A 72,089-nucleotide genomic window follows, 5' to 3' on the forward strand; every position below is an offset into this window, starting at 1 on the left:
TGCCTTTGACAGGTAAAGAAATTTTTTAACACTTGTTTTCTATATTTTTACATAAATATTTTATTTTTAAATGCTCTATGCATACATGTACATGCATGTATGTGTGACATTGTTTTGGTATGGATCTTTGTTAAATGAAGAATTATAATTAGTTTAAAATTATCATCCATTTGTTACATCCACATTTTTGTTTGATAAACAATAAATCATATCAGGCTCAATTCAAGTGATAATCACATGATTATCATATGTGGCACATTACGCAGTGTAGTTCATCACTTGGTGATGAGTTTAATCATATATGCACATGGTTTTATTATTTATTTATTTGTGAAAAAAAAAGGGAAATGAAGTTGAATGATAAATTCGACCCATTTGATAACTACAATGTAAATAAGAATGTATAAACTTTATCTAATTACATAATTACATCAAAATTTAATAGTTGTATGACTTGTATTGGAAATAAATGCTTCGTGTAATGATTAAATGATTTCTCCATTTCTGTACATGGCCCATCCTCCCAAGTCAGGGTTTTGAGTCCACCCTCGCTCCCTCAAACCCCTGACATCACTCATTCATAATTAGCGGGTACTTAAATTTAACCCGGATCCAAAATCGAATCAAATCACTCTCAATAGAAACTCTCCGATATAACTTACAAAGTGGCTACACGAAACGTCATTTTTTTTTCAGTAAAGACTCTAAACAGAATCTACAGTTATCATTTTTGCTCATATTGCATCATTTGTGACATCATACAACTTTCAGTTGCTATATGAGATTGTCCATTACCTCGTATTATTGTTTACCTTGTCACAGACATTTTATTTTAAATCGATTTTCATTGGTGCTTCTCGCCCGGAGAAGCAACCAATCGGAATTGTCTGGACGATACCCGCTAAATATGAATGAGTGATTTCAGAGGTTTGAGGGATCGAGGGTGGACTCAAAACCCTGACTTGGGAGGATGTACATGGCCAAGGATTATAAAAAATCAAGCACTTTTGTTGATGTTGTGTATCTAGTTTAGAATTCAAGCCCCTATACACTACCAGGAATTTACAGATTTTATGTACTTTTAATGCCGATATAAAATCAGTACTTTTCTTTCGAATAACATTTCAGTAAGGAATTTCTTTCGGTCATTTCAGTACTTGCCAGTCAACTTTCAGTACTGTAACTTTCAGCCAATTTTCAGTACTGAAAATTTTCTTAGTACTGTAAATTTCAGTCATTATTCAATACTGTGGTTTTCTGTCGTTCCTTAGTACTTTTTCATTTCAAAGGAAACTATATTTACTGATTTTTTTTTCACCTCCCATGAGTATGCTTTCATTGAATATGTGTATTGTTGTCTCCTTCTTTTAAAGTTTTTTGTCCTACACCAATTTACAATTTTATGCGGCCCAAACATCGTTTGAAGATTCGGTTTGGAGATATTTTGTTCTGTTTCCTTCCATTGTTATATTGATTTTACATGTACTTTCTGGTTAAATGCATTTTAAATTGTGTAAGTTGTACGAGTTTTCATTTGTTCGAATATGAACACATCATAATGAAATTTGGTACATGTACATATAAAATTACAAGCAGAATGTGTTATGCAACAATTCTTGATTGTTTTCTGTAATCACTTTTTATTCGGTACAGGAATGACAATGAACGACCTTTTTATTTCGAAAAAGCATCAGTTTTTAACATATAAATATGAACAATCAATATCATGTTTAATCGTTTATTTACTATATATTAAACATCAACAACTTACAATACATTTAGTTTTTTTCCCCTATAATATATAAAAGAAGGGAAATATTATAAATTAATACAGGAAGTATATTCAGATACACCAGTAATAGCTGAAAAGACTATAAAGACTGTAAAGCATGGAAATATAAACAGCTGTGCCCTGAACACGTAACAATCGTCCCCATATGGGAGTAAACTGAAAATCTGTCAGAACTCGTAGCAAAAAAATGTGTTCTACTGAGCGCAGCTTGATACAACAACAGAGGTCGAACCCTGAAAATTGGGCCAAGTATTAACACACCATTCAAGCTAGATACAGTTCTGAATTTTGATTGCGATTCAATATTTGATACAGGAAACTAATTTGACCAGAATCACAGTGGCAACCTTATTCGTCAATAAGCACAACCCCAATTCAATCCTAGCCTTCCTTTTGTGGTATGACACCTTGTGGTACAATTTCAAAGAGGTTCATTCATTTTTACTCAAGTTTTTGTCCAAAAATCATGAAAATGCTCGTTTCTGGTACATTTTCTTAAACAGTTCAAGGCACACTCCCAACATCAATCCCAGACTTCCTTAAAGGTATGTCAACTTGTAGTATACTTTCATAAACATATGCAATCATACTCAAGTTATTGTCCGGACATGAAGCTATAGCTTTGGTAGTTATACAACTGTTGTAATGTTAAAATTCAGTCTGATTAAAATACACAATCTGACATGTGCCAATTCAAGGGTAGCGTAATTATAAATTTTTACTCTGGATAAATTTTCTATGAATTTTAAATTTCATTTGTTTTTACCTTCTTTTGTTTAATTTATATTATTTACATATTATTGTTTATATTGTGTGATATTTTTATGTATGTAAAGCGCTTAGAATAATTGTACTATCATATAATGCGCTATACAAATATTGTAAAATAATTAAAATAAATTTAATTTTAATTAGATCGGTTAAAATTGAATTATATCATATTGTGCCTGAATGTGTCTAAAAAATTTAAAAAAAAACCCAGTTTTTGTTTTTATCTGGTCTACAGCACTAATTGAAAACTATATCATATAGGTAGTTAAAAAGTTAAGAGTGAACAATTTAGTTTACAACAATTTTATTGGCTAACTTTACAAAAGGGCACAAGTTTTATCAACTTATGAAGTCTTCTGCCAACAATAATATACAATACATAAATTAGAACATTGAGGGCATGCATTAAATCATTATGAATATTTAAAAAAAAGACAATTTTGAATTATATTTTACAAGACAATGAAGAAAAAAGAAAAGAAAAACAACAGTACAATGAAAAAAAACAAAACACAAAAGTTTCAGAAATATATGTACAAAACTGAAGAGAAACATAAAGTGGACTGATGGGTGCGCTTTTCTTGTGCGACACTGATTTTACCTCCATAATAATAGGTCAGAAATCTTTTTGATCTTTTAATATATATATATGAAGACACTATCAGAAATAAGTTAATTTTCTTCGCACGTTGCACCAGTACTGTCATTGGTAAGCAGTGAAACATCCATTCTTAAAGGAATTATTAATAAGCGTAAACTCTCGAATAGTATAAATTAAATACGGTTTTCTGTATATTTTTTTTATCCGACAAAAAGGTAGACACTTTCAATGGGAGCATCACAACTACACGCAGGATCAGCTACAATATGGACTCTGTGTAAATCGTAGTTAAGGAAAGACGCAGAACATCGTAGCTGTGTCAAACAAATATTTAATTTACGAGGGCCGTAATTAAAATATTGTGATCTGTAGATTGTCAATCAGAAATCTTAGAGCTTCCTCTGATGTTGGTGATGCGTTCAATTAGATTTTTGCATGTCGTTCTTTTGTGAAATAGAAATGTACCCATTGACAATATCTATTCAAGTATTTAAATCATTAGTTATCATGTGATTTATCTATTCGTTAATGAGATCAGATTTAAATTATTTTCTGATATTCGGTATCAAACATAAAAACCCATTTTCGACTTACTCATTAACAGAATTGGAACTAAAGCCCTTTTGACACTATCAAAGTTTTCCTTCGAAAACTTGGTCAAAGATTTTCTTTGTAAAAATCATATTTTGACGCTAGAATTCTAACAAATAGGCTTCTGGAACAGGGTTATAATGCTACAAGATTGAAGTTATCACTACAGAAGTTTTATGGTCGTCATCATGAATTCGTGGATCGTTATGGTGTATCTATCTGCACCATGAAAACTGATTTATTCAACGTGTCACAGTTTTCCTTTCCTCGTTTGTCTACCCCGGAGGACAGCAGAGGACGCTTACCCTACCGGTGCACCTGGTCCATGCTCTGAGTTTTTAGTGGAATCCGAGTTGCTCATTTGCTTTTGTTACTTTGTATGTATGATTTGAGTTACTTCATGTTCTTAGTTGTGTATGTCTGTTTTCAATGTCTGGTCTTTGACCTTGGATTACATTCTTTTGATTACCGCTATAACCTTGGACACTACTAAAGTTTTTGATGGATATCAGTCAAAGAAGATGTGGGAATGAGTGTTCACAAACACAAAAAATGTTCCATTCTCAAAGGAATACTATATTGCTACTTCACTTTGCCTTTTGTTTTTAAACATTTTGAAAAGGAGAGGAGAAATTTTGTTAGACTATTTTATCTTTGTCACTATACTCTTTTACTTTGCTATCGCAGATTGACTCTCTGTTCTGACCTTTATCTTAGTATCATATCCGCTCTCATTTCATTAGTAAAAAAAATTCTTTCTTTCTTTCCTTTATTTGAATTTATTACCATATTCCTTTTACTGCTATATTACCAGGTGTATTTGTATTGTAAATACAAACTTGCATCATTGCAAAGGTCAACCCATATCGGTCAATTCCCATGAAAGTCCATTAGAGTTTCAAGAAAAATAGAATGAAATATTATTCCATCCATTTTTATCAAAGCTCGATCAAAGTTTTCTTTTTTGTGTGGACAATATCAAAACAGCTTCAAAAACTTTGACCAAGAAAACTATGATAGTGTCAACACGGCTAACTCATCCATCGGGTTCTTAGTTAAAATAAGCGTGGAATGCATACGCCATTATTCCCTCTTTTGGTGAAGTAAAGATTATTGTCAATAGTGAGCAGTAGGAGTAGTGGATTGTTTTAAAATAAAACTGAATTGTAAGCTTCAGACTGTTACTGTAGGGTCATTAAACAAACTGATAAGCATTTGTCCTATGGAGTATATATATACAAAATGACTGTGACCACATACGTCAAGTATTATCATGATTATGCACTGCATGACATTAATTAGTCTTGGAGCATGGTTATGATATATAAAAATATATTCGTATTATGATATTTCCCCGGGACAATTTCACCAAACGATAAAAAAAAACTATATAAAAAAAACAACAAAATACAGATTTTCGAAAGCACGAAAATTGAAAATGTTACTTTAGATAACTATATTACATACCTGCACTTGAATTACTCGAACCAATTTGTTTACAACCTACATCATAAAGATCTCCTTGAGACGCAACTACTCTACTCGAAGAACATGTTTTACCACGGTAATCGGTTTTCTCCAAGTGAAACTAGAAGCCTAATATCGGAAAAAATAATTTGTCAGCCTACCGGCCACTTGTTTCGGCTCGCATAAGTCAAGAACATTGGGCTAAAGATACTCTCATTTTTACAGGGAACACAAGAAATTGTGGGCTTCGTATCAAATGCAATTGAAATATTGCGGATAATTTTGTTGGGTGTCTTCACCGGAATTGGTCAAATTTACATTATACGGTGTACTTCCGCTATATAATGGGCATAGATGAAAAACTGAGACGTTATGAAAAAATTGATTTTTTGGGCGAAGGCCAGGTAAAGAAACGTTAAGTGATAACATTACAGTAATTAAAGATTATTTCCAGTATTTTTTCATGTGATTTTTGATAAATACTAATGACACTTTTGAATATGAACTAAAAATTCATTGATATAACCGCATATTTGCCTAATTGGAAATGCTGAAAAATGCACTTTGTTTGTTTTGATTTCAGTTTGCCACAGTGTACAAAGCAAAAGATTTGGAAACTGGAAATATCGTTGCTGTAAAGAAGGTAAAAAATAAAATTAATGTAGTACTTTCAGTATTTTATTTTTTATGGGTACATGTAACTCTCGATTTGAGGGTAGTCGGTCGAAATCTCAATTCATTGATCCCCAACTCAAAAACATAAGTTCATACTTGCAATTTGTTTTGGAGTGCTTGGTCCAATCATATCTCTGTCTGACTATCATATGTTTCACTGTGATGTCATGTTATCTAGGTTGGAGTAATTAAATTACATGCAGGAATTTCGGGCCAGGAAACCCCTTTCCACTATCTTGCAGGAATGTATCCACTCATAGTTTATCAGATCCTTAATATAGTTAAACCATTTTACCTATTTTGGACTTTACTACAATTGAACTCCCTTCACAAATATATAAACAATACTTAAGCTAGGCTAGAATATAACGAGAATGAATATGGTAATTATGTCAAAGAGACAACAATCCCACTGGGATGAAAATTGCTTACCGTCCTCTTTATTTTAATGCATTTCATGGTGTTGTTATACTTATTACTGTATACACGTGCATGTACATGTTCTTTAGGAGGTCATAAGAAATAGTTTCCAAAATTTATACAATTATATTAAACTGCAATATGCAGTAAGTCAAATAATATCTAATTATCTCACAGTACCCAATACAATTAACATTTATATGTGCATGCTCATCACAGGGACTTCACTTAAAGTGTTTGATACAAATGTAAAGAAAAAGAACAATATCATGACATATTTTAATATTCACTTCATACAAAGATGTGATTTCTATTGGAGTGTCAGTGTGTGTTATTGAACAAATACAAATACAAATATTTTATTGGCTCAAACTCAGATATAAGAAATGGTTAAGGCCCATTATATGCAAAGATATATATATGACATTATCAATATACATATGTAATGTTGAGACTATAACAATAATTTGGCAATTACACTGAAATATGAAATGATTATGATAAAGTTTTCCTTAGATCAATGCATTTAGATATGAAGGAGGAAGACATTTTAAGAACAGGAAGAGAGTTGCTATTTAAAATTAGGTTTACTTTTATGGTTACATCTTTATTATTAAAATTTTTATACTAGTTGCAAATTTTATTTTGAAAAATATTTCTTTGTGTATTATATGCACTACAACTAAAAAAAAGTGTATTTCATCTTCAATGTTTCACTATTACAAACTGGTCATAATCTATTAATTCTAGGAATGTTCAAATGTCTTCGTTTTTCATTATTGAACAGAAAATATATCACCCTAGACTGTATTTACCTTGTGTGCTTTTCTGGAACACTCTCAGCCTCTACTCTAGGCACTATGACCATCTTATCTACAATTCCACTGAAAAGGCTGAATGATTCTTAATTTCATTATGCCATTGGGCACCTCTTGCTTTGTTCCTATATGGTTTCTCTGGATCTTCAAGTGAGCTTTGCTTTCAGTTTAAAAGTTATTTGAAAAAATGTGCAAATACTTTTTTTCTTTTCTTTTTATTAGATTAAAGTTGGTACCAGAGAAGAGGCTGCTGATGGTATAAATAGAACAGCACTGAGAGAAATAAAACTACTGCAAGAACTAAAACATCAGCATATTATTGGGGTTAGCATTTAAATTTGTGTCATGATAAAAGGTTTTACATCTGATATGGCTAAGCCGCTTGAATAGCTCTGAAAATCTGTAATTTTCAGTAACCAAACCCAGCCCTACATTCCTTTTATGATGACCCTACATTTATATGATCTCCATAATATTTTTGTTTATTTAATACCAAAAAAGCATTCTTTTATTTGCACTAATGAGAACAAAACTTTTCAAAATAAATTATTTCATTTACTTTTACTTAAACCTTAGTTTTCAAAGATGAATTAATAGAGTCATGAATTTGTTAAGCATAAAACCTTTATTTTATGGCAGGTTCTTTTGAAATTTGTGTTAAAATACTTTTTGTAATCAGGTACCATCATTATGAATTTAAAAAAGTGTGAATTATTTTGCATGTCCGTTTTTAGGTAAAATTAGTGGTAGTTACTGAGTGAAAAGTATTCTATATGAAATAACAATTCTATATCAATGTTTTACTTTATTTTAGCTATAATACATGATAAGACGTGTTAGCATAGATTTAATGCTTATTCCAACTCAACTTGCATAGCATTTACAGATGTTAAACAATAACTGATCGTTTAATTTCTTGCTTAGAATTAGACAAGGGAATTTTTTGCAACCTTCACTTATGAATTGCATATCACCCATGAATTTCACTCTAGAAAATTCTCTTTTCAATCTGTAATGTGGAATGAAAAAAGTATCTTTTTCTGTAGAAAATTATCGACTCATTTTTGAACTTTACTTTCAGTTAGAAGATGTATTTGGACACAGATCTAATGTCAGCCTGGTGTTTGATTTTATGGATACAGATTTAGAGGTACATATAATATGGCATTAATATTTTATCTTCAGGAACTCCTTATCTTTGTAAGTGTCACAATGTGATGTATTCAGTTTTTCAGTATAGTATAGAAAGTTAAAACTGCATTAGCTGTCATTTTTGTAAATTTTTGTTTCTGTTGAAATATACCTTAACTTTGAATTATTTCTACTAAATTGTACTTTTCCTGTATAACTTCATTCGATATCCACAAATAAAATGCATTAAATAATCAAATAGTTGTCTACATATTTATTGTCTTGCAAGACAAAAAATCGACCTAGATAAAATCGTATGCATGTGACTTCATGTGACCTTATCTGCACATGTGCTGTAAGGGTCTTAGATAACAAATCTGATTGCAAAGCGAAATTGGTTATTCAACTATAAGGAAGACCAACAGGCTCAAGCTGAAAAGGAAAAAGTACGAATATAACGCAAGGATCCTTTTGAAATTTACGTATTGTGATATAATGTGGCTCAAATATGGTCATTATTTATTTGAAAACTAATCAAGAAGTAGATGAAATGAAATGAAAACAAGACACATGCTTACCTCTGTATCCCTTATTGTTATATTTTTTACAAAGGTTAAAGTATTTTTGACCCAGGTGAATGGCCTGTTGGCAATCTTCAGAAGTAATGGCGAAAAATAATAAGATCAGAGCTATCGATCTTCTCTGATTAAAAAAACATTGTTTTCACAATATTCTGTAGGTATTATCAACATTTATTGCTTCAACTGCACTACTACAAACTTATTTCATTGAATCAGCAAAATTCAGTAGAATCAAAACTGAACAAATTTGGCAGCTAATGCAGCTTTAATTGATTACTAATACCTTTCATCATTTATCATTGAATAATTTCCATGTCCCTGCCTTTAGGTTTTAACATAGTCATATGCACATAGACATGTGTGGCTGATCATTTTTCCTTACAAAATTTACCATAACTTTTCATTGGAAGGATTTTAAATTTTGGCTACAGCTTTAGCTTGGTGTAAGCTTCTTGGGATTGATTCTGCATCAACTTCCTGTTTGCCATAATGATTTTATTGCACTCTAAGGAGGTAGACCTAGGGTAAGGGACACAACTCTTAAAAATCATTGGAACATTTGTATTCAGCATTTTACATCAATGTCATGTAAGCATCAAAGTAACTTAGATTGATATCATTCTGTATCAAATGAAAGCTTGATAGGCTTTGATGAAATTGAATATGATACAAACATATCACTGACTTCATGAGTTAGGTCCCTTACCCTAGGCCTACCTCCTTAAGAAGTTTCTATTCATCTGAAAAATAATTACTGGTAGCAACTCTTCATGTGGAAAGTTTGAAATTTAGTAAGCAGCTTTGGCTTAATTAGCTATTTAGCATGTAAGTTTAATTTCACTCTGTTTGTTGTAATACTTCTGTTGCCTTTTTAGAGTTTATTAATTTTTTATTGCACAAACTAAAAGGCTTGGTAGCCATTTATAGGAATGAGTTGAATTTTAATAAATAATTCATTGAAAAGCTATCAACATTGGTTTGAAAGTTTGTAATATCTGTAAGAAATTTCAGCACAGCACCACATACACTTACTGTTTAATGTTCCTTTAAGTTTTTTGAATCACTTGAACACATTTCTCCTAGTTTTGAATTTTTTTTCAGATTATTTTCTGTAGTTAGAACATTTTGTGTGTGCATTATTTCTCTGTAGTTCTCTATCTTCCTGTCATTATAACCAATGATTTTAATTTTTTTTGTTTGGTATTAAAGTAGTTGAGGATTGAAAAAAAAACAACAGTACATTTAAAAAAAAGACCAGTTTTCTGTTTCAATATGGGTACATAAAGGATTTGACAAATTCATTCACTAATTACATGTTTATGAACTCTTGAGTGTCAGTTACTTATTTCATTATTTTATATTTCAGTTGTTTTTTGCATTTTTTTTTCAGATAATAATTAAAGACAATACTATAGTACTGACTCCAGGACACATTAAATCTTATGTGCTACAGACTCTGAAAGGATTGGAATATCTCCATCATCATTGGATACTACACAGGGTCTTTATAAAGATTTATTCATCTTGCCAATATAAATAATTTTACATTTAACAATGAAATAATACTGAATTTCTTTAAAATACAATTATTTTCTTAGGGTGCTAAATTTTGTGTGTTTTTATGGTTTGTCTAAAAAAACCCTGAAGTATAAATTCTGCAAAATATTTACCCTGGCTTAAGGAGGTAGACTTAGTATAAGGGACAAAACTCTTACAAATTGGAAAATTTGTATTCACCAGTTTATATCAGTCTCATGTAAACATCAAAGTAACTTGGACAGATTTCATTCTGTTTCAAAGGAAAGCTTTAAAGGCTTTGGTGAAATTGAATATGATAGAAACATATCACTGATTTCATGAGTTATTTCCCTTACCCTATGTCTACCTCTTTAAAAAAATAGTGTACCACTTACCAAACAAGAAAAAATAGTAATGCATTTTTGCTTTAAAATCACCAAAAATGGTTCAACAACAAATGACAACCTGGTTGCTAGCCTCATTGGGGAAAGTTAGAAAAGTAATCATTTTTATTTGAAACTTAAATTATTTTCACTTCGATAAGGAATTAAATGGTTTGAAATTAGTACTTAAAAGTATCCAAGTACTAACCACAGCTTCAATCAGACAAATATTTGAATTTGAAATATACTGCTGTCCATTGCTCTGGTCAGACAGTAAACCAGTCTGTCTGGTTGGGGAGTTACTCCCCTTTGCTCAAATAAAAAAAAACAAAGTTGAAGTCAAAATATGAAAATGGTTTATTGTTTAGTCAATACTCTATGTGTGTTTATTACTGTGTATTAATATATATTGTTCCAGGATTTGAAGCCTAACAATTTACTGATCAATGACCAAGGGATATTGAAGTTGGGAGATTTTGGTCTTGCCAAATTCTTTGGTTCTCCATCTAGGGTATACACAAACCAAGTTGTAACAAGGTAAATTTATTTGTTATATGGTGTATAATCATAAAGTTACCATATTTAAAAGTAATTAATTTGTCAAAACACTCTCATCATAGAATGTATGATGTATCTGCGATAGGATGAAAGACTATAATCAATCAATCAAGTCATATTAAGTTCGGCTTCTTCATGTTTTAATTAAATTTTTATTCCTATTAAAAAAAAAACAATGATTAAAAGGTACAGGAAGGTTGAAAGAAATGGTTTTTTTTACATGTGAAATAAATCTTTTCACTTTCCTAACACTTGTGATCATATCTTGCATGGATTTTCAACAGGTTTATTCCAAATATCTTAATTTGCCTAAATCATCTGTTGTGTCAAGCAACACAATAGCACACAAATGGAATGACATAGTCTGAGGGTAAGAACAAAGATTTTCACATGTGCATTAAAATTTCGTACACCTTGAAGATTCAGTATCACTTATCTATATATCAGTAATAAAAATTCAAATTAATATTTTTTTTTATATTGTTTTGTACGCATTTAGATGGTACAGATGTCCAGAGTTGTTATTTGGAGCGAGACAGTATGGTACTGGTGTAGATATGTGGGCTGTTGGTTGTATATTAGCTGAACTTTTACTAAGAGTAAGTCGTACTTCTGTTAAGTTAGAAACCAGTGTGATGTCTTAAGTAGTAATCTTTGTAAGAATCATGCAAGTTCTGTTATATGTGCTACACCTAAAAAAAGGCTACACATTTTTTTATTTTTGTTATTTAGTTGTTTTGTGGATCTATCTGCTGAAATTTATTTTCATTCATCCTAATCTGTCTGCTCTTAGGAGATAATCCACATTGAAAGTCAAATAATTTCTATTGTATATTAGTGTTGTTTACAGAGTTATGTTCCTTAATTTTGAATTCTACAGTACACCCTATATAATTTTTGTCTCCTAAGAGCACAAGTTATATGGAATATGGAGGGCCACATGTTGTAGACTTTCCGACAATGAATTACATATTGCATGCTTCTTAGCTGGAGTACTACTTAATTATTGCAAAAATTCCCATTGACTTGAATTTCAATAATTAAAACTTACATGGTAAAGTTATTACTAATTTTGATTAAGGTTTTATGCTGGTGCATTTATTGTGTTTCACCATATCTGTTTTTTTTCCTTTGGAATTTTTATAATGAGTTTTATTTTCCCTCCAAAATCGCAAAAATTAAAATCACATTTTTAACTACAATGACAAAAATTGCAAAAACTAAAATTGCATTATGAACTAAAAGACAAAATCACAAAAATTAATGCACACAATAATTCTAAAATTTGCAGTATCTCAGGAAGGTTTCTTATGTAAATTTGACTGAAATCTTACTCAATGTTCTTGTGATAGTATCCGAGGTAATACAATGATCTGTGCAATAACTCATGCTACTCTTTAAAGAAAACACTGTTGCATTATTTTAAAAAATTGCCCTCCCAATATTAAAAGAAATGCAGACATACCCAACCAAAATAATTGCTGGTATTACTTGGTCATACGTGTATCTTATTTGGAATGTTTTTGATGTTTGTTTCAATTTAAGAAATTTGAAGAAACAGTGTTTCAAAAAAATGAAAGATTTGTGTGTTATAGTATCTCATTACTAGAAATTGACACAGAGAATAATTCTGCTTTTGAAATTCCCGCCAGATTTTTTTGGGGACTTTTTTAAGAGCCGGACAGTATGAAAATCTACTCATTAGCTTTATTTGGCCATGATTATATTTCATATGAAAATCAAGAACCATAAAGTTTAACACTTCAAACCAGACCTCTTCAGGCAGAAATCTTTGATTGGTTTTACAGATCAAAAAGCAAGACAAATAACCTTAGAAGGAGTCCAATTACTTGTTTAATCTTGGTTTTTTTTTCTATAAGAGGTTTGACTTTATTAACTATAAAAGAAATGAATTCCATAATATTATTGCAGTTTTTGAATCATTGTTTGTTTGTTGTTTGGTTGTAGGTACCCTTTCTTCCAGGTGATTCAGATTTGGACCAGCTGAGTAGAATATTTCAGATGTTAGGAACACCCACTGAGGAAACATGGGCTGTGAGTTTTTGTGGAAAATTAAAGATAAATTCTTTACATGTAAACAATACCATGTACAATAGTGATGTTAAGAGATTTTCATGCAACTGGCATCTTTTTTAATAATGAAGGTACTTTTTGCAAAGGATTGTTCACACAGTTTTTTTCCCCAGGAATTTGGTTCAGAGGACGAATTAAACCACAAGTTCCTCATTGTTTGCTTATGTATTCAGGAATCATTGATTTTAGAGGGATCATAAGTTATTTTTGAGGGGATCCAGTGGTGCCATTAAACTATAATTACAATTCTAAAGCAATAATTATGTAATGAGGCTTTTCATTGGCTCAAATCAAGTGTAAAAATTCTCAATATACCTGTCAAAGGCTTTTCATTGGCTCAAATCAACTGTAAAATTCTCAGTATACCTGTCAAAGGCTTTTCATTGGCTCAAATCAAGTGTAAAATTCTCAATATATCTGCCAAAGCTGATTCACAAATTATGTGCTTATGGATATTACTCTCAAGATAATATGCATAACAATTAGAATGGCTGACCTGCTAATTGACAAATGATATTATGATGATTTTGAAGAGTATTTATCATTATTAAATGAATTTTTACTACCTAATTCCCTTATTTTAATTTCATTAGAACCAAGATGACAAAACTCTAAGGTAAATTCCAAATTTCGAAATCTTTGAACCAAGTACAATATTTTTTTTGTGGCAATATGGGTCAATGAGGAATATAATTCAGTAAATAAAAGATAAGAGTTTACGCTTCACACCTCATTTAGAATAATTTCATAAGAGTAGAGAAAACTGTTATATATTTGAAGCTTTGCAGACATCTATCTGTAGTTTAACTGTCACAAATATCTGTTTACCTGGCTCCGTTACATGTCGCAAAGATAACTTAAAATTCATTTGAGAATAACTTAATTTGATTTTGTTGATTTATTTTGAGCAAAGTTATTCTGTATAACCTGTATCACAGTGTTATAATTGTAATCTATTGGTCCACTCCTCCCAATTATAAAAAAGGAACAGGTTTTGAATATAAATCAATTCTTATAATTTGACTTTTTAATACAAAACAGTATATTTCGTCTTTTTTTTTATTTATTTCAAATTGTAAATTGAAATGTATTTATTATGGAATGATAGTCTCTTGTGCATGAGAGTGAGAGTGAGTAAGCAAAATAAGTGTAGTCTTTCAAATTAATATAATATAGTGAAGAATATATACATGTTTACAAAACCCCATTGCACTCTTTTCGGGTAGTGATGTAGGGGGATGTTGTAAAACCCTGACTATATTCAAAAAGACATTGAAAAATAAAAATAAGGTATCATTCAGCAAGATGTCAAGATAATTTAGCATGATATTTTGATTTATTCGGTTGACTTAATAAGATAATTATCCTGCCAACTAGTCATTTTAGCCAACACAAAGTCGACTTAACAAGAAAGTTATTACAATAATTTAAATAATAAGTTAATATAATATAATATTTGCTGTGAATTTGTATTTTAGTCTGTTTTTTACGTTTTATTTAAAATTTATTTCCCATATTTTGCTGGTGACCTTGTATATTTGTTACGCTGACATTGTAGACAGGATGTAAACGACTTCTGTATGCTGTTGACTTTGTTTTGTCTGTATGTGATGTTTTTGATTGATTTGTGTCCAAATTAACCGTTTATCGATGACTATACATGTATTCGATAGTTATATTGATGATGTGAGTATGTAACAGAAAATGTATATGTTTTTAAAAAAAAAAACAAAAAAAAAATTCTTATAATTTGATTCCATTAGAAATTTAATTATAAAGAAATGTTTCTAATATTTGAATAGGTTCTATGAAATAACCTAGTTAGGACCAATGTCACTTTTTACACTTTTTATAAACTACTCTGAGTTTAATAAGTGTAAACTGCAATTAACTAATTATTTCATATAAACTGTTCAAAAATTAGAAACATTTCTATAATAACTATAAATTATTGAGGAAATCTATATAATAATAGTATAATCTATAGCCAAAATATAATTACTCATTTGGAGAACTCATTCAATCGTATTAATTAGTAATTCACTCTATTCAGTTAATTATTCTATAATTATAGAAATTATAATTTTATTGACTACAGCCATCTATTATATTTTTCCAGAATATGAAAGATCTTCCTGACTATGTGAAGTTCAAATCATTCCCAGGATATGATCTCAAAGATGTATTTATAGCAGCTTCAGATGACTTGTTAAAGGTGATGAAGAAACTTCTTGCCATGGACCCTCTACTGAGATGTTCAGCAACTGATGTATGAAAAGTCTTTCCTTTTGTTTATGGTTCTCATTAATAGCACCCCACATTACCCAATGAGTGCTCCTATGTCAGATTTTTTCCAGCTATTTAGCTGAATGCTGCTATTTGAAATCCAGATTTCATTGTAACCATTGTTTTTACTGTATGTTTACTACCGGGTTTGCCAGTTTCTGCTTTGTTTGTTTGTAAAATCATCCCTGCTATATATGATTTTCACTGAGTCTACCAACCACCTTTTATTTTTTTGTGAACACAAAATTTCAAGATCTAAATACCTGTAAAGTGCTTAAGTTCAGTTTTGTACATTAAATAATTATCATTTGAAGATGTGTATATTGATTTTTTTATAAAATTTTTGAAAATATTTTAATTTCTTCTTGCAAAACGAAAATCAAATTTTGTAAGTGTCAAATTCACAAAATTATACATAGTGTTTAACCGCAAAGATGTTTACTGTATTAAAAAAGATGTGAATAATAAACTTAGGTTCTATTATAGGTAAATGACCTTTTGTAAACACTTCATTTAAGGTACATTTAGAACCTTTTCTAACTTAAGTCTGTTTTCTAGGTACAGTAATATGCTTTTTCTGTTTTTGTGTTAAAAATACAAATAATTTTTTTTCTCAATTTTAAAGTAAACTTATTAGTGTTTTTTTTAACAATGTTTAAAAGCGCATTCAGTTATTGTATTTTTTTTTACTATCTTAGGCATTGAAAATGGACTACTTTAGTAACAAGCCAGCACCTACTCCTGGTCATTTATTACCCAGGGCTGGACAAATCCCAGAAACTAAACCAAACTTGAAAAGAAAGTTCCAAGGGCAGGATTCAGGAGGTTTGTTATTAGAAAAAATTGACTGTCAAAAGAGGGTTCACTATGCCAACAAAGATTGATTGATTGATTGTTGGGGTTTAACGTTTAAAACAAACAGTTTATGATTGTGATATGTAATCGAGAGTACACACACCTATTAACCTTTGGAACAGTTCATGTGAGAGATTCTCCCCACTGATACTGTCTCCATACCTATTAACCTTTGGAGCAGTTCATGTGGGAGATTCTCCCCCATTGACACTGTCTCCATACCTATTAACCTTTGGAACAGTTCATGTGAGAGATTCTCCCCAACTGATATGGTTTCATGTAGGATATTTTTATGTAAGAGCAAATTTATCATATAAAAAAAATCATTTTGTATTTTTTCACCAAAAATACAGTCATTTTAACCAAAAACCTCCCACAAATCGTACATTTTTTATGTTGGAGATTCTTAATTTCTATACAATCACAAACAAAATTTCAGTTATAAAATGGTATCACCCTGTTATTGTTATCATTGTCATCATCGTTGGTTCTGTTGGCATCCGTTAATTTAAGTTTATTAACACATTGTTCTTGGGGACATGTTGGGGGGTCCTATAGTTTTTGGAGGTTTTTGCCCCACACCTTTTGGCAATAAGGGGCTAAAAGGGAGAAAATATGTGTTATCATTAGAACTGAAAGAAAAAGTTTATTGTTGATCTGATTTTTATGATTCAGATGTCAATCTGTTCCTTTTGAAATTTTGTTTTGAAATTTTTTACAGGTTTGCTTATCTTTAACTGGGGTAAAAAATTGGGCCATACCCAAAAAAGCAACTTTTTAACTTTTGGACTAATCTTGAAATTGCTTTTTATTGAAATCCTTATGAAAATCCCTACCAGGAGTTTTCATTCAGATTTCAGATATCTCTTTTTTTTTCAGTTATAAGGGGTTATAGGTGCTACACCCCCCAAAAATTACTTTTTTGGGGGGTCCAATATTGAAAAAAAAATCAATTAAATTTCAATTGCTAAACTTATAATAAATTTTGCTTTTCTGATTTGTGGAACTGACTGCAGGTAGGTGGTGACACAGAAAAAAAGCAATCTGGCATTTATGTGCCCATAAAAAAATTCTGGACTTATGAAGGTATCCTCCTGTTGTTAGCATCAGCATCTTTTAACTTTCTTTCATTTGCAAAGAAAAAATATTTATTTTGTGTGCACAATAACATATTTTTTCTTTGTATGTCTCCATCAGGGCTTCATAAAAAAAGACTTGCCAAAAATACAGTAATAAACAAAACAAACTTTGATGTTGAAATTCAGTCAAGAGAAAAGAAAGTAGATTTTTACATAAAGTTGTACATAAATAGTAATATGAAGAAGATTTTACCAGAAATTTCTGGTTTAAGGTATAAATATAAAAAAGAACTATATAAAATGTTGATTTTCTATAAAATCAACATGTTTTCAAAACCCTAGATCATAAGCATATGTCTTGATACAAAATATATACACAAAAAAGGTATATTATACTCCAACTTAATGAGTTGGAGATATACTTTAGTATTAGAATCACCTTATCTGTCTGTTATTCTGTCTATCATGAATTCTGTCACAATTTTCTCAACTCCATAGGGATAGTTTTATTTCAAATTTTGTCTGTGGCATTTTATAGATAGGCCATATGATGTAAGCCATTTTGGTTGCTGTCCTATATGAGTGAGGGTGTATACCTAGCACAACAATGTGTGCAACTTCATGTTTGTCTAATATGTGCCAATCTTAATATGCCATGCATAATTACATAGATGATGTATCGAAATCTGTATGGACTCTAAGTCAGACATATTTCTAAATGGGGGGGGGGGGGGGTTCAGTATGCATGCTGTGTGAAAAACATAATTTTCTAAAATTTTCATTGTAAAATTTAGGTGAGGTTTGCGGTACTTACACAAATAATTGGTACTGCATCTTCCATATTGGCCACTACATCCATGAATATCAAATGCAATACATTATATTATACACTTGCTCAGGTCTTTTTTCAGCATAAAACATAACAGCAAGCATACATTATTAGAAAAAAAATATTGTTGCTGTGGTGGATACTGATTTATAAGGGGGAGACATGCAATTTCCTCTTCCAGAAAAGGATGAAAAAGGAAAAGGATTAAATTCATTTGTTAAATTCTAAGTTTTTTTTATGCCATTTTAGAAAAAAAAATGAAGTTGTATTTTATTTTGTAGGAGGTTTAGTGAAGAGGTTACAGTTCTGAGGAGATTCAGGATGTTTCTAACAGGATAATAGTGAATTTGGATGAGATGAAACTCTCCTGATTTTCACAGCTTAATGGAAAGATGCCTTGTGAAGGACATTCATTGTTAAGACAAATGATAGTTAGTCTTAGCATGTAGAGTGCCATTTTAGAATACAATGTACATGGGTTGGAACCAATCAAGAACTGACCTTTTCTTCAATTGTTGAACATGTTGAAAGAAATGAAACACTGGTCTAATAAAATTAGTACAGTTACTTAGATTCTAATGTATCATTTTAGTAGGTCAGTAGGAATTAAAATTTTGAGAAGGGGCCATTTTGAATGATCTTTAGGTTCTTTAACATTCTGTGTAAAAAAGATGATTTTAATGGAGTGTGGTAAATGGCAAATGACTTCCTCGAATCCAAATCACTGGGTATAATTGATAATTGCCTTTCCAAGGGACAGTGGTAATTGACCAGGGGCAGACCCAAAGATTTAAAAAAGGGGTACAGGCAATTAAAACCTCTTTATTTTTCTAAATTTTGCATGAAATTAACAAAATTTTACAACAAAAGGGAGATTCATTGTCATTTAATCAAGAAAAGACCAAATCAATCTCCGAAAATCATCAGTGTACCAGTATTTTACTGTAAAAATTATTTTTTCTAAAACAAATGATTCACATGTTGGTCATATATGTTTATGTATCATTTTATAACTTTTTAGTTTATTTTGAGGAAGTGTCATCATTCTGTTACCATGGATATTATTTCTTTTGTTGGGGCCTTTCAGAGCTTACTTAAAGGTGTGTTTACACTTGTTGAAGACCTTTTTTGGGATCTCTGTAAGTATTTACTATTTTTATAAAGGTTATAGGATGGTGCATTTGTGGTGTTTCACCATACCTATTCCTTTTTCTATTACTTCAAGTGGTTCCATCCCTTTTTGGAACATTTATTAGCAGATGTTATTTAAAAACTACTTGAAAGTATTGTAAGCAAGCAATATCATATGGGACCTGACAAAAAAAATTATTGACCAGTAGAAAAAAATATATGCTATAGAACTAGTATATAGGATGATAATTTCTAGTATATGAAATTATTGAAAATATACATATGTTGTTTACAAACCTGAGTTTTATAACTAATACTGTTTTTAACTAATCTGTAACTGAAATATTGTATCATTACAATTACAATTTTTACAAAAAGTGTAGTGTGTAATTTTGTGTAGAAAAGTGCAATAAAAGTGCATCTTTTCCATATTTTGTAGTAGAACACTTCAAATAGCATCCTTTCTGAATTCGTATCATGCTCATCAGGTTTGTAGACAATGTATGAGAAGACCAAAAAAAAATAAATAACCAAACACACAAAAAAGGAGAAAAAACAGTTAAATTACAAAAAGGTAACATAAAAATTCTTCTAATGCTTCACATTCCAGATTGTAAAAAAAGGAGTATTCCCTATTACATATTATTCGATAAAAATGTATTCATGTATCTATACCACAATATTCAACCCACAACAATTCAAACTCTACAATACATGTAGATAAGATGATTTTAACTCAACTTGCAGTCATCTTTTTTCAATTTCAACTTATTAGAATTGTCAATTGAGTGTTTATTTCTATGATATGATACTAAGTTGTTACTCTGTATAGCATTTCTCACAAAAGTTACATTTAAAAGGTTTATCCCCTGTGTGGGTTGTCATGTTTCTCCAGGTTGTATTTTTGACTGAAGTATTTACCACATTCAGCTCATTTACATGGTTTACTCCCCGGATGAATGACGTGAGTGTGACTTAGTAAGCTACCTTTAATACTGAAATCTTTACCGCACAAATCACACTTGCAACGGCTTTCACTATCATTTGACTTTGTGTGTGCTCACAAATGTCCAGATACTTCACATTTGTGAGATGTAATCCCCTCATGGTATTGTAAATATCTCCTGAAGGCTGCATCATCACTGAATACCTGTGGACACTTATCACATTTGTAAGGTTTCTCACCAGTATGTATTATAACGTGTTTTTAAGTGGTGTTTGTATGTAAACTCTTTGAAACACTCAGTATATTTTGTAAGTTTTATTCTTTAAAATATGGATTTGCTTTATTTTGTAAGATAGAACCGTCAATGAACTTCTTATCACATTCGCTACATTGATATGGTTTTTTACCAGTGTGTATGCTGTTCCAATGGTGTTTTATTTTTTTTTTCAAAGCATTTTTCACAAAAATCATATTTGTAGGTTTTTCATCTGTATGTGTTCCGTGATGTGCTGTACTTTTTTTAGATTTATGCTGGAACACTGCAGACATTGCACTTAAAAGGCTGTTTATCCGTATGCAGCCTCACATGGATATGAGGTTATAATTATTGATTTAGCCTCTCATGTGATTTGAGGTAACTAGCAACTTAAATGTTTTCCCACACACATCACATACATTAGGCGTTTCTGCAGAGTTCTCTTTTGCCATTTATTAAGCTTATGTAATCTACTGATCTCCCACAATCATCACATTCCTAAGCTTTCCTTTCAAACAATGAAATCAGTCTGAGTTACTTTGATGCTTACATAAGATTTATGTAAAGTTGTGAATACAAACGTTACAATGATTTGTAACAGTTGTGTCCCTTACTCTAGGTCTACCTCCTTAAGACTGTTTTTATAAATTAGTTCTAAGTAATTTGCCTCAGGAATGACAGAATATTTGAGATGCCCCTTATGTACAAAAACTGGTTATATTTGATTATCAGATAGAACTATTTAAATATTTTGTATCGTCTAAATCTTATGGTTGAATGCAGTGTATCCCCGGGGAGCATGACAATGATAAGATATGGAGGTTGTCCATAGAAAACCTACCCGGTGCGGGGCGGATTAAGACATTTCTAAAATGGGGCTTGGTTCCGATTTAGAAATTTAGAAAAGGGGGTCCATGCTATAATTTGCTTATGCTTGCCAGCTTTGCACAAAATTAATACAATTATCCAATAAAAAGGAGGGGTTTCAACTCTTCACCGATCCGCCAGTGCTGTTCATGTGATCCGTCTTTAATGCTATTCATGGTTGCATGTGTCTTGAGGTTGGAAGTTCATCGTTTCGAAAGCTCTACGGTCATCACCATGCAGGACCTATATATATGCAGATGATCGATATGTCCTGCATTTTTATATCTAGATAAATTTCCAGAATGAACAAAGAACATAATTTAATTGTCAAAAATGTTTTTTTCTCTGGCGGGATATGATCTTCATAAGGCAGCATGGCGGGTGTCTTGTAAGAAGCCCCGGGGCAACTAAGTTCATACTTTTTTTGGTGTCTTTTGTTGCGTTTGTGTTGTTCATCTGTTTGTGGACTTTTGTTCCTTGTTTGTCCTTGGTGGTTTGTATGTTATCGAACGCGTTTGTTTCCATGAATGTACCCAATTTTCATTGAACCTTCGGTGTTTTCAATTTATTTTTATTTTTTGATAAATATTATGTTTATTTCTTTATCATTTAACTTAAAGATTGTTTGCTTTAAAATAAAACCACAATTTTCTTTGTTTACTCACAAAATGCTTTGAAACAACATTTTTAACAATGCAATTATTTTATTTACAAAAAACGGTGTCTACAAGAAATGCTAATATTTTAAAACAATATAATGCAAATGAATGTAGTATTCAAGGAAATAAAATATAATTAAAGATGTTTTGATAACAATTCAGTCATTTTCTAAAATTTGCAGTGAAATCTCATATTCAAAATAGCAACATTATTACAATTCTATATACAAGATAACTTTATCTTCTTGGAAAAGGTGGGTATAATTATTATTATAGTCAATAACTATAAATAAAGATCTGAAAATCAATGATATGTTACGCATAAGTCCTCTTTCAAAGTGAGAAGATTTATTTGGAGTCTTTCAAAAAAGGTGGTTTTCCCCAAATTTTATCACTCAAATGAAAACACACATTCCCAGCTTTTATGAGATGAAACATTCATTTCAAACTCCACCGATTTGCTTCAGTGCGAATCAATTCCTGCCTCACAAGGTTCATTATACCCCTTTACTAACGCATTGAATATGAAAAAAAAATTATAATCCTTTCTATTATAATGTTGAGAGTCTGAACATGCTTTAATTTAAATTTGAAATTAAAGTACATATGAAATTTCATGCATGATATTCTGTTTTTATAACAAATACACTTTTATATATGAATTAAAAGATACCAAAAAATTGTATATTTCACACCTATCTTTCAAAATGTTGGCATAGGTTTAATTAAAAACTATTGTTTTTATCATTGCTTTCTATCTTTCAAATCTAATTGGTGGCAGTTTTTCAAAACTTGAACCGGATGACGGTCGGCTGTTTCTTCCACTGTTTTGTATTGGCGGCAGTTTTAAAGTTCCCTGCTGGGCCGACTTCGGGCGTGGTTGTTCAGGAATATCAACATGGCCAGTTGTTGGTGACATTGTAGATCTTTCGGCTAAGACCTGGTGATCTCTTCCGATAAGTAATTGATCATCTTCATCACAAATCTGACTGACAATATTTCTTGGCTTGCCCATATTTCTCACTGGGGGAAAGCGAGAACGAGGCGCCGCTGACTTGACACGGCCTTTGGTTTTCATTGGTTGTGGTACGAAAAAGTCAGTTTCACATGATGAATGACTTAGTATCATATTTGGTTGATTTGAACGTGATGGAGGTCGAGTTGATATTTTCCAAAAGCATTTATTATCATCGTTAGGTGAATAATTTCTGTTCTCTATTGGTGGAAATCTTGACCTTTCCATCATTCTTGCAGAATCATAATTTTTGGGACTAAGGTCAGGAGATTCTCTGGTTCTGTAGTTTGAAGTATCAACTCCCTTATTTGCCATTCTCGTATGTTCGTAGTCTATAGGATTAAGATTTGGAGATTCTCTGAATTTGTGATATGAGTTATCAACTTTTTGGTTTAACATTCTCTTTGATTCGGTCTCAATTAGACTGGGACTTTGAGATCCTCGGTTTCTATGATGTGATGTATGCCTTTTATTAATCATTCTAGTTGATTTGTTCTCCACCGGACTGTGACTTGGAGACACTCTGTCTCTGCGATGTGAAGTTTCAGCCCTTCTATTTAACATTCTAGTAGACTCGTGCTCTATTGGACTGTGACTAGGAGACGCTCTGTCTCTGTTATGTGAAGTTTCAGCCCTTCTATTTAACATTCTAGTAGACTCGTGCTCTGTTGGACTGTGACTAGGAGATGCTCTGTCTCTGTGATTAGCAGTTTCAGCCTTTCCATTCAACATTATAGAATATTCGTTCTCTACCGGACTAATATTCGGAGACTCTCTGACTCTGTGATGTGTAGTATCAGCGTTTTTATTATCCATTCTTGCATTAAGTCTTTCAGCTGGTTTATCAGGCGGCTGAACTCTTTTATCACTATGGATTGATATTGCGACACTGTTAAGTGGGGTCATATTTCGTCTCTGTTCTTTGTATTCTTGCTTCGGACCCCAGGCATTGTCCACATTTCTAGACGGTAGCTTACTCGTACTACTGCTGTTTGGTGTAGAACTCTTCATAATTGCAGAAGCCTTGTCGGGATCATGGTCACTTGCTGTAACTCTGACCGGTAATTTGCTCCCCGGTGTGTGCGTTATAGGCGAGGCTTCTGATTTCCTTTGCTTGGCTTGCCACATGTTTCTATTTTGGCTTACCGATGCATCATGGCTTTCTCTGCTGTTTCGCTTTGTTTCATCTGCTGATTGTTCTATGTTTGACATATGTCTAGCATAACTATTATCCATGGTCATTCTATCGCCACCTATTTGTATCCTAATAGGCAATTTGCTACCTGGATTTGTCTTAATTGGCAAGGCTTCTGATTTGCCATGCATTGCTCTCCATATATTTCCATCACGGCGAACCGGTATACAACTTCCTGATCTATTAGTTCTGGGGGAAATTTCTGTGACGTGTGCCTCCGAAACACTGTTATCACTTCTGGTTGTTCTGACACAACCTGTTTGAACTTTAATAGGTATTCTGCTACCCTGAGTTGGTTTGATAGGAGAAACCCTTGATTTGCCATGCATATTTATCCAAGTTGGTCCTGTGCAACGGATTGGAACCCGACTTTTTTTACATTCTGTTTTCGATTCTCCCAGTGCTTTATCGACAATTGATGCATCGCAGGTATCTCGCGGTGGAGGAGAGTTATTTACTGTGGCATCCCATGTGTTAGCTTTCTTTTTCAGAATGTCAGACGTCTGCACGCTTTCATTTACAATGGTGTCATTATCAACACTGTCATCACACTTGTCTGTAGCTCTTCCCATGGCGACTCTTTCATGTAATTTTTCAACAGTGTGAATTTCATAGTCATATTCATTAGAAAACTGGCCTCTTATTGCTTCCTTTGCGTTTTCGCTAGCTAGATTATATTGGCCTCTTATATCTTCCATTCTGATTTCGTAAGAATATTTGCCTCGAGTAGCTTTCCTTGCAGTTTCTTTTGCATTTTGGCCTCCTGTATCCTCCCTAGATATTTCGCATGCATATTGACCCCTTGTAAATTCAACTGCGTTTTCGCTAGCATGCCGACCTCTTGTGGTGTTCACTGGGACTTCGCTTGAATATTTACAATTTGTTACTTCCATTGTGATTTTGCTATGATATTGAACTCTTGTAGATTTCATTGGCATTTCGCTTACATGCTGGGCATTATCATTATTTGCCTCAGCATTTACACATGCATCGACACCCATATGAGCAGCACGATATATTTCGATGGCCTTTCTATTTTCTGCAGTTTCACCAGTTTTCCTTTCGTTTATGGCTACATTGTTTTCACTTCCGATTCCTTCTTCTTCATCTTCATAGATAGCAAATAATGGCCGGTACCCACAGCTATCATAATCGTCTATCTTCTTTGTTTCCATAGATGCCTGTAAAATGCTAAGTCCCTTCTCAAAGTCTTCATAGCGTTTGCGCTGTTCTTCTGTATAGTCTACCATCTGTTCAGATTCGCTATCGCTCGAATCATACGGATCGTCGAGCCATTCTGCCGGAACGGGGAAATTGGTTGTAGCTGCTGTGGTTTGGTTATTTTGCGTTTCCACAAGAACATCTTTTTCAGCGGTTTTTATCTTTTTGCTCTGCGCAATCGTATGTTCGCCATTAGGAGTCCGGGTTCTAATTACGGATCCGCTATATCCAACATTATCAGCATTCATGTCGTCGGATAATGTCGAAAAATCCAGCTGTAATAGTTCGGAGTTACCTTGCTGTCTCTCAAATGTTTCATCCTGGTTGTCATTATATATCTGAAAGCCAGTTGCACAATGAAACTGATCTTTTTCTTCGGTGGGCATATGGTTAGTTTCATCTCTTCTAGCACATTGGCTTTTGTTTACTTCCGATTCGTCTACTGACGGATTACTAGGACCATACTGCTGCGAAGTGTCTTTATAATCCGTTAGGATTTCGCCATGTCGTTGAATGTCGGGCGTACTCGCATAAAATTCGACAGATCTCAAATCTTTGTCCTGTGTAGTATCATTGGGTTTATCCTTTTTTGAACGCATTTCAGTTAAAAGGTCTAGTTTCCTTTTTAGTTTTCTAAGAGCATAAAAAATTCCACCTACATTATCGGATTTGTATAGATCAGATTGTAAAATGGTAGCCTTTCTCTAAGTCATCGCTATGATCCCTTGGTCCTGGTTGGTTTTGCAATGCGGTTTCACTGTAAAAAAATGAGTAATGTTTTGATTTTTCCGTCTTTTTTGCTTTTGTATTAATAAAATATTCCCGTGACATTTAACGCATTACTATAATTGTAGCTTTTCAGTGGATGCAACTTCCGCCCACGCGTACGTCATAGACGGTACAACGTAGAGAAGGATTGAGTATGCGTAAACGGAAGTAAATTTTCATGAGATACAACTTCCGCCTACGTGTACGTCATAGACAAAAACATTGTTAATGTTAAAGCGATTATGTCGTGCGTATAGGCGTAAGTTGAAAAGCCTAGTACGAAAAGGGCCATATTTGGCTCCTTAATTTCGAATTAAAGAACGAATATGATTATACACTGATGTAAATGGCAATCACCATTCCATTTAGGGTTAAAGAAACCTGAAATCATTTCTCGATCTAAGAAGAAAACTGCGTCTCAATATAAAATTTCTTATTTCACTCCCTGCAAAGAGTTATATGAATCCAAACGACATGAAAGCCCCTGTTCCATAACAAACTATCTAAGACGTGCTGTTCTTCATCAATTGTCATCAATACAATAATGTACTTTTAAGTGCAAAACATAAAAAAATGTATATGTAGTAAGACAAATTCTGTGAGGAGGGCGTGGGGTAATGTTCAACATTTCTGTATCAAGAGGTAGTTGAAAGTTCTAAATCACAGGGACTTGCTCCCACTATCATGCATATTGTCGGGCTTCACATTTGTTATTTGAAGCATGCCCCAGTGAGCTAATGCCTCTGAGGAAAACTTTACAGATAGACAACTGGAAATACATTGTATATAGTTGTAACTCATACAATTCCATAAATCGTTTTATTTTGTACATATATTATTGACATTTTTAAACATCAGGAATCCCTGCAAAAAAAAAAATGAAAAAGAATCTGGGTAAACTGGACAAACTTTAGATTACATGTACCTTATTCATGATTAATCGACAAAAAATATTCGATATAACAGACATACCTGTTTTTTTTTCTTCCTGGACGCGCTTTTGTTCGATTGGCAAAGGTGTCCGAAACATGTACAATATTTTCAAGCCGCAGCTAGAAATTCCGCTTTCACTTCGATGGAAACGTCGTGAAAACTGAAGTTGTTTCCTTGGTACGATTGTGACGTTGTCTTTAGAAACAGGGACGTTGCTATATCTCTCATTAGGTCAGGTTCAAGTTAAAGGTTCAAAGGTTAACTAGGGTGTGGTGGTCGGGCCTGAAAAAATGGCCCGATCACTTTGTGTGAAGCTATTGGACTAAACAACAAAAGGTCTTTCTCGCGCATGTTAAATCTTTGCTGTCTCAAACTTCTGCCTGTTAGAGTTATTTGTTTTGATGGCAATATATAGGTCCTTATTTCATTATCCGTAAGATATATGCCTACATGCAACTGTACTTCAACGTAACGATAAAAAGAGCGTGTTACATCTAACTGGTGTTAGATGAGTAAACATTTTTTTTTTGTTATTTTTGTTTATTTTATTTAAGCAATATTGCAATTCAATTCAGCCGTTTATTTTAAATCCAAATCAATCGATGAGTACTATAAAATCATACCCAAATGATTTATTACCTCTACACGATAAGGAAATGTGCTGAAACGTGGAGTGTGTTGCCGCGGCAATGCAAACTGAATCTGTCGGACATCTCAAACAAATTGACTTCGTCCATAATCTAAAGGCTCCGATCCCGACCGGTAGTAAAATATAGGCCATATGTCATAGTTTCATAGGCCCTTTTCGTGGTTACTGCATGACAGTTGATGAGCATGTGTGATACATACTTCCGCGAGGTAGGGCTAAGGAAAGAACAAAAGAATTTTCTTCGAGGATGTATACGATGCATGCTCATCGACCACACCATAGTTAACACGAAGTCTAATATAGTAAAAAAATTACAAAAAGTATAATGTTAGCTAAGAAATCCAAAAATATTTAAATATATAAGTACTTCTCTGTCTAAGAATCAGGCAAAATGCGTGTAAGGTGTGGCGCATGAAGAAGAAAAAGCGCAGAGCTCCAAGTATTCAAACCTCATAATCTCCAAAAATAGCCATCAAAGTGTTTGTAAAGATTGCATTTTTAAGATATTGCCTCGTCAAATTTAGTTTAAACGCACCACGAAAAAAATGGCGGGAAAATTTTCCAGCGCTTTTTTCCCTACATAATCAGTCAAAATATATCTACTCCAGAGATTGTTCAGGCAAATATAAATACCTTTCCGGTTGTTTTCTAGATGTAATGAATATATTCTTGGCAAATATGACTAAATTTGGGAATTTGATGTGCCACCCATTGCCCGATTCTTACACAGAATTGTACTTAAAACGTGTAACATCGTCACAGCATAGTTATAATGAAATTTTCATTTCTTCCGTTTACTGTAGTTCATTTTGAAAGTAGAAATATTTTTTTTTACATTATATTTTCACTTGAATAGTAAACGGTTATATTCTCTAAATGCTAAATAAAATGAGGACTTGTTTACTCATCCGGTCAGTTGTGAATTTTTTTCTAATTGACATTTGCAATTAATTTTTGTTGTTTTTTTTTTGTGTTGCATGCTATTTTGTTATCATTGTTTTTTTTAATTTAAAGGTCATTTCATGACCTGTTTAATTTTTTCCACATTTAGTTTATTGTATAGTATAGAGTACATTTTGTGTAGGGGGAAAGGTGATCGAAGATATTGAATCGAGTACACCGCTTTGCTCATGGTAGATTTTATTTTATAGCGTTTGTAATTTAAAAATAAACACCCCCTGTTTCTTCACTAGTATCTAATTGGTTCTGAGACTTGTCAGTAAATTTCTACGGCCAAAAGAGGTCTATCCTGGCCACTTCTAGAATTATCAATCATGCACATGTGTCGAATAATTTTTAATAATCATATTAACGTCTAACATATTAATTCAATCATCTCCACGTCCATCCTCGCTGTGTTTACTTGTGTTCGTGGGACAAGCGGATGAATGAGCCCTGACATCGTGAAGATGGATTGCCTCTGTCTGTAGGTAAGTTGATGCGACAAATACTCATAGTAACTACGGTAAGTGAAAAAGTTCATTAGAACGGTAAGTTGACAATTTGGTTGGTAAACGTTTAGAAAAAATTTCCGTCTGTATGGTCAAGGTTAAGACACTAGTCCTCACTGTTCCGGGTTTGACCTCTATGGTCGTATCAAGCTCGGTCTTGCAAACCATTTTATTTGTCGAGGAAAGACTTAATTAACGCAATTTATTACACTGTGGTTCTAATCAAATAAAAGTATCAGTTGTAATCAAATCAATTTATATGAATCTGCGCAGGCGAATCAGAAGTTGAAGCATTGCGGATCCAACAAGTCAGTAACCCGCTATAAAAATTGCTGTCTATACATACATGTAAATATTATTCAATAAATGTACTTAATTATTCACTTCCTACTAATGACTCGAATGCAAATAAAGCTTAACATTTTAACCTGTTTATTTTGACTAACTGAGTAAAAGATATAATTTAGAAGACAAAAATATCAAGTTTATTATTCATGATTTTAAAAAACGGGACGAGAAATTGGGCCTTTAAGTAAAACTTCAATATTCACGTAAAAGTTAGGGTAGAAATTGCAATGTGAAAAAAATCATATATTAAAAGTGATACAAGCCCCTTCATAACTACCAGTTTGAAAAAAAAATGGGCATATGAAAAATATACAGCATTTAAGAAATTTCAAGATCTTAATTTCCTTACTTTGGAAATAAACTTAGTGTTTATATACGTGTAGTTTTAGCACTAAAGAATATAATGTCATATAAGTCTTTTTTAAAAGAGGCCTTCACAAGACACACGGTGACACACAGCTCTCCAATGTATCATATAATTTACTTGATCGATAAAAAATTAGATAGCAATGTACATTTGTACATATGAAATGGCGGTTCGAAAATGGGGGGGGGGTGTCCGGGTGCGAAACCCTCTGTTGGAAAGTTTTGTATTTATCATAATTTCGTGCAAAATTTTGGCAAAATGGGCAAAAGATCTAGATAGTCTGGAACCTTTCTGGAATACCCCTATTTCCATTTCAAAATGTCTGGACCCGCCACTGCATGTTTACATCTAAGTGTCTATTAATAATGTAAATTTTATACATGTACTTGTAATCTTAAAACTGTTTCGGCAAATGAAAAATGACTTACCATCATCTTTCCAATAATACAAATTCGTTGTTATAGAATTAGAGTCGATTAAAAGGAAATAAACATTGAAATAAAACATTTTAAACTCTGTAGATTTTATTTTGCCTTTGTAATCATTTACTTGAAAACAAAATAATTTGATATGATAAAGAGTGGGCATCCATGTTGAAATTTGAAAAAAAAAAATGCATTGTAACAAGACAATGCTATATCATACACAATAAAAACATCTAAATATTTTTCTGACTTCGGATCGAAATTTTTCGTCAAGAAAACTATAAATTATAGGATTTGCCATATTGTTTACAAAGTATGAGCGCATAAGAATATTCAATAGTAAAATTTCACGAGGCGTCCGGTTTTCCCAAAACCGTTCATCGAATCCGTTGAGAATAGATATTACAAGATAAGGCAAGAAGCTTAGAATAAATACTATTGTTATAACGGTCAACATTCCTGTTATACGGATTGACCGACGCTGTTTTCTCGACAACTTGTTAGCAAAGCGGAGAGTTTGTCGGACGGCATGAGATCGCCTTTCTAACGTCGAGGAGAAAGACTCGGAGCTACTGTCTTCCGATATAGACTTTCTACTTTGAGAAGACAATGCCTTTTCACTTTCCCTCTTACTGTGTAATCTTTTTTGCGGTTTCTTTAGTTGTAGATTTAAACGTTTGTTTTTGTTTTCTGATTGAAAACCGAGTTTTGGTGAATTTATCAAAACATTAGAGTATTCATCAAAAGTGTTTTTCAATGGCCCGTTGGGATCTATACGTTGTTTCCTTGAATTAATTGCGGTCATTTCTATCATTTTTTCCGACTGAGAACTTTTGTTGAAAGGTTCTGTTGTTACAGATTGCTCACAGCAACTCATTGAATAAGCCGTCTTTTTGTTTCCCTGGAAAGTACCTTTCCTCCAAACAGTTAGTCCTATTTTGGTATAAAGAACGGTAAGCGTGCATGTTGAAACAAGGAAGATAAGAAGGAAAACTCCATCAAAAATCAATGGAAATATACTATCTTTGTAGTTATCGTTAATATAGCACTCTGTTCCTGTTACATTCATGACTTTGGTATCAAAAGTGGAGACTCCATAGAACAATAAAGCTGGAGACGATAAAATAACAGCCGCTACTATACAACCTGTACAGATCCGTTTTGTTCCGATGTCGGAAATCTGTTTCTCAAAAGGTAAACATATTTTTCTGTACCTTTCAATAGATATTAGAACAAGGACGAAAACGGCTGAAAATATTGTAGATGTAAGAAAATAACAAAGAACTTTACAAGGTATATCCCAAACAAATAAGTATGGAAAGTTTATATCCATGATGTGAAACGGAATCCCAAATATGCACGTGACTAAATCCAACATGGCGAGACAAAGTATGAAAGCACGAGAACTTGATCGTCTGAAACGAAACTTGTAAATGTACAAAACAAGTAAGTTTCCAAAAATGCCGACGACCATAAGGGCCAAAACGTACGCTGTTACCGGAAGAAGAAGAAATGCTTCATCATTGTTCAGTTGTTGCAGAATCAAATTCTCGTCAAAAGTAACGTTTCCAGGTATTGCTACCGAAAAGTTTGAAGAATTGAACATACTTGTTTATAAATTTGATTTTCTTTTCGAAGTCTTTTATTCGCCTATTATATCAGCTGAAAATTTGCATTTGCCTTTCCAATTTGCTGTACATTTAGGATTATACAATTCTCCAAAGACATTCACAATTTAAGTGTGACTCCTTGTAGTTTCTTCGAATTTCTTTCACTTTTCGTTGATGAAATATCTTCCACAAATTGATTTGAATATGATTGGTGCATAACATTTTGCTAGGCCATTTGGTTTAAAGTGTCTTTTATCTCTTTCTCAATAGAGCTAATAAGTCATTTCCTGGTAAGGTATGTCAAAAATTAATATCCCATCTACAATAAAGAATTTACTTTATGAATGAAACGAGAAAAATGTAATCCGTAAAATATATGATCCCATAAAACCATATTTACGTAATGAAAGTCGCGTTTGTTTAAGGATATTAGTTTTTGACATCACGTCAGTATATATCTTTTTTTACATTAATCCCTGCTTAAAAACGTAACATAAAATGCAGATATATCCGTATTTTTTTGATCGCGTAAACTTTGTATTTATAAAACTGATTAAATAAATGCTTATTGATTAAAAAAAAGCAATGAATAAATAAATAATTAAATAGATAATAATAAAACCAACTAAAACAAAACAACTTAAACAAAACAAAACATAAAAAAGATAAAAAGATACCACACCAAAAAAAAAACAGCAGAAAAAAACAACAACAACAAAAAAAAAAAAAAAAAAAAAAAAAAAAAGAACCATGAATGAAAACTTTATATGGTAACTGGTGACTTGCTTTTTTTCAAGTTAGACACACCTACTGAATCGTTTTACCTCAAATTGAATATGATAAAATGTGATAGGGAAAGAAATAATGATGAAAATTTTAAATTTTAAAATGAAAAGGATGTATTGATAAGTGCGTACATTATATTGTGCAAGTTTTAATTTTGTAAGTAGACAAATTTAAAACTTTCACAATATAATGTACGCACTTATCAATACATCCTTTTCAACTTTAACAAACTTCTCTTAGTACATGTCAACATCTGTATCACAAGTCATATCAACCCGAAAATCCTATTACAACCCAAGGGCCACCAGTCCGCGGGTTGATACAGCATGCATGTGAATAGATACAAATTTTCTTCAGTGGTTCCGATAAGGAGTGCGATATAGTGTATGCGATATAGGTCTAGGGATGTGATGTAGAGTAAACGGTATATATGTTTAAGCAATCACTTAAAATAATCCATATACAATAAAGTATATTTGAATCAGACATATGATATATACTTCTAAAAGTAATTTAGTATGAACTTAGTTAACTGTCAATTTCTTCTTGTTTTCATTTCCCTTCTTAGTTTACAAATTTTATTGCGTAGATAATAGCACAAAATAATAAAACAAAAATAAATAATAATCACGCAAATATTACAACAGAAAACTAGAGGCTCTAGAAATCCTTAATCGCGTGCCTGGTCAACTAAGGGGAACAACACAATTGCCGAACACTAATCCGATCCACAATCAACTCCAGTCCAAAACAAATCTGACAAAATTGATATTACACCACCGGAGCAGCAGGTACTATAATGATGGTCCTGACTGGGTACAGGCATTTCAAACGAAATGGTGGGTTAAATCGAGGTTTTACAGCGCTAAACACCATCTTCCATTGCAGCTTGAAAATACCAGTGGTGTTAAAAAACATTTGCATGCCATTGCGTCATAGTATGTAAATCAGCAGTCACATCAGCACAAAGAACAATTTACAAAAACAAAAAACAATCATTACTCATTATTTCAGAAGAAACTGAGTAGTTTTCAACCAAGGACTGATATCTGAAAAAAAAAACAATAGTCTTTTCAGAACGATTTAACCAATAGGGAGTATCTTAGTTATCAACCCGGTTTTCTTATTATTAAAAAAAATCTCTCATAGTCAGGTTCGTTACTCTTCAAGGGCGATAACTCCAACATCGATAAAAAATTCGGCATTGGTCTATCCCACCGTGCTGATTAATTTTACTCCGTGAAAATTCGGCTAAAATCATTGGTTTTGAGTTATTTCCACAAACCCTCAATTTTTAGTAATGGTGGCCATTACTAAAAATTCCACAGTTCAAAATTTCCCTAAAAGGATTAAGGATATCATAACAAGTATTCAAGTCATATTTGGTTGCAATCCATTCAGTAGTTTCAAAGTTGAAGATTTTAAAAGTTGGAAATGTAAAATTCGGGGGAAAATCCAATGCATTTTATAACTTCTATTGAAGAATAATAAATTCTCAATATGCATATTGTTTATTGCGCGAAGTGCAATAAATAAAATATGCACATGGAAATTTATGTTATTTTTCAAAAGACAAAATTTTTATCATTGCCAATTCTTATAAATTAATTTTAAAACATATTTTCATCTTTATACATGAGAAAAGTAGCTCTGAATTTAACTGAATAGGGGCTTGTCAATATTCTTTTATCCATTGAGATATAACAAAATCATTTTAACAATTCAGATTACAGTATTTATCTCAAATTAATTTATTGAATAATGTTCTTGGTGTTCATGGTTAGACTTCAAATTTAGCTGTACATGCAGAACTAGACTAAGGATGGTGTTCGCTATGTTTAATGGCACAAGTATAAAACTAGTTAAGAAAATTTGAAACGAAATGTCTGTAACAGTACAATATATTTCATTCAATATATGAGGAAGATAAATTATAAGAGAATTCAAATCTGCCTTCAAAATTGTTTATTAATTGGTATCAACTTTCAACCTGCAATCACTTGATATTACTTCCTCAGACATTACAGACGAAACAAAGTTTTTATTCTATTCCAATAAAATTATAACACAAATATCCCATATAAGGGAAACTGAATAAGGAAAACTTGGATTTAAACTACAGAAGTATCTCGAAGCATCTGGTGTTTAACATAGATGAAAAATACTTTCGAATTTATCGAAACTTAGAATGAGTACTCAGCCTATGGCTATTGAAAAAAGGAGATATAACCGACACTTTATTACAGCCGACCAAAGATTCTTGAAAGTTTAATAACGTAAAAAAAAAATGGTTGAAAGCGAAATACATTTCGCTTTATATTGCACGGGGTTATCAGCTATAAGGGATAATTTTACAAATTTTTTCGACAATGAAAATAAACTACCAGAGGAGGAATTTATTAAAAAAACCCTCAGCTCAAAAAACCGACAAGAAGCCAAAACTACTTGTATATTTTTAAAAGAAATGTTTTTGAACGGGACGTACCAGTAAAATCAAAATAAGTCTCCCCTCCTCGATGCTGAATATATTTTGTATTTTTACGGATATCTTTTTTTTATGTTTCTAAACCCTTTCCTCTACATGTATGTTTAATGACCATGTTTCTTTTTACTTGGATTACACATTATATGTATTATTAACTGTGCGATAAAAATGCATTTGTAATGAACATTTAACGATTTAAAAAGAGCAGTCATCGTATATGTCACGATGTAAATATTGACATATTGTAATCAAACTTTGCTTGAATGTTTCATAGAGTGTCTTTAGTGACAATCTGCGCGTAAGGACTTTTGATCCGGCGAATTACATGACCGCCGTTGCTAAAAAAGCACATGGGAGTCAACTCGCAGAATTTGGCAAATAACTCAAAAACTGGGTTTAGCTAATATTTGACAGGGAGTAAAATTGTTCAGTATGCCGAATTTTTCAGAAAGATCAATTGATGGATGAGTGAGTTTTGGGCCCTGTAATGGATTTTTTCCTGAATTTCACATTTTCAACTTTGAAAATCTTCTCTTCTGAAACTATTGGATGGATTAAAACAAAACTAGACATGAATGTTTCGTAGAATATCTTCAATCTATGCCTGAGGGTCTATGATCTTGCGAAAAAAAACATGATCGCCTCTATTAAAAATATATCATAGGGGTCAAATTGCAGAATTTCGTAAATAACTCAAAACAGTTGAGTTTAGCTAAAACCTGTCTGAAGTAAAATTGTTTGGAATCATGAATTGGACATATGCCGAAATTTTCAGAAAGATCCATTGACGGATGAATGGGTTATGGGTTCTGAAATGGATTTGTGTCGTGAATGTATATTTCCAAGTTTAAAAAATCTTTTCCTCGGTGACTACTGTGGATTGTAACCAAACATAGCATGAATGTTTGTAAGGATATCTTTCACAGTCGGTTTGTAGATATTTTGTTATCTGTCGCAAAACATGACAACCATGTCTGAAAATTGAGGATTCGTAAAAGTATCTCGAAAACAAATGGGTTTAGTCGAATTTTCACGGAATAAAATTTATCAGCATGGTGAGACGCATCTATGCCGAAGTTATCATGAAGATTTATTGATCGATGCTGTAGTTGTTGCCCTTGAAAAGATAAAAAAAACCAAATGAGCGATTTATTTTTCAGTATGAAAAGCTAGTTGAAAACTGAGTTTTTTTTTCTATTATGGTTCTGTTGAAAATAGAACAGTAGGGATCAGCCTCAGAAGACTAAAAAGACAATTTTTGACTAGATGAGCGATCCAGGCTCTCTAGAGTCTCTAGTTGTAGAAGCAATTGAAAGCAATAAAGCACTGTTCCCCTTTTTAGTTGTTTATGTGAACATCATTTGTAAGTGTTTATTTATAGTGCACTTATTTATGCATTAACATTTCAAAATAGGCCCTTTGTTCTTTATAAAAGGTAAATTTTGTGTTTTTTTGTGTATATCGAGTTGATCCGATTTTAATGAATATTTATCACATATGTTTATAGCTACGAAATATTTTTTTTCGGGTACAAATTGCTCGAATTTTACCAAATTTCTGAAATTAGATACGGTTTTTTTATTAGCCAAAGACAGATAATTAATACTAAGTTTTTGCACTTTTCACAAAATGTTGGGTTGCTGATAACAGATTTTATCTGCTTATTTTTTCATGCTTTCGTATAAATTTTGAAGATTAATATGAATCTATAAAATCTATGTAGTTCGGCTTCAAATTCTGTTTTGAGTCCACTCAAATAGTTCTATCGTCAAATGACAAATGAATGTATGTTAGTCTGGCATTTGTCGAGGTCTATCGAAACCAAATATTCTGTTTTTTTTTTTGTTCTACCCATTTAGTTCGAGTTATCGCCCTTCAAGTAGTTATTGAAAGTATTTATCGCGTTCTACCGAAATAATGAACTCAAATTACTTTGTACCATGGCTGTTTTTGGAAACGGAAAGATATCCGACGACTTTTGGCGGTCTCAAAATCAATGCTATTAGAATTTCACATTGCACGTGTTTTAAAAAACACCAAAAAATGATGTCTCGTCCGACATAATTATATGGCCTTATAAATATTCCGGTTTTATTCAGTTCTATTCTTTGGTTGTCCATAAAACAGGACATTGTCATGTTGAAGTTTTATCAATTTCATTATATGCATTTTGGCGTTTTTCCAATCAGTGTATGTAATTGTGTTATGTAATTATCCATTAATAAGGCCAGTTTTGGGATTGCTTTGTTTGCATAAAAATCTATTTGTTGACATAATTTTGACGTTTTATTTATCATATAGGTTATCACAAAATTTACAGATTGAACGATATGTTTGTCTGCATGTCATTAATGATATTCTACTTGTTGTCACTTCTATTGAAACATCCCAAAATGTATTTCCACATCTACAATGTAGTCTAAATAAATAAATCGTTAGCAGCATTGAATATAATAATAATAAGTCGCACTAAGAATGTTTTTACACTGTCTTTCATTATTGAGACACACGAGCTGTTGTCTCTTTACGTGGACTTTATACAAAAAGTAATCTTGATTTTAACATATTTCGTCCAGTAATGAATATGATTGGACTACAGGCTAAGCCTATTCAAGCCACCCCCTCTACAAAGTAGTAGTCGTCACTAATATTTGACAAGAAGTTATTGAAGGATGTCAGAACCCCCAAATTCATAGTTGATTTCTTATTTAGAAACGGTAACAGACTACATAGACCACGTGATAAAGACAGTCTTAGATTGTCATTCCTTTTTAGCACTTTAAATTCAAAAGTTTATAGATAGTAAATGATATGGTAGTTTGCAAGAATAATCGTAATGTTTCCTTTATAAGAAAAACTAAATAGTTTGCTCCAAAAACTCATCCGTAATACGTTGAGCTCAGTATGAATAGTAAAAATGCAGAAAGCCGACATAAAGGATGTTTGTTTGTTTGTTGGGGTTTAACGTCCGAGCAGCAATATTTCAGCTATATTCAGACGATGAACATGAAATTGATGATAAAATGAACATGAAATGATGAAATGAAAAAGGGGTGGGACACAAGGACAATGGGGTCGACAAATTTTGATTGCCACTGGAAATGGGGAGATGTGGGTAGGGTCGGGCAATTTAGCCTCCTGTGGCGGAGCCCTATGGTTCCTACTCCGGGAGAATACCACAGTAGGGTTCTTTAACGTGCGAGGAACGTGGCATCTTTCCCAACACGGTGCACCACTATGGTTTGCGGTCATGTTTTCCGTAAAATAGCCTGAAACCCCAGCATGTAACACGCTAGGGGTACCTCATTCCACCACCTGGGGCACACATCCCAGTTGCTCTGTGGGCAGAGCGCCCTAGCCCCCGGCTAGGGTTCTGAGCACTATTTAGTCGCCTTTTACGACAAGCTTAGCGCTGCTGCAGGCTTATTCTTTTAACACCAGGACCTGCACGGGGCTCGACATAAAGGATAAGATAGATGTAATGCATTTACATGTCACTAGAGAATCGATAAAAAAAACGTTTTCTGATGTGTGCTGCACTAAATATACAATAAAGTATTTTTCTGAATAATAAAAAAATGTACGTGAATCGTTAGCGCTATTATGATAGAATATTTTCTGGAGAAATGTCCATAATTATAAGGCGACATAGCTGGACAAATGCTAGCTACAGTATATCGTAAATTAGTGTTTGCACCCAGTTGAAAGGCTGCACTCTATACTCATTAAACTGACCGTTACCCTTAGTTCTATGTTTTAACGTTGTCATTTCAAACATTACACATCTAACCTACGCTTTTAAATTGAACATATCAATGATCATACCAGTTAAATATTATGTATCAAATTCACTATTATGAAACGCTTTTTCGAAATTACTTAAATTATTTCCTACTTATTCTCACAACTAAAAAAGATATGTGTAGTATTGTCTGGAATATTGTTAATGAATAGCGATAGTATAAATTCCCAAATGATACAATTATTTCACATTAATTTTAATTTCTGGGAAACAGTACTGATATGACAAAACAAATCTAATAAGAGAATTTTGGAAGCCCTATTTATCACCAGATAAAACGGGATAAGATGAAAAAGGCATATTACATTACTGTATTTGCTTGTTAATTTTAATAAAGTATTTTTTATATCTATCATTTGAGGCCTTTTGTGTTAAATTTCAATGTACGTTTCGATGATATTATGTCCACCCTTTGATCGCGTGAAGGATATATGTGTCCATTGTAAGGAGGTGCAGGAAGGATAGATATGTCCAAATTATGAATAGTCAATATGTTTTATTGTTATTATTATTATTTATCTGTTTAATTCGAAAGTTATTATCGTTTTTTCCCGATGTAAATAATTACAGAGAAGTGCATGCCATGCAAACGACGTTTTCAATGTTTTTCTTCAACATAAATAATACCATGTGCGCAATTACCGTAGTGGCGAAAGGGTTGTTAATGTTATTCAATGAGCCAACCCATTAAGCAGTAGCTTAAAACAAGATAAATACATACCCATCATATTAATATTGCACATTTCGATATGCTGTGCATGTATTTCTAGGAGAAATCTCTCACCTGCAGCATTAGAATTAAATTCATAGGAAGGTATAAATTCCAAAAGTACTCAAAACAAAACCTATTGAAAAAGGAAGCCAAATCCATCTCCAAGAGGTTCTTTCATGTGCAGTGCAAGAAATGAAGAAAAAGAATTTGATTTAAAAAAATAAATAAAATATTGCTTATTATTAAGGTTTGTGAACTCTGTTCATATCGAAAGGGAAGATATTAGAATTAAAAATGGGCATTGCTGACCTGAATTGTGAAAAAATCCGAAATGTAACCTAAGTGGTATTCCCCTTTTTCTCCGGAGCATCTCTTTAATTTCTGGATCAACTCCTGGTAAGGTTTGATGCTTATTTATATTAAAATAAAATGAATGTAAAAACACATCCCTTTAAAACAAGTTAAAGAAAAACAAACCTTTCTAACTAGTGTCCTTAACAGATTATGTAATTTAATGTGTTTTGAAATATATTTTTTCATCGTCGTCTCCTGAACTCAAGTTTGTATAGTCACAACGTTACATAAGTTTTTCTATGAGTAACTTATAAAATAGAAGTAATTTCAAACTAATTTAAATACTAATATCGTTTATTTTATTTCACTTGGAAGGTTTGAAAAAATCAAAGCTTTTCGCTGATATGCATGATCATTACATTTATAGACAAGACAATGTAATCGTGCCTTATCTAGACATGCACATGTATTGAAGTGACATTCCTTAAGTTAATCTTATCATGGAATGGTACGTGCCATTCCTTTCTAGGGCTTTACTTAGGTTATCTAAACTCCCACTTTTCATTTCAGAAGAGAGGCTTGCTGAAGTAGACGAAGTCACAAACTTATATTATAACACTGTAAACTGGCAAATTTTTGCAGTTTTTTTTTGTTTTGCTTTTTTGCCCATCAATTAAATTTTACGCAGTTTGATATCATCGCAGTCATTCCTCAAACCTATGTAAAATGTTTGAAGGATATATTATCCAATATAGTTTACCTTTATCGTAAAGCCGCGGCTCGTTATATGCTTTACTCAACTTGTGATTAACATATTATTGGTATTTTGTATTCCGCAAAGTTTGGAAGTATATATATTGGACCACACCCAGCTGTCTGTCTGTCTGTCCAGAGTCCTTGTAAGCCCCTTATCCTCAACTGTAGTGTGCCTTTACGTTTATATGAAATCTGAAAAATGTTAAAAAGTTATGCTTTAATGAAAATTAAAACCTGCACGAGTAATGTTCTGTACTTGGGTTCATTCTTGTTGAGGTTTGTTTCTCTGTACACGATTACACTTGACTCGACCTTTATCCAACATGAAATTTTAAGCTATGTACATTGTATATGTAAATGATAAAAATGATGGAAATATACAAGGCATGTGCAAATAATGGATAACATCAGACAAGTAAGTAAAGCACTAAGGTGGATACCAGCTGACCAAAGGAAACCAGGACAACCAAAGGGTACATGGACAAAGACGTTAGAAGGGGAGAGGAAAAAGAATAGAATCAATTGGGTGAAATGGAAAGGAAGGCAACAGACAGAGCTGGAAGGAGGACCTGGCGGACGCCTTATGAGCTGCAGAACATTGAGGTGTTTAATGTAGTGCACTTTATTTAGATATTTTTGGTCATGGTCAAAATTATTATAAATACAAACATACCAACCATATATATTACAAATTTCGATATGCTGTACACGTATTTCAAGGAGTAGCATAAGAATCAATTGCATAGGAAGATCCAAATCCAAATCCAAAAACCAAAACCACCAAAAGAACATAGTTAATTTGAAAGAGACAAACCTTCTGATTTCCTCGTTTGTCTACCCCGGACTTGACTTTTTATGAGCAACTCGTTGGGTGTTCCTCGAAAAGCAGAGGACGCTTACCCTACCGGTGCACCTGGTCCATGCTCCCAGTTTTTAGTGGATTCCGAGTTGGTCATTTGCTTTTGTTACTTTGTATGTATGATTTTAGTTACTTTATGTCGTTTGTTGTGTATGTCTGTTTTCCATGTCTGGTCTTTGTCCCTGGAATACATTCTTTTGATTAAATCGATAACCTTGGTTCCCTTGATTACTCTTAAATTACAGAATGTATAAACAATACCGTCATCTGTTTTTTTTTAATCAAATACTTTTTAAAATAAATCGTTTTTCACTTCTAATACAAATTAATCAACATTTCTAGAAATAGTACTTAAATCAATATGTGATTTTCCGAAAATTAAAAACGATTGTTTCGGAATTGGAAACAAATTATTTAAATTGTATTCTCAATTGATATTCAACCAAATGCTTCAATAGCATTACCATACCGTACGTAAAAGTGAGTGATAGCGTATGAATTACATAAGAACCAATCATATAAGTATTGCATTTTGATAAATTTCTATTTCTGATTTTTATCTTTCTTTGTATTTGGTCAAAATGCTGCTGATGGAGGATTTCTTCATGAAGTACATGTAAAGCATACTAGTACTAAAATTTTACGATAATTTGTTTAGATTTGTTGCTTCATTCGTAAGCGCAAAACTGAATAACTGAAATGGTAAGTTTTATATTTTAAACATCATTAATACTCCAATCACTTAAGGAAAATTTTAAATATGATAAGAAAGGTGTTGTTATTGAGTATTATAGAATTACGCAATTTGTGGTACAGACCATACATCAAAGAGCTAAACAAAGACGAAAGGGTAAGTCTCCCTAAAAAACAAAAACAAAACAAAAACAAACAAAACAAAAGCAGCAACGAAACACCCCCCCCCCCAAAAAAAAAAAAAAAAAATCTACGTGTTTAGTTTAGTTTAACTGATGGACAGTGGTTAATGTTACGTTTTTCACATGTAAATGATATTTCCTCCCCAATCGTTTGTAGTTTGCACTTTTAGCAAAATAACAATTGTGTTTGACTAGTTATAGTGTGAAATATTCTGACGTGATATTTTCCTGTATTTTTCTGTAGTAGAACTTCATCAAATTTTAAGTGTAAGTATTTGTAAGACATGTCAAAACCCCATCGTTTTGACAATTAGGGTTTTAAAAGGCCATTATTTGATCTCTGCATCACTGGCTTTGCGCAACAAAAATTTCAATAGAATCTTACAATAATGAGATTTTTGCCTTGAAATTTTCATTTTAAGATTTTAAGTGCATTTCAGTGAAATTGTAACTCAATGGTACAGCATTGTATGGAAAATCTTGTCTGTTTTCTATGATTCCGATGGTCAAATTACACTATCAAAATGATGGGTTTTTGCATTCCATGTTTCACCTACTGCCTGATTCTTACAGGGACTGACACTTAAGTATCAATATGTACAGTGACCAACTTTAATTTGCGTTCTTATTGTTAAATGCAGTTTTTATAATGCCTACGAAGCAAAGCAGAGATGTTTTTTTTATCGACACAAAAATGACTTAACACTAAATGAATGTTAATTAGGGGTTTTAACCGATATGCTGTATTTATACCACAATCACACCCCTTTTGTTATTTAAGAGGATATAATTCCTATATACTCGCGAAAAACAACCTTGCAGAGACTATAAATTACTTTTAATTGATAGATCACAATTTGTGATTTTTATGGGCTGTGAAAAAGCCACTATACCTTTAAATTTGGTCAAACCCGGATAGACTGTATATCATCAAAAATTTAATGTAAAGAAAATACGTTTGAACACAACACAAACTTTAGCCTCCTCCGAATGTTGGTGTTCTCAATAAGTATCATATTACATGTCATGGTTAAATATAAAATAAGAACTACCATTAAATTGGGCAATATAGATTCCAATCATTTGAATAAATTCAAATTAATTGATTTATAGGTAAAAAATTGAAGATTTTTTCACTAACTCAATAACATTTAGTTTTTTGTTTTTTTTACATAATATATTATTTTCTCTTTTTAATGATTAGCGGAAAAGAAATAAATGCTGAACCCATCGTTTAAACAGATGTGGAAAGCAAGTGTGCATTTTCACTCAATGAAAAAGTAATCAAGGGAACCAAGATTCTAGTGGAAATCAAAAGAATGTAATCCAGGGACAAAGACCAGACACGGAAAAAGACAAACACAACAAAGAACATAAAGTAACTATGTATGAAATAATACATACAAAGTAACAAAAGTAAATGAGCAACTCGTACTCCACTAAAAACTGGGAGCACGGACTAGGTGCACTGGTAGGGTAAGCGTCCTCTGCTTTTCTAGAAACACTCGTATGATTTTAGGACGAAAATAAAAATAAGTATTCTTACTCTATCTAACAACTCAATTAAATAGTCATGCCTCAATGTCTAGAGGGAGGTTTAGCGCGTTGTAAAACTTGTTTAAATTTAATCCACCGTTTCTCGTGGAAATGGTCGTATCAAGTCAGGACCATTACAGTCGTTTTCAAATTTCCGGTTCTTGCTTCGGCATTGATATTTCTAATATGGATTTTCACCTTTGACCATGACTTGACTAAAAGTTAATAAATTCTTAGTGTTGTTATTACCATTATCATATCTTAAGTAGTAGATACAAGAGTTTTGAATATTTGACACTACCAATGGTAAAGTGATTCATGGTGTAGAAAAACCCACCAAACAAATGATGTCTTTTCAGTCTGCATATGCTATATTTTTACATAACGAGATTCATTTCTTTATTCAGATCTGCACTTTTGAGAAAATCATACACTAAAACCAACCAAATCTAACAAAATCAAGAACGATAACTCCTGCAACGTACCAATTTCATGTACAATCTATGTATTTTTTATGGCAAAAGTGCAAAAATCAAATGAAAAACTAAGACTGGTTATGTGATCAGTAACTGTTTCTCAACAAGAAATAAAAGTGAATTTTGTAATTTTTTGACATGCATGAATCACTTCTTGTCTGATTTTTATAAAGACTGTTGCTTAAATGTTTGACCGGAATCAAACGTCACATTTTATTGTATGGCTGAATCCTTATTGCATTCCTACTCGAAATTCTCTATCATTTCCGTTGCTGGTTTTCACGAACAGATTGTGTATACTGAAATACTCTTCTCTTTTTAATGTATAATTAAGTATATATTACATGATAAAATATCAATCCTTGAACCAGATCCCTCATGCTGATATAGATATAGAGTAATCAAGGGAACCATGGTTATAGCGGTAATCAAAAGAATGTAATACAGGGACAAATACCAGACATGGAAACTAGCATGCGATACATATTTTATCATGTATTAGTATCCATTTATTTCATGAGTATTATTATACTTTTTGATTACATTTTCTGTTATATCTATGCGTTTTAAATACTTAGTTTACTCGTTCTAATTTTGGTATGTTTGAAAGTTGCAAATATTCAACCTCTCGCACTTAACTTCTTCATGCTATAATTTGCTATCAGCGGATCAATTCGTGCTGAGTAATTGTTTCAATCAGATGTCATGATATTCAAAATTCCTAACTTTTCTTCATGATTAATTTCATTTCTCCACAAGGCCATCACATCTTAGTTGTACTGAATTCAACTATCACTGCATGTAACGTGTATTCTTCTTTGAAGTAAATGAATGAAATGGGTAATCACTGGAACCATGGTCCGAACGGTAATAAAAAAACTTCATCCAGGGATAGACACACAAAACAAAGTTTGTTTGTTTGTTTGTTGGGGTTTAACGCCCGAGCAGGAATATTTCGGCTATATTCAAGCAATGAACATGAAGTGGATGATAAAATGAACAACTTGAAATGATGATGAAATGAAAAATGGGATGGGACACAAGGATAATGGGTGGAGAAATTTTGATTGCCACTGGAAATAAGGAGAGTTGGGAAGGATCGGGCAATTTAGCCTCCTGTGGTGGAGCCCTATGGTTCCTATTCCGGGGGAATACCACAGTAGGGTTCTTGAACGTGCGAGGAACGTGGCATCTTTCCCAACACGGTGCAACACTATGGTTTGCGGTCAGGTTTTCCGTTTTATAGCCTGACAACCCCAGCATGTAACACGCCAGGAGTACCTCATTCCACCACCTGGGGCACACAACCCAGTTGTTCTGTGGGCAGAGCGCCCTAACCCCCGGCTAGGTTTCTGAGCACTATTTAGTCGCCTTTCACGACAAGCTTAGCGCTGCTACAGGCCTATTCTTTTGACACCAGAATCTGCTCGGGTCCACAAAACAAAGAATATACAATAACAAAAATAACACACAAACACATACAATAGTAACTGAGCAACACAGACTCGACACATAAGAATGATCCTGGTGCACCGGTACGGTAAACATCCTCTGTTTTTCCGAGTTGTTAATAAAATGTCTCGTCCGGGGTAGACAAAAGAGGAAAAGAAAACTATGACACGGTGAAGATATCGGGTCTTCTGGTTACGCCATAACAATGCACAAGTTCATTACTACCATAAAACGTTTGTTGCAAAGTTTGATGTTAAAGTTTGAAACAAAATCCAATTGTTAAAAAGGCTTGGATATATAAATCTTATATAATAGCAAATGGATGTGAACATTATTGCATCACCAGTGACGTCTTCTATCTTTTGATAGGCTGAGCGAATATGACGTTATTTTATTTACTTTTTTCCAGTCTAATATTCAAATTAAAAAAAAAAATACGTTTAAATATTTTAATCTAATTACTTATATCATATTTCGATACAAATGCACAATAATTAAGTTAATTTAGATAATTTCACCTTTGTTTTTATTTTATTTCACAAGCGGCAATTTACTCATATATTGTGCTGTCCATCGCTGGTGACCTACGGTCGCTTATGATATTAACCAGGGAACCAGAAAACATTACTGCATAGCAAACTGCTTAGAAAGTTTGGATTCAAACCATACGGACAAAAAATAAACAAAACGTCATGGTCAAAGAAGAAGTCGATGTTATTTGAGTCACACTATATCATGAACATATAAAGTGGCTGTAAAAAATGTTGCAAAGAAAACTGTTATGAATGCTTTCATTAAAACCATATTGGTAAAATATGTCTAAACTCTACAGCATATTAATTTTGGTAGCCAAATGCCTAAGATATTCAATTTTAAAATCCAGTTATAATTCGACAATGTCATGCAATTTTAATGAATGCTTTATAATTAAAGTCCAAAACTTGTACTTGAAGTAGAGCGCCCTTGGATATATGTCAATGTCTGTCTAATTTCAAGAAGCACAAAGTACAAAAAAAGCAAATTAATTAAGTTGTTCAGTCGACCAAATTTTAAACAAACTATTCATTTGGAGTTGGTATTATAAAAAGGTAGGGATGGTTATTTAAGGATTTGGTACTTAAATCTCATTTGATTGTTTTTCTGTCAAAACATCATAAATTTTTAATTTGAAATTTCAAAATTTCAGAGATAAAAAAAACATCAACGACAAAAAGAAAACGAAATGACTTCATCACCTCCTGATGGTGGATGGGGTTGGGTTATTGTGGGAAGTTCATTGATGTGTAATCTATTGGTTGATGGGTTAGGACTTGCTTATGGTGTGCTACTTCCTAAGTTTTCAGAGTACTTCAACGCTTCCAAAAGTAAAGTTTCCTTGGTTGGAACTGTTTTGATAGGAGTTTATATGTGTATAGGTAAGCATAACAAATTTATATGATAAAAACATACTTTTAAGTAATTGTGTATTTAATATGCTGTCTTTCCATTTTATATCCCAAATAGTTTTAATACGTATCAAATAAAATAATCTCTGCCTGATGCTTTGGTGGTATAAGTAGGTTATATCCATATATTTACTTATGTTATCTCCTTTAAAAGAAAAAAAATAAATGTTAATGTTCGTTTTTAAAATCGAAATAGTTGTCCGGAAAAAAAGTTTCAATATTTTATTTAATCTTTGATTAAATTTAATATTGCAATCATCAGAACGAGTAAATAGAAAAAGCTAAACGACTTCAGGAAAAACTTTTGAGATAATAATATACTGCCCTGTAATTTAAGATGTCATTTCACAAGTTCTACTGTCGTCGCAATGACCTGACTGATCAATTTATCCGTTTTAAAAATAATTAACGACCTCCGAAAAAAAATATCTGTCGTTTGCACATGTATGTAGATCATCTTTATTTCTATTGTTCCGCGCTAGACCTCTTGCAATCTTGGACAGGGTTATGTTACTACAAGATGGAAGTCATCCCTACAGAAGTTTCATGGTCGTCATCATGAAATTGTGGATCGACACAGTGTATCCATCTGCACCATGAGAACCGATTTTTGGAACGTGTCATGGTTTACCTTTTCTTTTTCGTATACCCCGGACTTGACCTTTTATAATCAACTAGGCCAAGGGCGAATGTTTCTACGAAAGCAAACGACGCTTTCCCTACCTGTGTACCTGGTTCATGCTCGCAGTTTTTAGTCGATTTTTTAAAATTATATTTTATGTTTTTGTTATGTGTGTCAGTTTCCCTGTTTTGTCTTTGTCCTGGATTACATTTATTTGGTTTTCGCTAGAATCCTTTTTCCCTTGATTACTCTTCTAGAGCCATGTTTTTGGATTTTAACTTACAATGTATTTGAATTATCCCACCATTAACGATTCGGTATATTTTGACGATACGCAGCACTCCTACTTCTATTATAGTTACTTATATTAATTATGATGCATTTTTAATGATGGACAATTCAAGTAGTATTTTTTGTTTGTAAGAATAATGCAACTTTTTTAATATGTGATACACCAGAAAAAAGGCTACACATTGTTTTTGTTCTTAAGTTGCTTTATAGGTCTATATGATGAAATGTACGAATATTCATTCCAATCTGTCTGCTCTTAGGAGATAACCAACATTGAAAATCCATTGGTTTGTATTGTTTTTAGTGTCATTTACAGAGTTGTATCTCTTAATTTTGAATTCTACAATACATTCTATATAATTGTTATCTCATAAGAACAAGGATTATATGAAAAAGCCACTTGCTAGTTTCTATTTGCTGTAACATTTTAACAAAATATCAAAAAATAAAAAATATGTAGGCTTTCAAACCATGAATCACATTTTGCATGATTCTTATCATGCTACTTAAGAATACAGATGATATAAAATGGACATGAACGTTTTCGTTTTACAATACAATATAACAGGTCTACATTACTTGCCATAAATGAAGTCATCTCAATCTTCAGTGTTTCATACGAAGATGAAAACACACACTATATGAATTACAAAGAACCATAATGGGTTTTTTTTTATAATAGAAAAAACATCCATTCAAAGAATCAATTAGTGAAGTGCAGTGTTCAGAATCGCATTTTCTACGAAAGATTGTATAGCTAAAGGTGAACAAAGGATCATGTTTTTACGGACACTTTTACAAACTTATGAATAATTTTTATTTGTTCCAGGACCAATCAGCAGTGGTCTAATTAATAAATTCGGATGTCGGGCTGTTTGTATTGCTGGTAGTGTTTTGTCAGCTCTTGGATTCATCATAGCATCATTCAGCCCAAGTTTAAACATACTAATTATATCTTATGGAGTTATTGGAGGTAGTTTACGTGTTTAATTAATTAATCAGGTCAATTCACATCACATTAATTACACAAGAGCATTCAGGACGTATGCATAGTTTCTTATTTATTGACCTCAGGTCAGATAATGTCTTCGTGGTAGACCCGGGCATATGGAAGTGAACCAGGAAATTTATTGCTTTAAAGAAACTATAGTGGAATTAAAATAAATATCCAATCATAACTTCGCGTGAAACGCAATCTCTTTTTATTTGAGAAGGTGCGAAATAAAAAAAAAACAATAATAGATGCAACAAAAATAAATAAATAAATAAATAAATAAATAAAGGATAAAAAAATCGCATCAAACAGTTTTTATCTTGACGTGTAACATTTCAAACGACGAGCATATTTGACGCAAAAACTACAAAACGATTTTGTGAATGAAATACAAAAAAACCCAACAGAACCGTAACTATGACCTATTACATGTATAGCGGTGTTTTATCGAATATTCTCATTGTAATTAATTTCGATAATTCACACTGTGAAATAAATTCGGTAATTTCACTTTCGAACTTTCTCCCGCCAAAACGTCACACCTGTGATATCAATCCGCCAATCACATGATTTAAATTCACGTATAGAATATCGATACATTATGATATGATAAATAGGATATTCAATTGGTTTTCGTGAATAATCAAAATATAATCACTGGTGCCAAGAACGCTTGAGGATTTAACTCGTGCGTGGAACAAAATAGAACGTAGTTCGTAATGACAGGAAGTAGTCCCAATATTGCACCCTATCATTTTCTTTGTTCAGTAGAGGTATACAAGCTTGGTGTCATCTGAAAGCTGAATGAATCAGCAATACTCTAAAAACTTCATTTTCTTTATTCAGTGTAGGGTAAAACAAACAAAAAATTTAGGCCCCTTGATATGGCTAAATTTCAAAACGAAAGTAGTGATTTCTGCACCTGTCTACTTTCACTTTACCATTCTTTCTTAGAAGGCACATTAGGTATGTTGATATTTTTATGAGAGTTAAGGTAAAGGGTGACCATCATAGTGATAGTATTTTGGCTATTTACTCTTTCCAATTAATTATCCTATTATTATTCGTAGACATTGTTAATGAAATAATTTGTTATTGAGTGTATTCAAGGTTGATATTTATTCGATGTCGCTTATAGTTCACGGACAATATAATTCCATATCCCTGAGAAAAATTCCACAATTTTGTTTATGTGTACTATTACTCTTTGGATGCCAGGTAGTAACATGGATCTGCACTTGCTAAAACTCGATTAAACAGTTTCATTAAATGAAATTCTAAACTTTTAGTTATATGTTTGATAAATAATAATTGATTCAATTTTCATGGCCAACCATAAACGCATTCTATATTTTAAAACATTTTTCCGCAGGTTTAGGTTTTGGGATGATTTATTTACCCTCTATTGTGAGCGTTGGAATATATTTTGAGAAGAAACTTCCGTTAGCAACTGGCATTGCAGTGTGTGGCTCCGGTATTGGAACGTTTGTATTTGCGCCAGTGGTGGAATATCTTTCCGAAAACTTTGATTGGAGAAATATGCTTTTAATTGAAGCTGGCATATTGTTGAATGGGGTTGCTTGTGGAATGTTATTTCGACCTTTAAATGGTATCATCATCAAAGACAAGCAATCATCTATTTCTTATCAACAGAAACAAAAAGCAACTTTGGTGAAATTTATTATAGAAGAAGAGACGAACACTGTTGTTGATCGACTTGACATAGATAATCAAAAGCAACCCAATGCAGGATCAGACAACGCCCTTGGAAACCCGGTCATTTCTATACAACAAACCCCTTTTGATTATAAATCTGATCAAAACAGAAGCCAAAAAAGAAAGTCTTCCTTTCTTAAGTCGTCTAGTCAAATATCTTCATCGGGAAATCTTTCAAAGTTTTCAATATTTCTTCACACACTTAACAACACATTTGACCTTGCATTGTATTGTAACAAACCATTTGTTCTCCTTTATATAGGCAACATTTTCACTGCAGCGGGGTTTTACATTCCACTTATGTATATAGTTGACAATGCTTTAATGCTCGGAATTAGAAGCGCTGAAGCAGCTTGGTTGCTATCTACAATAGGTATATAATGCATTTTAGCTCTAGAAGTACAATACATAAATATCAAATTAAGCATATAACGATTTGGTATATACCAATCTTAATTGATAAATTGCAAGATGTAATTGAATGTTCATATGTTTACTTTGCGGTGACTGTTTCTTGAAAATTATATGAATAAACTTTGTTTTGACTACTTGGCCTGTGGCAATTTTTGCTGCTCATTTGTATTGCAATATACCTTTAACAATATATAATAAAGGAATCGGGATGTTTAGCACGCTGTGTTATCTCGTTTCATCCACCCTTTCCAACGGAAATGTGTAAAGTCATGACCATTGTGGTTGTTTCTAACTTTCCAAATCTTACCTTGGTATTGCCATTTATTATCAAACTCCTTGTTTGTTCTATTCCCTTAGACTATTGCCTTTTGTACGGTAATTTTGTATTACCCTTTACTTCCACAAAATTTTCAAACTAATACAAATTAAAGACTAAGCAACAAATTTCCTAATCAAGAAAGCCAGCTTGTTTATGTCTTCATGGGATCTTGATCGTCCTAAATATTTGGGTTCTAATGCTGCTGATGAGGTTACCTCCTGAAAAGCACGTAAACAATATACTGAAAGTAACAATATTTATCAAAATTAGTACTTTGTATATATACTATTTTCATTTCATAGGAATAGCTAATACAGTAGGAAGGCTCGTGATTGGTGGACTAACGACATTAATTTCGAATAAGCGTTTACTTCTACACAATATGGCTTTGTTTATCGCATCAGTGACAGTATTTGTGCTTCCATTGTTAACTAGATATTCAGAATTACTTGTGTTTGGTGTTCTTTATGGAATGTGTTTAGGTAAAGTTACATGTTTTTTTTCGTTAGTCTTGCTTTATTCAATTAAGTCATTTTGTGGAAGCAATAAATTCACTAGAAAATAAAACTGTTCAATTCCATAAAATCCCATCTTCACGAGAAACAATACAATTCATTTTTCTTTAACTGTTAACATCAAACAACACAGTCAAGTTAAAATGACTTACTTATTAATATGTTAAATATGGAATAAGGTTAATAAGTGATTTCACGAGAGAGGGTCCTTAACTCTCATTCAAACACATAGTAAATGATTGCTTAAAGAATACATCCTACTATCCTATAAACAAAACCACTAATGTAAAAATTAGACGATAAAAACAAAGCTTACATATTTAGACGGCAAAATAAGTTTGGTAAAAACACAATAGAATGTTCTAATAACTATGCATCATATAAGTAGCCCCAAAAGATATGTAGCAAGCTAAATGCTTGTTTTGAATGCTCTCAACAGTAAAATGTGCTGATCAAAATTATATCTAGAATAAAACAAGCCCTCCCATATTGTAAATATTCTCAAACGAATTGTTATACAAAATACAGATTAATGTTACTCGACCTGTAATAAAGGAATCATTTCTATGTTCTAGCATCCATTGCAACATTATCACCAGTGATTGTATGTGAGTTTCTAGGTGCTGATCGTTTGGCTAGTGCTTATGGACATCTTGGCATTACCAAGGGCATCGCATCAGTGGTTGGACCTTTCTTAGCTGGTAACTATGTATCCTTAAACAAATTAAAAGTAAGGACAAAATCGGAAAGAGCGATACAGAAAATAGATGAAAAGACAAGGAGCATACAAACGGATATGGCAACAATAAATTATGCATTTCAGTAGAAATCGGAAAAGAGATTTAAACGAATTGAAAATAAATACGTAAATATCTTTTTAATAGATTGTCAAGACAAAAACCAGGAAGTGGGTGGCACATCACAAATTTTGTTTTTAAAATATTTTCACCCATTTCATATCACAAACGCATCCTTTCTGAATATTAAATGTTGGTTTTGGATTACCTGCAACGATAAAACAGAAATAAATTGCATAGAAAGTATTAATATTCATTGAAAAGGGGAGATTACTCTTTAATTTGAGCAACATTTGGTTGCTTTGTTAGGAATTTTTTTAATCATTTTCTGAGCCATCCATTGTCGATTCGAAACAAACTTTATACTTCTTGACATACATATGGTTTATACATTATGTTGGAACCACAAATTTGAAAAAAAAATCAGTGAATAACATTTACCCGGTGCAAATTATATCACATGATCTACCTGATTTTTACATTGATAACCTCTTGAAAAGAAAAATAATTTTTGCTTGTCATTAACTTATCATTGAAAAATATTTCCAAACTTCTTCAAATAATTCGTCCTACATGAAATATACAATTTTTGCATAACACGATATAAACAATGGCTATTTTATACACAAGTAAATATTTCAAATAAACGGCAGTTTTGTAATAGTAATAAACTTTTACCGGCAAACTTTAAAAAAATGTTTATTAACCTCTTTTGCACATTTTGGTTTACATGTGACGTCACATGCCCTAGCAAAAGATAAAACCTGTTAACTAAGGCAGGTCACAAATGCTTGGTATGCAAAAATACGTCAATGTTGACAATGTTAAAGACACAGTGAGCTTGTCGTTAGTGTTAAAGCTTCGTATGGTTTGTCAGTTAGAGATTAGAATACCAAGTCGATACCATGAAATACAACTTCACTATCATTTTTTTAAGAATCAAAGTATTAAGATATATTGAACAAAATATACATTTTATGAAGTACTTTTATAAAGACGTTTGTCTTTGTTATTTTATGAGGGTATATAATTGATGTTTTTTTTCAGGAATGTTCTACCAGAGAACTGGCAGTTACGACATATCATTTTATTTTGGAGGAGGAATGTTTTTGGCATCATCAATCGTTAATTTTTTAGTGATGTCCCCATACGTCAAGAAGTATTCGGTAAAAGGTGCTAAATATGTTGTGAATACTTGTGAAAATTAAACTCAAATGAAGACAGTAATTTATTTAACTCCGAATAAATGTTTATTTGTCAAATCAAAGTTTATTTCTTTATGTTTAAATGTTATATTCTAGATATGCACTTATATAGATATATAGAACAGCATAAATGCAGTACTTCACGTCACAGAATCTGTTTTTCTATGCTTATATGGCGTACAAAAACAATTTGCCCAAACACATATGTTTGTATGTTTGTAGCTGTACCAATCTAAACATCTCGGATTACGCAGCTATATTGTGAAAAAGCATGGAGAGCTTACCATTTAAGAGCATGTCTATGAGAAAACAATGCGAAGTGGTCAAGATATCCATTTTGAGGAACGCTAAATAGTAACCTAAGCTTAAAAGGCATATGAATAAAAACAAATTTGGCACCCGCAAATATTTCCCGGGTGTTTCTATTTTTAGAAACCATCTGATTCCATTTACAGACTAATTCAACAAGCCATATACCTCAATTTGTGATACTAAAAGTACAACTATTCAGCAGGACATAATGACAAAAATATTATGGTATTTTAAGAGAGTAGTCAATAAACCATTTTTGTGAGAAAAAAATAACAGAACAAAAAATATTGGCTCTTTGATAAGGTTTTCGAAATATGAAACAAAATGTGGATATATCTGCCGTACTGTGTTTGAAGGTCTACCTCATCAAAGTGAACGCATACATCTTATAACGTTAATTAATTTCATGTTGCACTTGGATGCTATGGATAAATGCGATGGATAAATGCTATAGATAAATGCTGTGGATAAATGCTATAGATAAATGCTATGGATAAATACTATAGATAAATGCTATGGATAAATAAAAGGTCTAAATTTGAAAATAATCAGTTAACATTGTAGAGCTCTTCAAAGTTGGCCTATTGTGATGTATATTTGAGTTTTTTTTCCAAGATCATTAGACTGGACGTTGCTGGCTTCCACTGTAGACCCCATTCATCTTCATTACCTTGTAGATTGATACATATACTTTATAAAGATATTGTTTTAAAAAAGACAAAATAAAACCGGCTTTTATCTACGCATATATGGTATTTCTTAAAATATGAGCATACATGCTTTGAAAATATACCTAAAGTTTGCCATGATTATATAATTTAAAGTAAAAAAAACATGAATAAAAACTTACCCTCCTCCTAAAAAATCCTGAAAAATTTCTAAATCATGGAAAGATTGGACTTTTTTTATCATTTGAGTAATAAATATGTATGTCAACTACATAATTATATATAAAGTACGCTTTTCACATACTAGACTGATTGTATTAAAAAAAGGTATGTAATATTTCCAGATCTAAATATAAAAATCAAGAAAAACTCGAACTTTACTTTTTAAGAACAAAACGCCCTTTTAGTAATAAACCAAATATGGTGTGGAAAATGCAAGTATTCTGTATGATTTATTTTTATGATTTTTATTACAAATTTAAAAAATTCATACATTTTTTTTTAACTTTATTGGAATATTTGTTGAATACAAAATAAAACTGATACCATTTGTAGTGATCACGACATGCACATTTATGCAATTAACTTCATCGGGTACGCATGGGGCCAAAAGTTGTAGCAAATCGAAATTTTAAAATGTTGAAGAGCATTAAAACCAACAGAAATTCTGAAAATATCAATTTTGACTGAGGTTGTTGCATCCCTAGTTTTTAAACAATTTTTAAGTTTTTCAATTGCTGTTACTAATACATATAAACTATAAATAGATATTCCATTGTAAAAACCATATTGTGGTAAAATTCTTGTATGCTTTTTATCCGTTAAAGGCTTCCTGTTGGCAGTGTATGATAAATGTTTGTAGGCAAAGCTAGCCTGTATTTTTACCAACATTGTATTATATTAACCTCTCCAGAAAATTGTCACATTTAATGTGGTAAATGTTTCCAAGAGAAACACTCTGTATTGTATCTCTTGTGCTATCAACTGGAGATCTACAGTAAATAAGCGTCACCCACCCAAGTTGGCACTCTGTGGTGGGTGGGGAGCAAGAGGGTTAACTTATATTGATCTACTAAAAATTTTGTTCATGTGTACATGCTAGGGACTGTCCTGACCTTTTCGAGGGATTGTCTACACTTTTTTCATGGTTGAAATAACTTAAACAATTGATGGAGAAGGGAAATGAAATTTCATGTTCCTAGACAATCTTGATCAAATTGCCGTTCAAAATGTGCTTCCATTGTCTAGGGATAATCTATATTCTCTTAAAATAGAGTGATTTCGACTCCTATCTACAGCTTTTACTACTTTTTTTTTAATTTGCTGTACTGCATAAATAAGTTTTTTTCTTCATTTCGTGCCATCAAAATAAGCTTTATAAGAGTATAAGAGATATACTTGTGTATATGAGGAAGAAGACAAAATCAGAATCTTTGACAGAATTTAAAAACCCCCAGTCTTCAAGAATAATCAAATAATCGTTTTATGATTCATTAAGATATAAGGCAAACTTTATAAGAAGAATAAGAAAGTCAAAGGAACTCATATTTTATCAGTGACGAAATATTGAACATCCACTAGAATACCTTCCCCAATTTGAAGACATAATCTACGGGTTGTCCATAAATGTTTGCAATGTGTTGCTGCAAACCTGTTAAATTTAGCTTTGCTGGTTTTAGGTTGATCTGCATGCAACTGACATGTTTGTTGTTGCGGTCTCCAATATCTAATAAACGCCGAATTAGAAACAATGTTAAGGCAGACTGGTCAACAGTATATATGCCATTTCTATTCAGAATCAATAATGCCTCGGGTAGCTCTGATTAGATGCCTTGGGAAATACAAGAAGGACTCCGAAGATGATATGTGGTGGGCTTTCTGCATTCCAAAATAGGACTGACAGGAGTCTAGAAGATTTTTTTCTAGATTCAGATTTGAAAGGAAAGGCACAATTTTTCCAACATGAATCACCCATAACTCAATGAAAGTTTCAAGATTTATCGCCATTTTGTATCAAATGTTAACAATAAAAAGTTCTTAAAAGGGAGATAATTCAAGAAAGTAAGATATGGGGTTCAACAAAGGAAAATATAACGAAAGACTCGCTAACTAGTATTACCATATTCACCTCTTTATATCATTATGTACTTAAAATTAGAATATTAGTGAAATATATACAAATTCAACACCTTTGGTTTTCTGGATAACAGTAAAGAACTAGAAAAATCGTCAAAAGTGCATTTTTTTGGGAAAACCACTTCATGAAGGATAGATTTTTCGGAAAGTTGCACCAAAGATAGATCTAATTATACTGAACATACTTTTAACTGTGTCGAGGGCAATAACTCTTACAAAAAGTCTTCAGACAACTTTCTTCCATAAAGATGTTTGTAGGCCTTTTCATAAGAATCATTTTAACATTTTAAAGTTTTATCTTATCTATTATAGTTTTCACAATATCGTCGTATTTCGTTTTTCAAGGCCAACAATTCTAGCAAACTTTTGTATATCTCTTCATGCTTAAGATGAAAACCTCGTTTCTTAAAATAGAAACATTAGATATTTTTTATGCGCGCAGTATGTATTTATATAGATATCTTTCAAATACATAACTTTATTGGTTACTTTTTATTAGTTACTCCTGGACAAAATTTAAATTTTTGCATGGTTTTCTCATAGACAGACTCTTAAGACTGCTCTTTCATTGTACAAATACTCTGTGGTCATAGATGTGTGAGGGTAAATGTAGTTTTAACACGTTGGTAAGACTATTTTCTCGCATCTTTACTGATTACTTATTACTTTACTGATTATAAATAATATACACACAAAGCTTACAACGTATGGATATGGAAAACATTCAGTGACAGTTACTCTAAGTAGGCGTCTTCCAACAACTTTGACCCATTTAGATATACAGGGCATATCATAAAGATTATTTCATCAATTAAAAGTTTTTTTTATGTGTTGTAGTTTTCACAATGTAATTTTTCGCCTTTCTAGGACAATAACTCTAACAAGGAGTCTTTCGAAACTGCAAAGGAGTATTTTTACTTTTGTTTTCAAATTTCCGATCCAATTTTTAAAGGAATAATTTGGATTACCAAATAATTTTTTTTTGCATATCTTTATGTTAAAAAAATGACATAATCCATGCATACAAACAACATTGACGAGTTGACGAGCTGTTTAGTCAATAATGTGCCAAACTGGCGTCACAAATTACTGATTTTATGCTTATTTTAATTTTATTTCATATGAAAATGGGTTGTTTGTAGGTGTTTTTTATCAGGAAATATTGGTCACATCCCACTAAAAACTAGAAAATTTGTCAAAGTTGTATTTATACAGATACAGTTGGCATTCATGTGTTTTTACCCAATTTCGTCAATGTACACATTTTATGTGGATTTTGCACATCAATTTCCATCTTAGGTATGCATTGATCATAACAAAGGTTTTGTAAGCAAAGTAAACACATATTAAGTTATTCAATATCCAAATTTATTTTAAAAACTTCATTTTTTGGTCGAATTTGATATAAACTGAAAAACCCCTTTAATGACTTTATTACATTGTTTTATATAACTAGGAATTCAGGAAAATGCAGTGAGTAAATACTAAAGTATGTCTAAATCTGATTTAAGCGAGTCTAGTTAAATTATTGTAAACATTTGTGCAATCTTTTGACGTTTTGTATTTATATGTATGTGTTCAGAAGTTAGTATGAGTAAGGTTTAAATTATCGCTTTATTCGCAAAATGGTCTGACGTCTGAAAAAAACAAACAACTTGTAAATTTGTAAGGAGGAGCAAATTATCAAAGTTTCAAAGCGCTTAAATTTTAGTTAGTTCTATTGTAACGAATTGCAACATTTTACCCATTCTCCGAAACAGAGGGCCTTGTATCTCCTACGTTAAACAAACACAGTTAGTACAGGGACGAAGGAGCTATAAACCTCTTTTTCGGAGATTGCATTTGACCCGCTCTATGGTGTTTAGTTATCAGACAAAAAAAGCCTTCGAATATGATAATTGTGCACATTTGTTTTCTTTTAATAGGATGCTTGCATAACCTTGTTCATATTCCCATTTTTAGTGGCGTTATGGTCTACTTTACGTAAAACCAAAAAAGGTTGCTACAAAGGTGAAAACATCGGATAAGGTAACACTAAAATTATTACCCGGAAGACTAAATGTACAGCTAAAAAAACAAAAAGTCCACATAGAAAAAACACGAACAATGGGATTCCCACTGAAAATCGGAGACGAACCGCGGTGCTTCGGAAAATTTAGTAGTTCCTGCTCCTTGTTATGTCCTTTTGAATTGGTACCAATTGTATCATGCTTTTTATAGCGAGCACAAAGTGAGCTGAACAGCAACGTGTGTGTACGTGAAAAAAAACAATTTTCAGATGGTCCCGAGTGAAAGCTATTAGCCTAACCGGAATACGTTCGGTAGTCAGCAGAAAGAGTCATAACATAGAAGTCTCGCAACAAAAAAATCAGAAATTTACACTCATCTAAATCAATAAACAAAAATAGATGAGAAATATTTTTTATTATTGAAAATAATACATTCCTTTATTTTTTCCTGCTTCATTGAAAAGTTCGGGAAAGGTTGCATGCACTGACAAATGTACTCACGCGTCGCTGATCAATTTGCTGTTCAAGAACCTAACCAGACTAGGAAAAATATAGCCCCGACTGTATTACTCAAATCGAAGCATAGCTTTTCCAAGATAGGGAAGGCAATCATATTTGGAATTTCTGTAAAGCTGTCAGTTGCGTTTACGTCACAGGTAATGTATAAAATATTTACTCCATCAGTGGAGAACTGTTAACACTCCGGACTTATATATTGAGACCCTCTTAAAATCTTAAAAATGATATAGCCGGAGCTGCCACTAGTCGAAAAGTTAAAAATGTGGGTTAAAAAATGTTGAATCTCTAGGTGCTCGCTTCATTAGGCAATGTTTATGGCTACATTATAGTACTGCAACCGTTCTATTTTAGCGGTAAAAATGCATTGACCGTACATTTACAAGCGATCTATATTCACTGACTGTTACAATTTTCTGTTCTGACGTCACAATTATTATATTGTGTCGACCTCTTCGAATAAAAAACCGTAGTTATTCTTGATTAAATTGTCAATTTCTTCTTAAATTTGGTTGCAATATAAAGACATAAACAAAGCAATGACTTGACAAAAACTTTGATATACGAATTCGGCTCTAACCGGTGAAAATGCTCAACACAGCGTCGCACTTTTCCGCAGTTCCAAGCTTCATCCGTATATCAGGTTTATGTCAAGTCAGTGCACAGTTATTGTCTATATGTATGTATGTAAACAGGAGCCTTTAATACACCTTCTCCTTTGCTCAGACTACGGAATGCCAACTACTATCTTTTCTGTGTCAAACATGCACCGAACCTCTCTAATATGACATTCGAATGTTCTTGATCATGCAAGATCATAAAATCATCTTATTTTTCGTCTCCATTATGTTCATAGCATTGCCGTCCACCATCATTATTCAACCGACATTAAGAAATGACATTCATGTGTTTATGATAGACCAGACTTTACTAAAAATATAAATAATGAATATGAAATATTTATATTGAAATATGAATATCAATAATCCTAACTTTTGTTTATTAAACCTCAATCCCCTATAATAATTGTACATATGCGTTTTGTCTTCGTGCTCATTTGATTTTGTAGGTAAGGATTTAATGGCACGCTTCTTTAGCATTATATCAGTGTTTCCTTTTACTTCATAAAACACAAGTCTCAAAATGCATTTTTCATTCCCACAAAGAAATACGCCTGTTAATAACCGACAAAGCAGAAAATATACCTTCAAATCCATCGGCATCATGAAAACCGATTTATTCCGTGTTGTAGTTTACCTTTCCAATTGTGTCTACCCCAGACAAGACATTTTGTGAGCAACCTGATAGATATAAATAGAAAAGCAGAGGAAATTTGCCTACCGGTGCACCTGTTCCGTACTCCAAGATTTTAGTGGAGTCCCTGTGCACATTTCATTAAGTTTCTTTGTGCATGTTATCTTGATTATTTCATGCTCATAGTGTGTGTCTGTTTTTCTCTATCTAGTAATTATCCTTTTATCCTATTAAATTGACACTGTCAGTGAACTGAGATATTTCCGAAGATGATTCATTCTTAGCTGGTCTCTTACAAACACCCAATACTGAATAACAATAGTTTCTTAAATGAATTGTTTATTGTTTATCATATTCGTAAAAAAAACCCGACAAATTACAAGTTATATATGAATGTTCATCGTAATTTGATAATTCATACATATTGATTGACGACTATCCTTTATCTGAAAACTGTACTTCAGAGTATCATATTTAATTTAAGTCTGTCTAGCGAAGAGGATAGGTTTAACGTATAATTATCATTCTTACTAAGAATTCGGCTACTGAAAAGGCAACAGAAGAGAAACGACTTCTTTACTTATTAACCTATCAACTACCGATATACACAGGCAATCATTTTCAGTGTTCAATTCATCTTCGCGCGAAATTAACGTGAAGTTCGCGTGGAATTAATATGATTTACACGTAAAAACTTCACATGAACTTCATGTTTACTTGAAGCCTCGATTGAATAAATTTCAAGTAAAGTCTTTCACAAATTGTATTTGTTTAATGGAGGTGAAAGTCATATGAAGTAATATTTTGCCAATATAGTCAAGATTGTCTTTCGATTTGGTAACTTGAACTAAAGTTAAAAAAATAAACACTATGCATTTGTAATGAACTAGACTTGACTTGCTTGAACTATTCCTATTAATCCCCAAAGAAGCATAAGACCCCACAACATCGCTTAATATTCCGCTTGTTTTACTGCCCTTCTTCTCTTGTCCTACGTAAATAGGCATGTTCTCAAATGCGTCTCTAAAATTCGTTTTATAATTATCTAAATATCTAAAGAGTTGAATGGTGGATCAAACAAAAGTTATCATTTTGAATGAAAGAGTAACCAAGGGAACCAAGATTCTAGCGGAAATCAAAATAATGTAATCCAGGGACAGAAACCAGACAAGCAAAACAGACACTCACAACGAAGAACGTTAAGTAACTAAAATAATACATACGAAGTAACAAAAGCAATAAGCAAATTGGACTCCACTAAAAACTGGGAGCATGGACCAGGTGCACTGGTAGAGTAAGTGTCCTCTGCTTTAAAATTTTTAGAAACACCTCCGGGTTGCTCATAGAAAGTCAAGGTGCATATTTTGCTCCACTAACTGTAAGAGGATTTTTACTTGCATGTTTCCGATGTAATAAATCTTGCCAAAATCTTACAAGGACTTGCAACTAAGGACATTAACTTTTCCTATCCTTTTCAGGACAAGTTTGATAAAGATAATATGAATCAATTAAATTCAAACATTATCACAGTACAATAAGTTATTATTTAAGGGGTTGCAGTTCTAGGAAGGGCATGATTAGAGTTCTAATTTATAATTAATTGTCACGAACGATGAGAACTTTGGCAAATGTTGAAAGGCCATTGAACTAGATCCTGGAGTACTTTAGTATATCATTATTATATTTTTTTCTTTGTGTGATAGCTTGTATTTTTGTCTGTCAATTTAATGAGGTGGATAACCTACCTGATTCACACAAGAAATCCCAAAGAAAAAAGAACATACGCATCTCACATTGCCACTTCGTAAGTGCAAGGAAGATAACAGAGAAAACGGTCAATCGTTTCAATACCATAAGAAATGGATTAATTTCCATCATTTTGGAGTCCGAGTTGCTCATTTGGTTTTGTTACTTTATATGTATGATTTTAGTTACTTTATGTTCTTTGTTGCGTATGTCTGTTTTCCATGTCTGGTCTTTGTCCCTGGATTACATTCTTTTGATTACCGCTATAACCTTGGTTCCCTTGATAACTCTTTCAATCTTACCACAAAAAGAGTTTCCTATGTGTGTGTTTTGTTTATCTCTTTACTAATAAAAAACATTCCTTTCTTCTTTTGAACTTATCTAAATTGATAGTACCAAGACATCTTTGAAACAGGAAGCCCAACTCGCACAGGTAGTTGATATCGGAAAGTACTTTACTTTACTAGCCCCATCTGTATAAAACCACGCATCAAATTTGAAATCAGTCCATTCATTGTGAATCAAGATTATATCGAGGACCAAGGTGATTCCAATCCTCCATCCACTCGTTGAGTTGGGGATATTACAGGTGTAAATATAGTAAGAACTGTTGAAAATACCGTTCCTTAATCACGATAGAAAAGTAAAACTTATTCCTTTAAAAAATCTGACAACGTTTCCGAATGAAACGAGAAGAAATAAAACCGATAATATGAAACACTCAAATCAGAAGAAGAAATAAGAAAGACTGTACGTGAATGGAAATAGAAAAGTTGAATTTGTTTTATTGGATTGTCCTCCCATAGGTAGATCTTGTATGAACAGTAATCATGAATCTGAGACTTTCAAGCAAATCCAAACTACAAAATAATATTTTATCGCGACATTCCTGATCCATGTTGAATAAGTGCAAATGCAGTGCATGTGTTTTTTTTTTTATAAGATATGATTCTATTTTTACTAAAACAATTTTTTTAGGAAACAACTTTTGTAAAGTTTGCTTTTTTAAGAATTTAGTTGAAATGCATCAATAATGATTGATGAAATATTGGGCGTATGGAGGTCCTTTGTGTATCTAATTTCTATTTCTTTAATTTCTTGTTTTGAAATATCGCGGATGTTTGGCAGCTACTTGTTAATGTCAGTAAGATATTAGGATTACTTCTCTTTACATACATATTTACATCCAAAACCACCGTTTCTATACAAAAAATCACATGGATACAGTATTAAATTTACACCATTTTCATTTTGATTACCATTTTAGTCGTTTGTATAGGAATTACCTTTTGAAGTACCGAAATGTGCCTGTAAATCTACAGAAGATTGATTGATTGATTGATTGATTGATTGATTATTGGGGTTTAACGCCCGAGCAGCAATATTTCAGCTATATTCAGACGATGAACATGAAATGGATTGATGAAATGAAAAATGGGATGGGACACAAGGATAATAGGGCCGACAAATTTTGATTGCCACTAGAAAAAGGGGAGGGATGGGTAAGGTCGGGCAATTTAGCCTCCTGTGGCGGAGCGCAAAGGTTCCTATTCCTACCGAATACCACGGCAGGGTTCTTTAACGTGCGAGGAACGTGGCATCTTTCCCAACACGTTGCACCACTATGGTTTGCGGTCAGGTTTTCCGTATTACAGCCTGACAACCCCAGTATATACCTCGCAAGGGGTACCCCATTCCACCAACTTGGGCACACAACCCAGTTGCTATGTGGGCAGAGCGTCTCGCCCTTGGCTAGGTTTCTGAGCACTATTTAGTCGCCCTTTACGACAAGCTTAGCGCTGCTGCAGGCCTATTCTTTTGACACCCGGACCTGCACGGGGCTGATTAATATTGATAAACTATGTAATACACTTTATCAAATCCCCTTTACGTGTTTTTGTGTCAGACGATCAATCGAAAAGTTTCAGTAAAAAAAAAAATCATGTAAAACGATTTTTTCCACGAGTTACTCATTCTATTTCAGTGCTCTATATTTTATTCATTATTAGTAATGCCATTTCAAACTAATATATCAAATCCTTCTGCTGTTTAGGGAAACAATGGTACTTTATGTGTATATAAATACGTTCCATTGATTATGCTAGAGGGAATAGTTCTCTCATTGTTTACTTTTAGATTTAGACAACACTTTCCTAAAGTTAAAAAAACATGAAATGTTATGCAATGCACATTGTTGATTTATATTTATGAATTACATGTATATTTATATATAGCCGTATAAAAATGTTTTGCTTACCAACGTATTTTTAGGGTTTTTTTATACATAGTTCGGTAATCAATTTTCTTTTATTCTTTAAACGTAAATATCAAACCATTACATAGTTAAAGATACTGTTCTAAGTGTTTTATAGTCACAAGTAAATTGTATTCAACATACATATTCTTCTTTATGTAATTCCACCATAAGGTATACCGAAGTACCAAAATATAATTATATTCATAAAGTTATGGTTTGAAACAAAGCTGTAGGGTTACAGTACAACAATTTCTTATCACTACAACGCTTTTTTTTTCACAACAGAGGAACCACAATAAGACATTAAACGACAGAGCGAACGTAAGTAGCAAAAAAAGCTAAGATTGCGAGTAATAATATAGTACTATTGTGTAAGATTTCCATATTCAATTTGGCTTAGTTATTGATCCGAGGCTAGCCATATTGGACTGGGCGAAGCGTATTGGCGCACTTTTGTATTTTGTATTGTACTGGCAGTTTTTAATCATATTTAGGCTAATAATTCAAGCGTTTATCAATATAGATATTACTTAAGTATTACAGTGAAGACTCTCTGAACCAATCTCTTTAGGGACTTAAAGATTTGTTCGGAATTGACAGATGTTAGTTTACCCAGGTTGAAAATACACTTTAGTTGACATATACAGACATTACAAAGTGTCTGATTTATACAGGTTTTCGGATGATTTAATCAGGGTTCAGTTTTGGCAGATTTCACTATATTACGTAAGGTTTTATTTTATAGTGGCTTTGTTATTGGTCTACGCCACTATAAGTCGTAGACCAAAACAAAACACTTTGCATAATCTTTTCTCTAACTGGTCCAGTATATAATACTGCATTGTCTATTAAATATGTACTCAGTATTTGTCGTATTGGCGTATTTGAAATATTGTATTATTAATCATAATTACGTGTATGCCCTATGGATCGTCAATAATAATGCAATGTTGTTTTGTAAAACATAGATACTATATTATTAGAACCCCGTTCTACATTTGATTAAAACAGAATTTTACCTGTTTTATCAGTCTTCGTTATGAAATCCGTAAGAGTACGGTACCAAATGACAACGGTTTTGCTTTAATTAATATTATAATAAAGAATTGTTATATGAAAAACAAATTTCACCATAAATTCAATTTGATACAAAATGTAAACTAATTCTTTTTTTTTAAATTTATATCCACGTATGTGTGTACACAAAGTAAAATAAAATTCAGAAACGAAAGCGAATAAATCAAGAAGATATGCATTATGGTTTTCGAATTCATCATCTAAATCATAACGTCTTGACATACACATTACCCTTAAATTTTTCTAAAACTTAATTTATTGATATATGATGCTCGTTTGGTAATAAAGGTGACCTGTTTAATACTGGGTTTCAAATACTTATTTTTATCTTACAAAAAGATTAAACCGGGACTACTTTCAAAACGTCACAGGTATTTCACAACGCCTTATATGGTGAGTTGGAAATTTGCCAAAATATACACAGGTAACATGTAATCCTATATTACCTGTGTTATTCATAAAAAGTAGGTTGTGTTTATTAAAAACGAACGTTTATGTCATTGAAAGGAAATTAAATTATAATTTGTATTTATTAGAGATGACTTTGTGAATAATATTCACCAGAGATACATGTAGGAGTACTGTATTGGAGCGGTTGATAAGCGAACTAAATATATTAGTCAACAGTACTACATGGGCTAATTGTTGATTACAACTATATATTATAAACATGGAGTCTATACGAACTTGTCCTTCAGTGCAACCCCTTTCTCGTGGAACATGTCTTACCATGGTTGGGTTGTTTCAAAGGCATTTCCCCTCCCGATTTTTATGTGTTATGTTAAGGGTAAAACGAAAGAAAGCGATGATTACGGAAGTCCATTAAAAATTCGAAACATAATTTCAACCTATTTAATTAAATTTAAACGTTATATCAAAACTTTTGTAAAACTATTCTGACATCAAGAGTTCGCTTCAAAAGCTATTTCAAAATGCAGTTTTCAATATTGTTTTTGTTCTAAATTGATGCTGAAACCTATACATCAAGTACCATATATATTTGTATAATGGTATATTTTAATTGTGAATTGCCACCAATCATAACTTTTACTGACCATTTCATCGTTTGAAACAATATATTTGGCCTTCACAAAGTGTGCTGTGAAAAGTTTTTATGCAAATGATATGAATATCACTGACTGTGTTGAAGGTATGGCTCAGTTTTCTATAAAAGATAAAGAGTTAATTATTGGTATATTTCTTCATTTATATTCAATTGATGTTCATGGCGGACAGGACATCATCACTTCTATTGAAATAATATCTTGTACAATTTTGTCTTGAAGTTAAAGGACCTCAAAAATAAAATTTGATGATTACAAGTAATGTTGCGTAAAAGAAACAGAGAATTCTTCTTTCAAGATTAAGTTTATTGGATATTGAAGTACTTGGACTTCTACTCAGTGTGTGTGTGTGTGTGAATCTACATTACCGCAATAATTGATTTATCATCTTTGCTTCGTACTAGTTTTTAAACCTTTGAAATTAAGAGTTTAAAACAATGTTCTTGAATAAGTTTTCATCGATCGCAACAACACGTGAAATGTTGTAGGTAATAAAATCCTTTTGTAACAAGTAGATTAATTTGAAAAAAAACACTTTCCATTAGACGAATAAGGAAAACAAAATAATTGAAAAAAAAGACAGTAAACAATGCGTAGGTTGATGAATAAAATTTGTTTTGCCTAGATGCAAAAAGATTGATGCAGTATTTGTAGAAAACAATGTAATTAAAAAAAATATATATATATAGTAAAACTGTGAGCAAAGCTCACTAATGGAAATATCCCCGCTCACAACCACGGACACAATGCTTTTAAAAATGTAAACGAAGTCGTCAAACAAAATGTTGATGATGTGCTAGTCTGAAATCAAATTCCGCGATAAAGCATACTTATATTAAGCTTCTGTCGAAATATCAAGTGGCTGTGATAAGTATTTTGAGGGAAAATATTAACTAAGAATAATCAGACAGATGAAAAGATTTACAGTCGAAAGGACGAATTGAAGCCGTGATCACTGTATGCCTCTGGCTTGAAACCAAGGGAATGAAAACCATCCTTCTGAATTAGCCCTTCAAGTTGTTCTAAATATAAGGCATTTAGGAAATTATATGTAAAACGTCCTCATTTACTTAAGTTTGTACAAATTAGTTTGATCATTCAATGTTCTTTGTTACGTCTGTCTATTTTTCCTGTCTTGTCTTTTTCCCTGGATTGCATTCATTTCATCTTTTCATATAGTTCTTTGGATTCCTAACGGATCACATTGCATGGAAGGAAGTACATTTGCATGTTAAATGTGTGGTCTCATATTCAACCATAACTACTAAAAATAAAATAGAATTTCAAGATAATATGTCATACAAAATTTGTATTAAAAATGACACTAGTGGAGACACTCTATCATGTTAAACAGACGACAAGGTTTTGTGCATCATAATGAAGTTAAAATGGGATATAAATTAATCATTGTTGCGCTTTACTCTATAGTTAGAATCAATTATTATTATTTCACAATTTAGAAATCTTCGAAATCTTCTATGATTTTAATTGTTTGTCATGAAGGACTTTTTGTACAAAGTTAGTTCTTAAAAAAAGAAAAGTTGAAGTTTTAAATATGGAAAATCAGTGCATAATAACAAGAGAGAGAGATATTTAGAGAGAGGGAATTACGAATGCAGTACACAAGTGCGTACCCAAAACGCATACGCCGTTCGGAACCCTCGGGGAATTCTTATGTTTTCCATGTCTGGTCTTTGTTCCTGGATTACACTATTTTGGGTTCTGCTAGAATCTTGGTTCCTTTGATGACGTCTTAAAAAATTGATTTCGTTGTGCTGCTGTTTAAAAATCTAATTTTCTGGGAAAGAGGTTACATTGTTTGTTTGTTTTTGTTTTTGTTTTTTTTATTATTATTATGCATTTGTACGTTTCTTTACTTAAAAAGTAGTTTTATCGGGGAATATTAGTCTGCAAAAGGTCTCAAACAGTCTTTAAACATTTGATTTTCAATATTTTACAGACTTGAGTGTCCAACTTCTAATATATTTGACTCTTTATTTGGTTTATTACATATACCTGTGTCCGGTGTGATAAAGCAGACTATTCTAGTAAAGCAATCTTACTACATTATACACATATTAATGTTTTTCTAGCATGTCTAATGTTGCGATTACCACATTCATTTGCATGTTTAGACTTATCTTCTTATCTAAGACGATATTGGGTTGCTTCTTTACCATTAAGTGACAGATTTATCATACATGCAATTAATTTGAATTTCATGTATTCCAATTTTAGCTCTAGACTGAACTTCCGTAATAGTACGCACATTTTTGTCCTAAATGCGTCCTATTGAATTGAAACTTGAAACGAATATTTTACATCTGAAACTTTTAACAAGTATTTAATGACTTTTTGAATATTTAAACATGAACTATATTTAGTTCAATACAATTGCAATGTAAGAGATGTCATCGTTACAATTTATTAGAAGAGTCTAATTAAATAGGTTACTAAAATGATGACGTTAATAGTGATCAGCAGCCCTTTTCACAAAAAATCGTAAGAGTAAAATTAGTCGTAAGTTGTGACGTCACAATACTTAACTCTATTATGATATCATAACTTACGACTAATTTCACATTTAAGATTTTTTGTGAAAAGGACCGCAGTTTGTTACATGTCACACCTAATAAAAATTCATATGGGTTATTGGTATGAGAAAGACATACAGTAAATATAGTAAATTACGCTTAGCTTTTATTTAAAATACACACACAAGTACCATTTCTGGAGTTATGAGGTATAATTACAAATACATATAGTATAAATAGGGTATGTAAGTCTCGTCATGTGACCCCGTGATTTCGCGAAATTGGCTTCTAGTCTACTATTCAAAAGCATAGAGATTTGTCATTTAGAGAGCGTTGAGTTCAGTGTTAAGGGCAAAAAACTTTCTGTGTAAAAAATACCGATAAAAATGAAAAATAACTATTTCTACGTGATAAATGTAGTAAGAAAATACATAAACTATAAGATTTTGTATTGTTATACAGCGTTTCGAGTACCCGGAAGTAAACAGTAGAATACAGATCGGTCTTCGGTTTTCAATACGTTCTACATCAGTAATTCCGGTAAAGAAAATGAAACTAGAACGAGACTCACATACCCTACATAAATACAAATAAAACACAGAAGTACCATTCAAAGATTTTTTAATATGAAATTATATAGAAGAAAAAAGTAATAATGTTCACGATGAAGTTCTATGAAATCGTTTAATCTGTATTCCTCCGTTTCCGTATTCATTTTTCTCGCCATCTTTTAAGGCGGTAAACCTGGGAAAGGGACACAAATCTTACAAATCACTGGAACGTTGGTATACAGCATTTTATATCCATCTCAAGTAAGCATCAAAGTAACTTGGACTGATTCCAAATGAAAGCTTGATAGGTTTTGGTGAAATTGATTATGATACAAACGTATCACTGATTTCAAGAATTATGCCACTAACCATCGGTCTACCACCTTAAATGGTTTGTCTGGTCTTCTACCCAGACTCGTTTGAAGATATATGTCACTTCAGTGAATAATAATAGATGCAATTAGTACCCATATTCTTGTAAACATATTGAGAAAATGATATGTTTACTAAACAATTTCTTCAATCAGATGTCAAAACGTTTTATTTTCATATCTCACCTGAATGTAGCTGAAATATTGCTGCTCGGGCGTTAAACCACAACAATCAATCAATCATTTTCATATCAATATTAAAACAAGTAAATTTGAAAAATCTATTTGAGTTCAAGTCGTCTAACATTTAGTCATTTTCAAAATATTGAAATGTACTGACAAGGTATATATACATGTATATAATGCAACAAAACAAAATAGCATGACATATCTCAGAAATAGGCATCACATGGAATTAAGATTATGTGGTAAAATGAAGAAAATTTTATTTACGGTCTCCTAGGAAGTAGCCGCGGAAATGTCATCCTTCTTTCTCTTTAGTACTTTAGTTTAACAAATTGACGACAGATTTACTTCCATGGTAAGAAGACTTTATTGATTGAAAGAAAAGATTCTATTTGACCAAAGATGAAGGGAATAATAGCGGTACGCTTTTCTGGCGACCTCGGATAACCATAAAGCGATCACAGCAATATCCAACACTGATACAGAATAATAAATAATAACCAATCTAACAGAAAAGGATAATAACAAATGATAAAGTTGTCAAAATATTACATCAATATCATAATTGACAGCAGCAAGTGATTGGTTCTTCAATGAAGTGTATCAAACAGTGTAGGTGGTAATGCATTTTTGAATGACTTGTCACTTTTCTTTTCTATACGTGATGCATATAAAATGTTTCATCCTACGTCAAATTGTACGACCTGATGTGTAGTTTTTGAATATTAGATTGTTAAATTTTAATTTTGAATATTGAGTGGAAAATG

General features: G+C 32.3%; 5 protein-coding genes and 1 long non-coding RNA gene across 8 annotated transcripts in view; 3 read left to right on the forward strand and 3 right to left on the reverse strand.

Annotated features, from left to right (window-relative positions):
* Nucleotides 1-1,512, forward strand: part of LOC148627932 (uncharacterized) — a 14,806-nt gene extending 13,294 nt beyond the window's left edge. Inside the window, exon 3 of the mRNA XM_088581844.1 lies at nucleotides 1-1,512. This exon is cut by the window's left edge and continues 8,015 nt beyond it. The gene's annotated coding sequence lies outside the window, so the exon portion shown is untranslated.
* A 4,015-nt stretch (nucleotides 1,513-5,527) lies between these two features.
* LOC148627933 (cyclin-dependent kinase 7-like) lies at nucleotides 5,528-19,016 on the forward strand. Its single transcript, XM_088581873.1, has 11 exons — nucleotides 5,528-5,626; nucleotides 5,806-5,865; nucleotides 7,358-7,459; nucleotides 8,217-8,285; nucleotides 10,238-10,348; nucleotides 11,167-11,285; nucleotides 11,806-11,905; nucleotides 13,275-13,361; nucleotides 15,520-15,669; nucleotides 16,385-16,511; nucleotides 18,731-19,016. The coding sequence occupies exons 1-11, from the start codon at nucleotides 5,567-5,569 to the stop codon at nucleotides 18,757-18,759; spliced, it is 1,014 nt and encodes a 337-aa protein (XP_088437999.1). The 5' UTR covers nucleotides 5,528-5,566; the 3' UTR covers nucleotides 18,760-19,016.
* A 3,333-nt stretch (nucleotides 19,017-22,349) lies between these two features.
* LOC148627934 (uncharacterized) lies at nucleotides 22,350-27,617 on the reverse strand. The gene is made up of 2 exons (XM_088581859.1): nucleotides 27,480-27,617; nucleotides 22,350-26,496 (listed from the first exon to the last, which is right to left on the reverse strand). The coding sequence occupies exon 2, from the start codon at nucleotides 26,336-26,338 to the stop codon at nucleotides 23,063-23,065; it is 3,276 nt and encodes a 1,091-aa protein (XP_088437985.1). The 5' UTR covers nucleotides 26,339-26,496; nucleotides 27,480-27,617; the 3' UTR covers nucleotides 22,350-23,062.
* Nucleotides 27,618-30,894: 3,277 nt separating this feature from the next.
* Nucleotides 30,895-32,933, reverse strand: LOC148627935 (cholecystokinin receptor type A-like). Its single transcript, XM_088544089.1, has one exon. It carries the CDS (start codon nucleotides 32,284-32,286, stop codon nucleotides 30,895-30,897), a length of 1,392 nt encoding a protein of 463 aa, XP_088400215.1. The 5' UTR covers nucleotides 32,287-32,933.
* A 14,450-nt stretch (nucleotides 32,934-47,383) lies between these two features.
* On the forward strand, nucleotides 47,384-55,688 carry LOC148627936 (monocarboxylate transporter 12-like). Of its 3 annotated transcripts, XM_088581896.1 has the most exons (7): nucleotides 47,384-47,411; nucleotides 47,510-47,738; nucleotides 49,511-49,654; nucleotides 51,048-51,764; nucleotides 52,427-52,606; nucleotides 53,215-53,340; nucleotides 54,484-55,683. In XM_088581896.1, exons 2-7 carry the CDS (start codon nucleotides 47,546-47,548, stop codon nucleotides 54,642-54,644), a joined length of 1,521 nt encoding a protein of 506 aa, XP_088438022.1. In that variant the 5' UTR covers nucleotides 47,384-47,411; nucleotides 47,510-47,545; the 3' UTR covers nucleotides 54,645-55,683. The 3 variants fall into 3 exon arrangements, with proteins under 3 accessions (XP_088438022.1, XP_088438030.1, XP_088438011.1); XM_088581904.1 differs by lacking the exon at nucleotides 47,384-47,411 and having other exon boundaries at nucleotides 47,463-47,738; nucleotides 51,654-51,764; nucleotides 54,484-55,688; XM_088581885.1 differs by lacking the exon at nucleotides 47,384-47,411 and having other exon boundaries at nucleotides 47,463-47,738; nucleotides 54,484-55,682.
* The window catches only part of LOC148627937 (uncharacterized), a 26,270-nt gene continuing 5,943 nt past the window's right edge, over nucleotides 51,763-72,089 (reverse strand). The window contains exons 2-3 of the long non-coding RNA XR_015922011.1: nucleotides 53,184-53,353; nucleotides 51,763-52,342 (exon numbers count right to left, since the gene is read on the reverse strand). This is a non-coding gene — a long non-coding RNA (uncharacterized LOC148627937). The remainder of the gene's footprint in view (nucleotides 52,343-53,183; nucleotides 53,354-72,089) is intronic.

Source organism: Perna viridis, chromosome 1 (assembly GCF_037379345.1).
Source record: "Perna viridis isolate PV_CMFRI_1.1 ecotype Kerala chromosome 1, ASM3737934v1, whole genome shotgun sequence".
NCBI lineage: Eukaryota > Metazoa > Mollusca > Bivalvia > Mytilida > Mytilidae > Perna > Perna viridis.

Excerpts from the sequence above, each read along its gene's own strand:
- LOC148627933 (XM_088581873.1), top strand. The coding sequence starts at position 5,567 with ATGGGCATAGATGAAAAACTGAGACGTTATGAAAAAATTGATTTTTTG. Across the intron at positions 8,286-10,237 it reads TTATGGATACAGATTTAGAG|ATAATAATTAAAGACAATAC; the intron begins GTACATATAATA and ends TTTTTTTTTCAG. Across the intron at positions 15,670-16,384 it reads TGAGATGTTCAGCAACTGAT|GCATTGAAAATGGACTACTT; the intron begins GTATGAAAAGTC and ends TTACTATCTTAG.
- LOC148627935 (XM_088544089.1), bottom strand. The coding sequence starts at position 32,286 with ATGTTCAATTCTTCAAACTTTTCGGTAGCAATACCTGGAAACGTTACT.
- LOC148627934 (XM_088581859.1), bottom strand. The coding sequence starts at position 26,338 with ATGCGTTCAAAAAAGGATAAACCCAATGATACTACACAGGACAAAGAT.
- LOC148627936 (XM_088581896.1), top strand. The coding sequence starts at position 47,546 with ATGACTTCATCACCTCCTGATGGTGGATGGGGTTGGGTTATTGTGGGA. Across the intron at positions 52,607-53,214 it reads TCTTTATGGAATGTGTTTAG|CATCCATTGCAACATTATCA; the intron begins GTAAAGTTACAT and ends TCTATGTTCTAG. Across the intron at positions 53,341-54,483 it reads GGTTGGACCTTTCTTAGCTG|GAATGTTCTACCAGAGAACT; the intron begins GTAACTATGTAT and ends GTTTTTTTTCAG.